At 42.4% G+C, this 70,609-nt stretch overlaps 4 protein-coding genes and 1 long non-coding RNA gene across 16 annotated transcripts in view; 3 read left to right on the top strand and 2 right to left on the bottom strand.

Moving 5' to 3' along the window:
* Nucleotides 1-27,768, top strand: part of LOC306834810 (uncharacterized protein) — a 106,418-nt gene extending 78,650 nt beyond the window's left edge. For 3 of the 11 annotated variants that reach the window (XM_079361021.1, XM_079361016.1, XM_079361023.1), the window contains 11 exons: nt 12,260-13,635; nt 14,757-15,017; nt 16,591-16,762; nt 16,955-17,017; nt 18,533-18,837; nt 19,813-19,869; nt 21,893-21,985; nt 23,293-23,374; nt 23,671-23,783; nt 26,949-27,135; nt 27,421-27,591. In XM_079361021.1, the coding sequence (XP_079217147.1) occupies nt 12,260-13,635; nt 14,757-15,017; nt 16,591-16,762; nt 16,955-17,017; nt 18,533-18,837; nt 19,813-19,869; nt 21,893-21,985; nt 23,293-23,374; nt 23,671-23,783; nt 26,949-27,135; nt 27,421-27,428 (2,717 nt within the window). In that variant the 3' untranslated portion in view covers nt 27,429-27,591. Of the gene's footprint in view, nt 1-1,211; nt 2,910-12,259; nt 13,636-14,756; nt 15,018-16,590; nt 16,763-16,954; nt 17,018-18,532; nt 18,838-19,812; nt 19,870-21,892; nt 21,986-23,292; nt 23,375-23,670; nt 23,784-26,948; nt 27,136-27,420; nt 27,593-27,612 lie in introns of those variants that run through there. The other 8 variants (XM_079361022.1, XM_079361017.1, XM_079361019.1 and 5 more) reach the window with 8 other exon arrangements.
* Nucleotides 27,769-32,425: 4,657 nt separating this feature from the next.
* ift74 (intraflagellar transport 74) lies at nt 32,426-47,388 on the top strand. Of its 2 annotated transcripts, none has more exons than XM_079361031.1 (20): nt 32,426-32,453; nt 34,082-34,218; nt 34,810-34,951; nt 35,056-35,104; nt 35,241-35,339; nt 35,623-35,683; nt 36,007-36,066; nt 36,214-36,275; nt 42,478-42,616; nt 43,023-43,085; nt 43,622-43,765; nt 44,588-44,628; nt 44,921-45,000; nt 45,216-45,269; nt 45,432-45,529; nt 45,616-45,742; nt 45,860-46,023; nt 46,606-46,731; nt 47,033-47,093; nt 47,185-47,388. In XM_079361031.1, exons 1-20 carry the CDS (start codon nt 32,441-32,443, stop codon nt 47,298-47,300), a joined length of 1,836 nt encoding a protein of 611 aa, XP_079217157.1. In that variant the 5' UTR covers nt 32,426-32,440; the 3' UTR covers nt 47,301-47,388. The 2 variants fall into 2 exon arrangements, with proteins under 2 accessions (XP_079217157.1, XP_079217158.1); XM_079361032.1 differs by lacking the exon at nt 32,426-32,453 and adding an exon at nt 32,852-32,879.
* Nucleotides 37,833-40,896, bottom strand: LOC306835133 (uncharacterized protein). Its single transcript, XM_079361562.1, is given in 7 exon segments — nt 37,833-38,509; nt 38,512-38,513; nt 38,517-38,839; nt 38,942-39,029; nt 39,713-39,824; nt 39,902-40,149; nt 40,305-40,896. Coding segments are annotated over 7 exon segments (1,140 nt in total). The 5' UTR covers nt 40,323-40,896; the 3' UTR covers nt 37,833-38,160.
* A 2,863-nt stretch (nt 47,389-50,251) lies between the features above and the next one.
* zcchc2 (zinc finger, CCHC domain containing 2) lies at nt 50,252-70,272 on the bottom strand. Its single transcript, XM_079361029.1, has 14 exons — nt 69,042-70,272; nt 66,447-66,567; nt 65,794-65,864; nt 62,893-62,964; nt 62,436-62,536; nt 60,653-60,756; nt 59,723-59,755; nt 57,504-57,564; nt 57,184-57,277; nt 55,133-55,200; nt 54,939-55,018; nt 54,553-54,669; nt 52,852-54,465; nt 50,252-51,908 (listed from the first exon to the last, which is right to left on the bottom strand). The coding sequence occupies exons 1-14, from the start codon at nt 69,822-69,824 to the stop codon at nt 51,847-51,849; spliced, it is 3,381 nt and encodes a 1,126-aa protein (XP_079217155.1). The 5' UTR covers nt 69,825-70,272; the 3' UTR covers nt 50,252-51,846.
* On the top strand, nt 57,596-58,919 carry LOC306834818. The gene is made up of 2 exons (XR_013780542.1): nt 57,596-58,020; nt 58,566-58,919. It is a non-coding gene; the product is annotated as an uncharacterized lncRNA (long non-coding RNA).
* Nucleotides 70,273-70,609: the final 337 nt, after the last annotated feature.

Raw genomic sequence — 70,609 nt, 5'->3', positions numbered from 1 at the left:
TTTAAACAAATCATTGGTGAAGTATGATTTCCTGTGTGACCCGATCGCCTGCCATGCTTCCTGTCGTCTGCTTCCTCCCTCTATCTGTTTCGCTATGTCAGCATAACAGACTTTTTGGCTAATATTACATATGTACAGTATATCACATGCAATAGGCAGTGACCTGTCCTTGGAAACATAAAACTGGTCCTTACCAGTCCCTGTATCATTGTTGTTGAACTCACCATCTGCTCTTTTTAACCCTCTGACATTGTCGTTTCCAAATCCCGCAGATGTTTTCATTGGCTATTTAATGTCCCTTCAGCTCCACATTTGTGCATTGGTCAATACAGCTCTGTTAAAACCTTGACTGCAGAATGCAGACGGACGACCTTGTATCCCTATCCCATGTCCATATATACAGTACTATATAGAAACATGTGGCAGTTAGTTTGGTAGCCGTGGGTCAGAGAGAAACGTTTTTTCGATTCTTCTGTATGTCCAGCACATGTTGAAAAACTGACAATAAAGATGACTTTGACTTTACAAACAGAATACAAAATGAGCACCTTGACATGTGTGTTCAAAATGGAATAGATTGAAAGATGTCTTTAAGCTGGTTATTTTTGTCCCTTTGTTGCACAGTTAATCAAGCACTCCTATAGACACGGCAGACTTGCCCCCAGGCTTTAGATTTGAGCCAAGCACATTTTGTGTTTCACAGTAAGCACAACATCAGTTCACACAAAAAGGAAGTACAGAGCTGTTGTCTAAAGCAAAGTGTAGTCACAGGTAGATGCATTCGTTGTGTCTCTCTGGTGGGCCATTTCAAAAGGTGTGAACAGATGTTTGAAGATTCAGATTGTCATGGTTTGCAAGGTCTTGAAATCAAATCCACTTTCCCCCCCGTAACGTCTGCCTCAGCTTTCACTCAGCCCCCTGGGGAAAGACAGAGCTGTGTGTGTGTGTGTGTGTGTGTACACGTTGTGTTTTTTAATCATTAAACAGAATGGAAAGGGAAATAAAAGGGATTGGGGGGAGAAAAACGTGGATTGACAGAGAAAGCATTAGGGGAGGGAGCTTACTCACTCCACCACTGTGGGTGGGATCTTGGAGCCGGCAGCAACCAATTGGCAGCCACAACTGGGTCATATGACGACTGTACTAAACAGTGAGAGAACCAGGGAGAGAGAGAGAGAGCGAGCGAGAGAGAGAGAGAGAGGGAGGGAGGGGAATAAGGGAGAGAGCTACACATTGAGTTCCACCTCAGTGTGTGATTGAGTTCACAGCAGAGACACAGCACAAGAGACTACACTCACGAGCCACGCCGGGTGCAGAGCACACCTGAGTGACTTCAGGAAAGGCACAACAGTGCAAAACAACAAAGGACAGAGACAGAGAAAAGAAGACAAGTGGTGGAGATTACCCCGAGACAAAGAGACTGTAAAACAAAGAAAGGGGGAGCAAGAGAAAAGACAGCATGTCTTCTCTCTCTGATCAGCAGACTGGCTCTCCTTTTTCTGAGTACAGTGAGCTGTGCAAGGTGCCGTCACTGTCACCCAGTGTGCCGGCTCAGAGCTGGGATTGGCAGCATCCCTCAGGCATGGACATGGGCACCCCAAGGAGCCTGGTTGTAGGTGCTGGCGCTCTGGCATCCTCTGGACTCACAGATGAAGACAAGCTGTGCTTCTTTGAGCAGCCGGGCAGGGGCAGCATGGATGCGGAGCTGAAGGTGCCAGGCAAGATTGGTGGTATATCTGGAAGCACTTCGCTTGGCAATGCTTCCCTGGGGAGCACAGGGGAAAGTCCAGACAGCCCTCTGTCTTCCTCCCCATCGCCCTCCCCAGTTTCCCCTGGCAGACTACCCTCTGGCCTGGGATGTGGGGGTACCAGCAGGGTCTCCCTTCCACCGGTTCCTGGATCCCCAGCCAGGCACATGGAGCTCCCTTCACCCACTCGTGCTGTGCATCCACACTCAATGGGAGCCTCACTGATGGATCATTCACCAGTTGATGGAGACTCTCCAACTCAACCATGGAAAAACTCTGCTTTTGCTGAATCCAGCCCAAAGGTTGCGATGCCCCAGGTTGCACCCAACTACTGCGTTATTGGAGATGCCAATGACAACCACTTTGAGAGGGTTGACAAGGTTATGACTGCAACTGGAGCAGCCGTTGTCTCCCACCAATTATCTGAGGACAACAGTGAAGAAGAAGAAGACTTGGAAGCAGAGGAAGACGAGGAGTTGGAGCCCTGTTTTATGGGTCGAGCTCAGCAGCAGAGGAAGGCTATGCGTCGTGCAATGTCTGAATGTTCCCACTTGTCGGTTCCAACCAGTTTAGATCTTCCAGATAAATACCCAGGGGATGGGGCGGGGTTTGACCAGCTGTTGTCACCCATGGGTGGTCAACGTCGCTCACCACATTCCATGAAGCGCTCACTTACAGTTGCAGAAGACCAGTCCCCGACCCCACCACCCACCCTCTCTGCAGCGGGCACCACACAGATTGACCTGCGTCAAGCCCAACCTGAACCACCAATGTATCTCTCCCCATTCCCACCACTGAAGGAGGGCAACACTGGTTTCTCTGTGTCACCACTAGAGGCCCCAGTGGAGGGCTTTAAGGAGGAGAAGGAGGCAGCTGGCATTGTGCTTCCGGTGCCACCCAGCCCCAAGGGGTTCAACAGCATGGACACCAGCTCTGCTTTGTTTATGGGCTACAACAATGAAAGGGAAACTGGCAGCAAATCTGACATGTCAAAAGATACTGGCTTTGGAGCGGATTTTAAACTCAACACCAGTGCTGGTGTAGACTTTGTCGCTGGCAGCAAATCAACAGTGGTAGAGGACTTTGATGGTGACCTTGCCACCGGTTACTATACCAACCAGGGATTGAACTCCAGCACAAATCCCTTCATCACAATGGATGGTAGGTTCAGTCTTTAACCCTTTAACTTTTTCTTCGACTGGTAAAGTTGACCCTTCAGACATGTTGAGCAGCTGAGTCTGAAGAATACACGGTTACTGCCCACAGCTTTGTTGCTGTTCAAGTGCTCAGACTGCTGGCACAGGAGGAGAATTGTTAGATATAAACAGGAATTTTATGAATGGATAGGGCAGATGCTTCTATTATCAAGCGTAGCACTACTACCAATGGAGTGTGCGTCTGCTATTTTACAAACATAGGATTCAAACCTGCTTAAAGGTGGCCGGCCAATAATTGAGTCTTGTAAAATGTAAACTCCCCAGAGAGGGTTGTTTTCGTGTTGAAGAGATAAAGTGGGTGGAGCATGCAGGCGGGATGAAAAATGGTAATGAGGAAGACGCTGTCTTATTTAAGTGATGTCCATTATCAGTTCTCCCTAGCTGTGTGAGTGTGTGTGTGTGTTGCACAGAAAGAAAGTATGTATTCTCCATGACATACCGTTGCTTCTCACATAATTGTTAGTCACTTAAAGATGAAGATCTTCTTTGTGCTCTCAGCATGCACCGCTATGTGTAGACTTAGGTGTTGTTCTGATGGTAAAAAAGGCGATGTTCCATTTATCTTATTTGTTTAACTGCTTCATTTATTCACCCGACTCAGTTTCAAACCTAATGTGGTTTTCTGGTTTAAGCTTGCGTATGGCTCGGGTTGGAAATATCTTCAGAGGCAGAGTGAAAGGAGGAGTGTCAGTGAGCGAGGGAGAATGAAAGAGCAAGAATGAAAAGCTGAGCGAAGTCGACAGCAATAGAGCAGCCCCCTGTGGGCTACTTGAAATTCTAGGATAGTAGTGTCTGTCTCATTGTGTTGGACAAAGACAGTGTGCCAATTTTAGACACTGATCTGCAAAGGGTGTGTGTGTATTGATTTCGAGTGTGTGGATACTGGGATAACAGGTACTAGTTCTTAGGTCTACTATTTGTGCAAACAAATGCAACAAGTACAAGAGTGTATGTTGGTGTGCATGCAAATGTGTGTTGCAGCACAACAAGCTTGCAGCTTGTCCACTAGCTGACTAGTCGGATGACATTTGGATGCAGGGTCAGGATAACAAAGCTCATTATTGCTGATGGCGATCTGTCTTTGTCCAGCATCCTGCTCCATGCTTTACGTTTTGGTTTTTTTCTATTCGTCTAAGATGCCCTCTGTGGTGAGCTCTTTCGCATGTCTCCTGTTGCTCTGAATGCTCATTAGATTCTTGGTATTTGGGCAGAGCCAAGATGGCTGAAAGCAGGTCACGGTCACATTGAATGATGACCACTTTTTAGCCAAAATGGGGTCACTGACTGGGAAGCTTCGTCCAGTACGATGGTGCTTTTCTCCGCTTTCTTTCTCTTACGCATTTTCCCCTCTTTCTTTTTTTTTTTTTTCTTTTCTTTTTTTTCTTTTGCCTGTTTCTTTATCTTTTTTTCTTCCCTCTTCGCTTGCATGCAGCAGTTGTTTTCACTGCTGGCCACAAAGCCGGGAGTGGAAGAGTCTGCCAGCCTGGCCACCAGAGTATTAAAGGGCCAGTAATCTTAATTTTCCTTCCCCTGAAGTTTAACCAGGCGCATGGAAGTGTCATCGAGCCACAGGCTGTGTTGTATTGACACATCTGGTTGCTTTCATACCGAGGTCAGAAAAAGATCTCTGTGGCTCCAGTTGTGTGGAAACCTTTCCTATTCACTGGATAAAGCTAAAAAATGTCTGCCTTAGTAAGACCCTGTGGAGATCAATTATTTGTGTGTAACGATGGTGTGGTGTAGTAAAGGCAGCTCTATTGTATAAGTTTCACATGTGCAGTATATTATACCCCGGTCTTTGCGTCTTCCTTCTCGAGGGGTTGTGGGGAATTAGGATAAGCAGATTTGAAAAAAGGAAAAAAAGACGGAAGAGGATTGAGATGGGTTAAAAAATTGGAACTATAGGAGAAGGGTTGGAGAGAAAGATGCAGACAAATATGATGATTGAAAACAGGAAGTATAGAATTTGGTTGAACCTAATATGGAGGGAACATTAGGAATGAAGAGAATGATGATGAAAAGTGAAATAAAGGACAAACATTAAACACGGTTGGTGGAAAAAAATCAGTGTTGATCCTCTTTCAGGTCACGTTGTTTTGTTTTATAATATGTCATGCTTTAAAGGGGGATTTCAGCTGTTTTTGAACATTGAATTGGATGTTGTCTCCAGAGTCTGCTGTAGTAAATGGCTCTGGGACATGAGCTTAATCTTTTGTTCTGATGGACGTCACAGCGCTGAAAGGCAGCACTGAATTTTAAATGGTTGGCATACTTGTTTTTCTGTCATGGAATATGGTTGTAATCTGTGTAATTGTATTTTTTATCAAGGCTGCATCAAATAGTCAACCATCTCAGGCGATGCGAAGACCCAGGTTTAACAACGTTTTTGTTGTTTGGTCAGCTGCAAATAATAAAAAAAACCAAAAACTAATTTTGTGATTTTTTTTTCCAGTACTCACAAATGTTTAGTTTTGAGTGTTCCAGGTCAGGGGTTCCCCGACTTTTCAGTCCGCGCCTCCCAATATAACGGTGCTAGTCTGGGGACCCCCATTGTCCGTGGAGGTGCTTAAAACATCTGATATTGCACACAGCCACGCACACCAATAGGCCTCTCCAAACACGGGCATTAGATCACAGACACCATAGTTTTGTATATTTTCAAAATAATGGTTGAAATGTGCAATTTTAAACCATTTTCCATTTTTTAAAATATTTTTGGAAGGAATCTTGTGATCCCCCAAAAGTGTCTCGAGACCCCCCGTAAGGGAACCCCACTTTGGGAACCAATGTTCAAGGTAACAAAGTAACATTTTGGATTAACAGTGCCCACCTCTGCGTGTGTTAAACACACACACAGTGTTATGGTTTACAAGGTTCATCACCTTCCCTGCACACACATACTCCAGATAACTCAGAGTCCTATCTCACGCTCCACTCTGTTACCACTTCACAATCACTTCAACATGTCCAGCCTGTTTGATGTGCTACCAAAGGGCAGTGATGGAGTGTATCCATCACTTCACACAGAATGGTGTTGTCAATGCTCACAAGCCTCAAGTGTTGTGGAGCAGAAAGTGACAGAGTTTTAATGAGACTGCATCGGTAAGAGCTGATTTACATAATCCACTTCACGAGCTAAATGAAGGCCTTAGAATTCAGCTGTAGTTTAATAAAGATGGAGAGTTTTTTTGTGCCTTTATTGTAGAGTTAGGACAACGGATAGTGTCATAAATCAGAGAGAGAGAGAAAGAGAGCGGGGAATGACAGGCGGGAAAGGAGCCACAGGTCGGAATCAAACCTTGACTGCCTTCCGAAGATGGAGAGTGTTGTGGAAAGATCTGCAGATGTGGTTTACATCCCATTTTGAAGATAAAGATAACGACTTCCATCCCTTCTTTCTGTCTTTGTCTCCTTCCTTCTTTAACTACAAATGTCTTAGAACTTGCATATGTTTGATTAGAAATAGCTATCTTCAATTTAACATGCTAGGTCAAAGCTATTCAACAGTTCTGCAGAGAACAGTGTACGTTTCCCCCCAAAGGAAGTAAAGGTTTTTGTGGCTGTATGTATGCTAATGTGTTTACATATTAATCCCAACTACTGCTGTTCAAATGTCAGACATGCTCATTTCAGCTAACATGCATAAAAAAATAGGAGACAGCTTAAAGAGCATTATAAATGTTAAAGACGAGTCAGCATATTTTAACATATTAATAGGACAAGTATATGAAAAAAAAAACAACACTCAGTTGAGGCGGTGCTCTTGAGGAGAGTCCAGGCTTAACGGCTCTAAATGAGCTGTAAGTGTTATCATTATGTTAATGAAACCGTCTGATGAACTGGCTCGCTGCACCCAGATGCTCATTGTTCTCTTCTGTCCTGAGCCATTTATTATACAAGAGTTAGAGACCCCGGGAGAGGGGGGGGGGGCGTCCGTCCTGGTGCCTCAGCAGCTCTGGTTGTTGAGATTTAGCTGACGCACCCTTTGCACGCCGTGTGTTGCGTTTGATGAGACGCAATGCAAGGCCAGTAGTCAAGGTTCAGAGACGTCAAAGTCAGAGACGTCAACCACATGCTCAGCGATGTCTCGTCAGTAACCGGCCAATGTTTGGTTACTTTAGAGGTGCACTCGAGCTCCCCCACGCTCTTTCATGTGCTGCACCTCACGCTGACATGTCTCCATGAATGAATGTCCACAGGATACTCGTTGTGCATGTGTGTGTGTAGCATGTTCAACGACAGATTCCCTCTGTGATTGATAAAGTATGTTCCTGTTCTTTTTCTTGAAAAGTTAAATAAATTTGGCACCAATGGTAACATGGTATGGTTCTAACCAATCTGTGAAACCCACCATCGATCATCATCTGATAGGCCATGTTTGCCTCTTGGGACAGATACCAACATTTCCGTAAATCCGGTGAAGCCAGCAGTTGGCGTTAAATGACCTTCAGCCAAGACTTCTTTTGCAACGTAACCACAGTATGGAGATGGATTTTCATGTTTGTTTATTTTAGTCCATATCATCACAGAGGTCATTTATTGAGTCTCAGTTGAACTGGTAGAATAAAAGATGCCCAGCGGCTTCACTTCAGCTTACTTCAGCAGTTGAGCCTGAAAAAGACACACTTTCTTCTGATTTACTTGGAACGAACAGAGTCATTCAAATCACTGTGACATTGCAATAAGAATAGACACTTCCAGGAAAGACACTTCCATATCCCATCGCTGCTTCAACTCAACTCAGGAACCCTGAAACAGGAGCAGCTGTATGAAAAGCTTTGCTGTACTTGCTGGGGAATGTCGCTCTCATATTGTCATGACCGCACTTCAGGAGTTATGACTGACATCATGTCTGACCTCCCCGCCACCCTTATGTTCTCATCAAATATTTCTCTCAGTATTGCCCTCCATTGCCAACCCACGGCCTCAAGGGAAACTGTGATTGATGATCCCAATCAAAAGCTCCATCAATAATTGATGCCTCTCTCTTGGGAGGTAAATCATAAAAAAAAAAAAATTCTCCACAGACGAGTCATACCTCGAGCTCATATTGTGTTTTCGTCTGGTCCCGTTCCTCTTGGCGTTTGAGTTTCGCAGCTAGAATGTGCTGGTCAAAAGGGTCATTTGTACCTGACGGGGCTTTGTCTAAAAACAGTCGGAGAGAGTTTTTGTGGAGAAAGAGGATATGGTCTGAAAAAAGGAAAAAGCATTGTGGGCGAATAGGGTCTCTCAGTAGAGAGTCGGTCGGTTAGGTGTCATGTCTTGTCTGCTTAAATGAAGCAATTCTCACCTCTCTGCTTCCCACAGCTGGGACACGTATCAGGTTTCTGCCCTAATTAGAGGATCAAGTTTATCTCCTGAGCCTCTCTTTGTTTACCGTTTTTTTTTCTTCTACTATTGCTTCTCTCCTGCTCCACTGTTGTGTCACTTTATTTAGGTCACCTTTGTTGGTTTCCCTGTATGTAGTCACTGATTCGTGTTCCTGCTGTTGGGTCTGATGTCTGTCACTGCTCCAGGTCGGAGGTTCCTGCATCCTTCGTAGACAAACAATGTCATGTCATTCCACTCAAAGCCTTCCACCCCAATGGACTCGTCTATTTCCCTCCTCACCTTTTTTGCATCCTGCTCCTCAATGTATTGTATTATTGTTGAGCTGGTAGTATTTAAAACTAAAATACATTATTTTAAACATTGCAAAAACACCAAATTTAAAAAGGAACGTGTAAACAACCCTAATGAGGTGATGTTTGTGTTTCCTTTTGTTCCTTCATTCTTTGTCTTTCATCTCGCTCGCCTTCTGTCCGCCCACTCAGCTCTTAATCTGCTAATCAATACATCTCACACCAGCACTCAATAGCAGAAGCCATACTCCACCCCACCCCTCCTGCTGTTTCATCCTTCCTTTAACAATCATTTGGCTCATTTTCCCTCCCTGATCATCATTTCTCTGACTTCAAACGAGTCAGAGACACGACAAGTAAGTGGATAAGTTTGAGTTGAAATCACTTTCTTTGTCAGAGGTTCTTCCTCGTCTTACAGGACTCTGCCTCTCTCAGAGCAGATTGTCAGATCAAAACAATTGTTCTCTTCAGACACGACTCACTCTTCCCTCAGCACTCCCCACCCACCACAACAACCTCAACAGTGCCACGTTCATTGTCTGATTGTATGATTACAATAAAATCTCCAGGAATTGAATAGCTCCGATTAGCTCATGTGTTTACTGGCACACACTGTGGTAACACACACTTTTTTTTGATAACTGATGACTTTTTTATTTTATGAAGAATAAGGCTTACTCACGACATGGTGTGTAGATGACCTGACTGATGGGCGTCTTGTGGCCCGCCTCAGCTCCAGTTGTATACCTGGTGTTGGGCGAAGTAAGGGTGAGACAGCATTGCCAGCATGGCGACCGCCATCGACGGTCAACCGCCTGTTTTTCCTGTCTGTCACCTGTTCTGTTGTTAGCTTTAAAACAAAAAAAACATCAGAGGATCCTGTTCTATACTGGGTCTGGCTTTTTGATGCTCAGTTGTTGAACTCGTTGTTGGGTCAGCATCACCTGGGGTCAGATGATGTTTCATGCAGTGAGTTAACAGATGAGACAGATCTTCTTTTAGGTTGTTTACATCGCGTGATATTCTGGTTTAGTAGGGCAGCAGCGTCATCCAGACTCATAGTATTTGGTCTTTATTCACATCAGTGCTGCTTCAAGTGTTCTTCTGTTACACTGAAGTCTTTCTTTATTCTCCGAGCGGATCAGTGCTGCTGGTTTCTGTTCCCCTTAGAGCAAAACTACAGAATTCAGTAAGTAGTCGGAAGTTGACTTTTTTCTTTTTTCTTCTGTATAAAACAGAGGAGCAAATACGCTCATTATTAGGCATTATAAAGACCGCCATAACATGTATGACTGTATGTTTTCACTGACCCATTAATAATTAATCATTCATAGTGAGGGGTTGGGGGGGGGGATTTTTTAAGGCACCAATTTACTCAGTTTGCATAACGGTGCTCCCAACAGAAAAGGCCCGGTCCAGTTACAGTAGTGATTTATGGTTTATAATGAGCAGTAATCATTGATTATTGAGGGGCAAACAGTATTTGACAGCCTTCAGGTTGTAGGGCAAGGCATTGAAAAGTAATTACTCATGGAGAGAAAGCATGCCTATTGAGAGCATTGTTAAAAAAAAGAAAAGAAAAAAAACCCCTCTTTTTAATGTGTACTTTTTTTAAACAACCCCCAGTTATGAAAAAAGTGCATCTTCTCCATCTTTCTATTTGCTCCACTTTTCATAAAATGTGTGCAGTGACCCCTCCCCCAGGTGGGTGATACGCCACCAGCTAGGTGTTTGTTCTGCCAAACATTTGTTTTCAAATAAATATAAATAATATAATATAAATAGAGATTCGTTGCCAAATATTTGAACAAGAATAAGCTTTTACCCATTATCAGCAACTATATATCTGATAAAACTCAATCTCATCTCATCTTTATATGAAGCCTCATCTATGTCAGTAACGATCCACCCTGAGAATGCAATGTAGACTGATGTACAGGAACCTTTCAGCCGCAGTATTGTTTACTAGAAAACAAAATGTGCTTTGCATTGATTTTTGCATTGAGGTTATCTCAGATATTTCAGAAGTAGACTTTGTGTTTATCCGACTCTCTTACATGACTGTACAGCCACATATGTAACGGTAATAGTAGGAAGCACTGGAAGGAGTGGGAGGAAGTGGAGAGGGAAGGGGAGGGATGATCTGTCATGGGGATACAGGAAGCGAGACTTGATGTGAGGGAAGGTGGGACTTGTAATATTTACTTACTCACATCATGCCTCTATCGCTCTGAATCTTTTGTCTCTGTTCAGTCTTCAAACAAATGAAACCGTCAGAACTGTCTTCACACAGCAGATCTGCACAGAGGGCACAATTTGTTTCAGTGACCCATGTAGGAGCACTGACATGAAAGGAACCTATGAAAATAAAATCAGCCTTCCCCACTGAACCTTAAGAATGACATTTTCTTCAGGTTTTCTGACATATATTGTTCTGAATTTGTTCCCTGTGATGTAGAAACAGAAGTTCAGTGTGGTGTCGGTTGCATTGTGTCATTTTTCTCGATAGTTACATTATGTCATTGCCATCGATTTACCAGAGTTCCTTTTTTAATTTCAAACTAAATTTATGTTTGTGTTCGAACAGGAAGTATTAATATTACCCTGAGTGTGAAGTCAAAATGAACATTTAAAAAATGCAAAATAAAAGGATTTCAAACATTAGATACAAAATGTGATTAATCGTGATTACCTTTTGAAATTCAGCCGTTATGTACTATTAAAAATGTTAATTGTTTAACGCCCTAGTATAAAAGTAATTTAGATATAAACTTTCATGGTCTATTACCCCATAAAAAAGGCCACAATGAAGCGACCTTACATTTAATAAGACATTTATAACTGCCTTTCTTGTGTTGGATTGTACCCTTCAGTATTGTCATTATTATTATTTTTAAAAAAGAGACCTGTTTGACACACTAAACACCTGCTGGATCACTGTTTTACAGTCATATTTAACAAAGAATAAACCGTCGGTAACTTTTCAGTTGTAAACATGTAGGATTTATAAAACAGGTATTTTCTATCAACTTTTTTCACATTTTTAAAGGATTTCAGCTGAGGTTTATTTTTAGTCTAGATCTTGAACGTGTTACTTCTGTGGTAGCTCATGGTAACAAAAAGCTTTTAAAGTCACTCTTCCTATTTTACCCTGACCAATGATTGGATATCTGTGAGGATGACTGTCATTAGTTGCCTCTTTTCCTCTCACATGAACACAGCACTCTCGCTCAGGGGCAACAGCAGCATTTGGCAGTGTTTTTTTTTAACCTGAACTAAATGATGCTGTTATAAAAGATGCAGATTGACTCAGAGCGATTTGGAGGAGGGAGACATTTGATGTGTATGTGCACAGGGAGCCATTCTCATGCAGTTACTTCTAACAGGAGGACGTAAGAGAAGCCAAATAGATGTGCCTAAACACGCAAAAGACACTAAAAAGCAGATAAAACCAGAAAAGGCTGAATATGGGACCTTTGAGGGGTTTTGTAGGTAAGACTGTGCAGGAGTTTGTCTGGATTTTTTTTAAGCACGGTACTTAAAATTGTGGAAGATTAAGGCTGAGCAAGGTGGAATATTTAAAGTGGTTTTTAAGGCGCCAATTATGTAAAAAAGTGTTTTGTCAATGAGATATTGGCATTATTCTTAATTAAAATGTTCTTCTTTTTTTCAGTCAAATCTGGCATGATGGAGAAAACTGAGAAGAAAGAAGACAATGACAAGAAAACAGAATTCTTTGAACCTCTGGAAAAAGCTGATCAGAAGAGCGTGAAGGTGGAATTTGTGAGCAGTCAGACTTCAGGCAAGGTCGAGACGGAGACAGAGAAGGCACAAAAAGAGAATGAGACACAGAAAGAGAAGGAGAAAGAGGCAGAACAATTAAAAGAAAAGGAGAAAGAGGCCGAAAAATTAAAAGAAAAGGAGAAAGAGGCAGAACAATTAAAAGAAAAGGAGAAAGAAGCAGAAAAATTAAAAGAAAAGGAGAAAGAGGCAGAAAAATTAAAAGAAAAGGAGAAAGAGGCAGAAAAATTAAAAGAAAAGGAGAAAGAGGCAGAAAAATTAAAAGAAAAGGAGAAAGAGGCAGAAAAATTAAAAGAAAAGGAGAAAGAGGCTGAAATGTTGAAAGAGAAGGAGAAAGAAGCAGAAAAATTAAAGAAGGAGAAAGAGGCCGAAATGTTGAAAGAGAAGGAGAAAGAAGCAGAAAAATTAAAGAAGGAGAAAGAGGCCGAAATGTTGAAAGAGAAGGAGAAAGAAGCAGAAAAATTAAAGAAGGAGAAAGAGGCCGAAATGTTGAAAGAGAAGGAGAAAGAGGCCGAAAAGTTAAAGGAGAAGGAGAAAGAGGCCGAAATGTTGAAAGAGAAGGAAAAGGAGGCAGAAAAATTAAAAGAGAAGGAGGCAGAACAAACCAAAGAGCTTGAGAAACAGGCAAAGAAGGAAGAAGAAAATAAGCAGGCTGAAAAGGACAAAGAAAAAATGGAGTCGATGCAACAGAAGGCAGAGAAGGAGGACAAAGTGAAGGTTGAAGATTCCCCCAATACATTTTTCAAGACTGATAAAGATGAGAAGACAGAGAAAGTCCCAAAAGTTCAGGTGACAGAAGCAGAGAACAAAGTGGAAAAAGTGGAAGTAAAAACTGAGAAGGTGGAGAAAACCGAAGCGAAGGATGTCAAAGAGCAGCACATGGACAAAGCTGAAAAGACCCCAGAGCAACAGCCAACAGCCGCCAAACTCGATATGGGTTCTGACAAGGTGGAGACGAAGGCCGACACCGAGATGAAGGCGACAGCAGAGGTTAAAGAAAGCAAGAAAGAAGAAGAGGACAAAGCAAAGAAGACGGAGACGGAGGACAAACCGACCGAGAGATCGGAAGAAAAACAGAAGACTGATAAGGAGGAGAAGCAGGCCGACAAAAAGACAGCGGAGAAGAAGGATGAGAAGAAGATCAAAGCTGCAAAGGCAGACGCAGGAGAGAAGGTCAAGAAGGCAAAACCTGCAAGTAACGGAAGCAGCGCCGCCGCGAGCAAAGACCTGGCAGACAAGAAGACCAAGGTCAGTTCTAAACCAGCTCTTCCTGTTCACTGACAGAATTTATGCAAAAACACACGAGCCAGGCTGTTTTACTAGTATTACATAACAAACCCTGTGATGAAATGTGAGATACATGATGGCAGGCTGATGAATGAACAACAGTAAACCAAGGTAAGGTCAGAAAAGTGATGGCACAACGACTCTTAAAGGATGAGTGTGGTAGCTTTTGGCCGTCCTCCAGCGACACACCACCAACCCTCCTCCCCTCACGGTCAATGACAACGTTGTCCTTCGCTCAAGCTGCATTTACCTGTGGCCTGGATCGTTGTTAGCCGGCTAATGTTAGCACACTTTAGATGGTTCGTAGCATCAGTAACACGTTATGTTCAGGTGCTTTTCACAAAAAAAGACTTAATACAAGCATAATTAACACATTTATAATTTCTTATAGGACACTTAGAGGCGCTTATTATGAAGTTATTAACAGTTTATAAACAGTCGTAAAGCTTAATAAGCTATTTATTAACATTAATAAGACTTCTTAGTTATATTAAAATACATGTATGATGGTCTTGTAAGACATTAAGGAAATTCCTATAAACATTAATAAGATGTTTATTAACATGAATAAGACTATATAAGTTTTAATTATGATCATAACTAACATATGTGTTATTGCTTATTAGCTCCCATGTTGTTCATATTGTATCTTCAGATTCATATGACTGATTGATGGACTTGGTAAAAGAAAACAATTCAGCTCCAGCTTTAATGGAGAGAACACTTTAGGATGAAAGCACGATGTACTGGAGAAGAGTTTAAAGAAAGCCGTCGATCACGCATCCTGCTGAAGCTTCTGCTGCTGCTTTCTTTAAGGCAACTTTATTTGCAGCTCAAAAAAAAAAAAAAAAACTTTGTCAGGGTGATTTAAAGTCTTAACTGGTAGAAGCTGTTAAAAACAGGCATTATTAGTCACAATATTATTTTAACTTGATTTATGTTTTATGATTTTTGGTTAAATGCTGCTTGAGCTGCTTGACCTCCCTGCCTTTATCATTTATTTTCCTCATTTTATTCTTTCCCTTGCTCTCCCTCCTTATTTTGCCCTCCCCTGCTCCTCCATAATTGCTCCTACATCACAGCCAGTTGCTGGGGCGACCAAACCGAGCACTGCAGCCAAAACACGGCCGAGTAGCACGGCCACTGGCGGTTCAGCCACCGCCACCTCAAAACGCCCCACACCCTCCACAACCACCACCTCCATCTCAGACAAAAAAACAAGCACAACCAGGCCAATATCCGCAGCAGCTGCTGGTCCAAAGCGACCCTCAACCGCCTCCGCCAGCACTACCAGCCGCCCTGCGTCCTCGACCACCTCCGCTGCACGTGATGTTAGACCCAAGGTAAGTTTTCCCTGACAGAGCGACCGACGAGGGGATTCTACTTGTTTGTAACGACGTCATTAGACGTCTTTTGATTGCTTGTTGCCCTGAACAGAATAGGTAAGGTCACATGTTTACACATGAGCGTTTAAAAATATAAAGCTGATTATACAATCAGTGTTGATTTTTTGGGGGGCTCACAAAAACTGTTCCGCCCTTGGAACAGGAATTTGACCATCCATTTTTTGCATGTATTGACTTATTTTGTATTTTTTATAACACTGTTGAATCATGGTCGGAGGGAACAGCTGAAACTTAAAACACATTTTCTTCATTAAGAGAACATCCTACAGATGTTGTTTCCCATTTTAAAAGATTAATCTGAAAGAACTGAACTATGGAGACAATGCAGTACTATTATATGGACTACACTTAAAAATACAAGAGAATATAGAAACAAAGAATAAATAGTTATTTAAAAGAATGTGATACTTAATAAGTTTGTACAGGAAGACCCGCCCTAAGGCAAGTGATTGACAGCTTGACTATTGGGTATCAACCTCAGTTTTTAAATTAATGGCAAATATGAAGTGGTTGAACTTACTTGACAATGTAATTAGTAGTGGACTAATCGACCAATCAAACATGTCACATGTGATGTTGACTTCCACGACTGTGTCAGCATTAAATATCAAACACCACTGGTGTGTTAACTTTTCCCATTTCGGGCTCTTTTCCTGAAGAAATCCTGGTGAACACGTGGTGAATCACAACTGTACAATCAAGCACAATCTTGATTTTTGATTCCTGCAAAGGAGCGCTTGTTGTACTGTGCCCCTCCCCCCTTTCACTCTGCTTCAGTTTTCTGTTTTCCCTCCAATAAAGGTGAAAACATCAAAGCAAGCAATTCCTGCAAATACTAAGAATCTCACCTGATAATGCAATATAAGAAAAAGAGTCTTTACGAGCAACACTGAGCCTGGATCAAAGGATCGGTCTCATGTCACTGTGCCTGCAGGCGGCGCCACGTTGGACAAATCTCTAAAACTGGAAGTTTTCATTTTTTTAACAATAAGCAATTAATTAATCTTCTCTGAAAAGACCAATCAGCTATCTACAGTAACTCGCTCCGTCGGTGACCTCCTTTGCTGCAACTTGTGTGACGCCACAACAGATGAATTAAACCAGCCTTTTCTGTTCAGCGTCTTAGCGCCCAGGGCTGCAGGCCGACTAAGTTCAGCTTGTTGCACGAACGGCTCAGCTTTATGTGCAGCATAGCATCATCCGGGGGTTTATGTACGGGGAAATATGCTGCTGAACGAAATGTGCAATCATCAAACAGCGCCTTGAACTAGATGTTACACACATGCATGAAAAAAAAATGACCTTAATTTGTCAGTGGAGCCACTGAACATAATCATGAACCGATGACAGTGCAAGACATACACAAGTTACATCATGACCTACTTTAGTTCCAGCAGATTTACTGCCGCTGCCTTTGTAGCCTCTCATTCATCTTTGTCCTTTCTCTCCTCACCTGACATCTCCCCTGTTGTTCTCCCCCCCCCCCCTCCCCAAATCTCCCTCTCCTCAGACCACAGCAGAGAAGCGCCCCCCTGTGCCAAAGGCCAGCACTGCAACAACAGCCTCCACCGCCGCCACCAAAAATGGAACCGCTACCACAGCAGCAAGCAAAGCATCTGCACCAGTGCGCACGACTGCTGCTCCACGCACCGCCACTGCCACCGCAGCCAAGAAGCCTCTGGGTATGGGCAGACGAGTTCACACACGCACAATGTATACTCCTGACACACACACACACACACATCTTTAATGTACCAGTATTAATCCTCAATAAACTAATGCATTCACTTTAATGGTGCAAATGATTGAACGCTCTTTTTCTAGAGAAGATTTTTTTTGCAGTTGAAATAACAATATCGGCGTTTGTGTTTCAGCTTCCAAGACTGACAGCAAACCAAGAGAGGAGAAGAAGCCCAGCACTCTGAAGACTTCCACAGGTGTGACATGTAGACACAGGATCAGCCTCTGCGTGTACAAGTCAAACAGTTAACATGGGCAAGAGATATGTAATGATAAAACAACTCTTAGACATGAATGTATTTCCACACGACAGTGCCACTGTTCTTGAACCCCAGTGTGCTTGTTCAGTGTTTTGACTCTGTTCAGGAGATCAAGCTGTGCAGTATTAATCTGCTCAGCCCTCTCACAGGTGACTCATCTGGCAAATTGGATGTGAAATGCCTCTGTCCTATTTTTAGTCAAATGTGCATGCTCCTTTATTTTAGTGTTGGGGCCAGTTTCCACCTGTTCAGTCCCTCTCCGCTTCATTACGGCACGGGAGCTGATAGGGTTTCACTGTATGCAATCTGTGTGCTTCCATCGACTCTGCTGCACTGCGTCTCCGGAGCAGATCCGCGAGGCTTCTATTTGATCCTAACTTTGAAATAATATGACACTAATGTTGACCAATTTAGATTTATTTTGTTATTTTGTTGTTTTACATGTCGATGAGTCATCCTTTAACTGTTCCCTAAATGAACACTTTTAAATTGTGTTGATTGCTGCAGTGAGGTTTATTATGAAAATGTTTATTTTGTCTATACTAAAACCTAATCATCACTTTTGACAAACTGGTCCCATTGTTTCAGGCTTCAGTCTGAACATGGCAGCAGGGCCGTATAGTCCTCTCCTCTTTCTTCTTCACTCCTCCTTTTTTTTAATCCTCTCCTCAGTCCCGCCGTCCCTCCCTCTCTTCCTACACAGCTACGGCTTTACACCTCCTGTCGACAGATTAGTTTACAGTATGGCAACAGGAGAGCTGTCAGCAGGAGTGTGACACTGCAACACACACACACAGTCCGACCATGACAATGCGGGCAGGCTCGCGGGAAGAGCCAGGCTTTATTGCTGAAAGGCTCCGGGGAGTTAAAAACCTTTCACTTCAGCACTGTGTGGATTACAGTCCTCTTGCTGTTGACAGGAGTTTGCAGCTCGTGCTGATGCAGCCTCTGGTGGTCTGATCTGCTCAGAGTTCACACTGCAAGTCAAATTACTCTTAAGAAACATGGAGGCCAGGCGGGAGGATTTCCTCAATTAAACACGTCTTAGCATGAGCCGGAGATATATCAAAGGCTCTCAGGGAGGATTGACTGCAGGACAGATAAAACAGCATGCCTCAGCATGGAAATAAGCTGACATGTAGCAAATACATATGAATGAACAGATTTAAATGGGCTCTAATGCTGCTTGCCGAAGTGCATTCAACCAAATGAGAAAGAGAGAAAGACATCATTTCAAAATGACAAAACTGCACTAATAAGATGAGTGTAGAGGGAAAATCTAAAGACAGGTTCATCAGCTGTTTCCCTTTCATCTGTCGGTTTGCATGGACGCTAACGGTCTGCCTAACTCCAAAAAAAAAAATTCTCAGTGATTTGTAGTCTTTGTAAACTAAAGGATATCTAGCTGTGGAAAGAGACCAATTAACTCTGTAATGACTCTACCTCCTGCAGACTCTACCAAGCCTAAGACCTCCACCACCACCTCCACCACCACCAGCCGCAGCGCTACTTCAACCACTGCTGCCTCTCGCACTCGAACTACAGCCGCCAAACCGGCCACTTCAACCTCCACCACTGGCACAGCGGAGAAGAAGCCCCTGGTGCCTCGCACCACCCGGGCCGCCTCCCTGACAACCACCAGCACCACCTCCAGGACCACGGCTCGACCCAGCACAGCACCTGCTCCTGACATCCGTAACGTTCGCTCCAAGATCGGCTCTACAGACAACATGAAGCACCAGCCCGGAGGAGGGAAGGTAGGTTTTTAATCTTACTGGTAGCAGGTGTTTTCTGACACTGTGGGCCCCTCACCTGTTCTTCACACTTATTTCTTCTTCTGCAGTTAGTATACCTCATATCTCGTCTACGACCTAAATCAGCATATTGCACACTTAACACACTCACCTCACTAGACAGTAATCACACCAAAACAACATTTTGACTTTGGAGCTTACGTCTTATTATTAAATCATCTTTTCTTTAAATCTTTACATCTTCATTTCAAACCATTTTACCCTCTTTACAACCTTAATAAGCTTTGTAGAGCATGGCTGAGGAAAAACTGAAGAGGAATGATGAACATAGAACGGGGCTCTTTAAAGGACAGTTTTGGGTCTTAATTTGTTTCATTGTTTTAAAGGAGCAGTATGTAACCCTGACACCTAGTGATTAAAATGGGTACTGCAGTCCAACTTCAGGACATTTGAGACAGTTGTCTTCCTTTCTGTTCCCAATCAGGGGACTGCCCCACTACTTACCCATGGACACATTAAGGACCTTCAATCTCCTCCCATCATGTACTGTCCTGTATGTACTGTACCCTTTGACCTTACAGAATAAGGAGCTACTTCTAACAGCATCGTAATATTTTTGCCTCGAGACCAACCTTGTCCAAAGGTTTTCTTTTTTTCTGTTAGTTTGTGTTCATTGGGAGCATCGTTTATATTGTCCTATAGTGATGCACACATTCTGTCATTCGCATTTTGTGGCCTGTTGTGTTGATCCTGTAATTAAACTCAGTGGGTTTTTTTGTATTGCATTGCTGCAAAGCGGCTACATTAACGAGACCCGAGTTGCAGCAAACAAAAGGCATCCTTCTTTCTCCTCTAATTATCCCGCTCATGTGTTTGTGTGCCCAACCTTTTTCTTTTTTTCCTCTTTTGCACTTCCTGCTTCGCCTCCTAGTTATTTTGTGTTGTTATTGTTGACCTGGGGTGGGCTTGTCTCCCCAGATGTCATCTGCCCCTCAGAGCAGGTCCCTCGCCTCCAAAGAAACGAGCCAGGGCAAAGTGAGTTCCCTCCCTCTCCATCCTCCTCTGCATCACCACACACTCTACCCTCCACCACTCTTCTCTGTTCATGCGTATTTTTCCGTTTTATTTATTCCCACCTCCTCTCATTATTTGGTTTATTTTTAATAATCTGAATTACTGCGAGCTCAAGGCTAGATTTAAGAGCTAGCTACAGGCTTGTCAGTAATAAAAGCACCGACAGTGTTCTGTCACATTTGCACAACAACACAATTTTCCCTTCCAGTCTTAACACATTGATTTATTTTTACTGTTAAGTACATGAATGTTTATGTTTTGTATTTTCTCATCTTGTAAGGCAGGTTAGCGTGTTGTCATGGTCTGTTAGTTTCCTGTTTAAGAACCAACACGGTTATTAACCCTGGTCGAGGATGTGGTTTCTCTTCACCGCTGACTTGGATAGACTCCTGAGTGCATTGCTTTAACCTTTAAAGAAATAACAAAAAACATCAGAAGAAGCTCCTATTACTAAGTCAACACGTGATTGGACCACATCCTCCTCGTTTTCTTTTGTTTTGTTTTTTTTATCATTTATGAGAGTTAAATTGTTTTAAGGAAAGCCATGGTTACATTTGCAACAACAAGCAGCTCAGCCTTTAAACGCATTAGAACGCTATCATGATGAAAACATTCAAAGTCCCCATGATGTGAAGAATACATCTTCCAGATTTGAATTCGGCGTTCATGTTTTCAATATTAATTTCTCTGTCAAATATATTTCAAAAAAGCCTCATCGGAGTATTTTTACATCAAAATAACACAATTTTCTCTTCCTGTAAAATGTTTCAAATGTATGATGACTCATCCTGCACATGGGTCTTTAATAATTCAAAACTCTTTGTCCAATCAAATTCATCCTCACATTATGTCCGGCCTTCTACCTTGTGATTGTTTTTTTTTCCTGTTTCTGTCGGAAATATGTCAATGTACTCTGGAAGTTCTGTTTCACAGGGACTTTAAATCACAAAGGAATTATTACCTAAAGACAGAAGAAGTCCTTGTAATTACATTCATTTGCCACAGATCTATGCTACATCATCAATTTACTCATGACAGTAAATCTATAATAGCATCTGATATTTTATGTTCGTGTGAAAGATTTTCCTCTAAAGCAAGTTGACTAAGTTATCAGAAAAGAAAGAGGAACAAAATATATATATATATATATTTTTTTTAAGTTTGCCTCATTTGTATTTCGAGGTTAAAACGTACAGAAAAATGCTAACATGGTCCCCAGACATGTTTTCACGTGATTTTAATTTCACATAATTAAAAGGGTACAAGTCGCCTGTCTGTGATGCAACCAAACCAAATCCAATTCATCCTCTTTGGTGTAATAGTCAAAACAAATACACCCTGATCCGATCATAGAGTTGTTTATTATCACAGTGGTGAAGTAGCTAACAGCTTGGACTCTCACTTCAATGTAAATGCGATTTTGCGGTTGTGTGTGTGCGGGTGTCGTAAACTGTTTTAAATTTCACTTTAACATCTAACTTTGCCCGGCAAATGTGTGTGGTTGTTTGTATACGTTAGGTTTATCTAACCGTTCATCTCCAGTGTCAGCCTTCTGTTTGTCTTAATAACATGAATCTGTGCATCACATGGATTCTTCAGCATATGTTGTGTTGCATGTGTGTGCTCTTTAACACAGTTACATGTGGGGTGTAACTGTGTTTACCCCAGCCTTACTTTGAAAGTCCTCACTTTCGATGTTTAAATGGAAAAGTCAACTGAATTGACCATGTCAGATTAGCTTAAATAACCCACCAGTGACAGTGTCTGTGGCCATGTTCAGTGTTTGCCAGGAGAACCTCCTACCAGCCTTTCGTCCTCTCCTTTCTCACCCTACCTGAGATGGTGACTTCTCCTCTACTTATATCTTTACAGCCTCTTCTCCTTTTGTATTCTCTTCTCTCCTGCTCTTGTTCTTTTCTCTTCCCTTACTCTCCTCTGATACCCCCCCCCCCCTCCCTCTTGCTGCTATGCTGTGTCCATATAGGTTCACATAGTCTCCAAAAAGGTGGACTTCAGCCACATCACCTCACGCTTGGGCTCCAAGGATAATTTGAAGCATATTCCTGGTGGAGGGAAAGTAAGTACTGCCCAGCCCCTAGTCAAAGCTAGTTTGCACCAACCGGCTAGTCAAGCATACTTGACTTGAAGAAGATTGGGAAATAGTCAGATAAAAGAGGGTCCATGGTCTGTATCAGTGCAAAAATGTGCAAGTTTGAAAGAGTCTGCCTTTAAAGACTATACAGGAAGTTATTCAGCTACAGTAAATGCTATAGGCTGAAAGTATAAGGGAAGTATTGGACAGCATGCAAGCAAGCCTAATGTACCAGCCCTTCCCAAAATCCTGCTTCACAGCCCTTTGCTTCCTTCAATCCTACCTGTGTTGTCTTTCCCTTCTGTCACTAACTCACTAAAAAAATAACAAAGTAGTTGAGATTGTCCGTTTTTTTAAGGACAGTCAAAGCTCCAGAAAGGTTAAACATCCAATATTGTTCTTTTTTCTGGTTTATATGCTGTTTAGTGTGTTTTCCAGGTGTCTTTTCCATGTTTAGTGTGCTAGGATTGGTTGTTGCCTAAGAGTGATGAAATGTTTGTGTCGTTTACAAACTGTCTTTTTACAATGAAAGCCAATCACAGCACAGTAGTATTGGCCAATCACAGCAAAGAAGGTTGGGACTGGGTTGAACTCTCCTGGAGAGAAAAAGAAACAACATACATCACTCTGCATATTTAAAATCCATAGACTGCATATCAACCTGACCGTTCGCTTGTCGTTAGCAACATACTAAAACACATGCTAAAGCTCCATTAGAAGAGCTAGCGCCCCCATCGGTCTGCAAATATAATTCAACAACAACAAAGAAACGATACAACTACATAGTCATTTTGATAGTTTTGGCCTCATGTTAAAGGGAACTTTTTTGGAAGCCGCTAGTTGGCTGGTGAGCTCCGTGATTGGACCGTCTGAGAGCCGCAGTGCATTGTGGGTCAGTTTAGTCCAACAGGAGCATACTGGTCAGTATGACCTGTTTTAGATTTAAAAATTCTGCTGTAAGAATACATCGAGGTGTTTCTCGCATACATAAGATTTTTGGATCATACTACAGTATATACAGTACTCAGTATGCAGTTTTGGACACTGATTATATCTTGTTTGTTTCTGTTTCACTAAATTGCCAAAATCGGATGATGTGCCAACATTGTTGTTTCAAGTCCTTTTGAGGAGCTCAGTTCATCGTCACTGTGGTAATTTAAGGGGTACATTGGGATTAATGCAGCTGAAGAAGAAGTGACCGTTTAAATAAACAAAACAAAAAAAAAAAACCCTCATCTCATGTCCAGTGTTGAACTCACTCCTGTTAAAAAGGCCTCTGTGACATTTGACAGGTGCAGATACTCAACAAGAAGGTGGATCTGAGTAAGGTGACGTCAAAGTGCGGCTCCAAGGACAACATCAAGCACAAGCCTGGTGAGCTGGGACCTTTGTTTTAGTGAATGTGTGTCTCTGAAGTTATGTGTTACATGGTTTATATTAGAAATACCTTTGAGTGATATCCAGAGGGTTGGATTAGACTACATCAGAATACCAACAGGTGGCAAAAGCCAAAATAGCAAATTTTACAAAAGAATAAAAGTTCATCTTGATTGTAGAGCTGAGTTTGAAATGCTTTGAGGTCAGGAAGATCATGTAGAATCTGTGTCTGTTCTGTGCTTGCTCCTGAATATGTCCATGGTTATCAGACTGGCTGATTGTGTTTGCTGCAGGTGGTGGCGTCGTGAAGATCGAGTCTCACAAAATGAGCTTCAGGGAAAAGGCTCAGTCCAAAGTGGGCTCCATGGACAATTTGAGCCACTCACCTGGCGGAGGAAACGTCAAGGTGAGACTTTCAAACAGGCAAACCCTTTTTTTTTTAAGTTTGTGAGAGCTGCTCAGGAGATAAAAATCACTTTCACTTCTTTGGAGCCTTTTATCAGCCAGCCAATCACAGTGAAGATGAAGTGTTGCATAGTTAAATGGTAAATGGATTGGAGCTTCTATGGAGCTTTTCTTGTCTTCTGACTACTCCATGCACTTTTACACTGCTGATCACACGGACATATTCACACACTGATAACAGAGGCTGCTCTGGAACGTGACCATCAGTATTGGCCATCCCATTCATGTGCCACCAACAAAGCAGCAGGAGCGACTTTGGGGTTAGATGTCTTGCCCATGGACACATCGGCCATGTGGCTGCAGGAGCTGGGGATCGAACTCCCAACCTTCAGTTTTCGAGACAAACTCTACCACTGAACCACAGCCACTGCAGTCGGTCTGGCCATGCTGATCGCAGGTTATTGAAACTTGCATCATTGTCATGACAGAGAAAGTTTGCATCAGTAATGCATTGTTTAGGTTATTTTAATGGTGGATTAATTTTTAATTGTGATTCATTTGAAGTCAAAGCAAGCTCTGCACAACAGATCTATTCATAGTTCCTTTTAACTGATGCTGATACCTACTAATACAACAGTGATAGAACAATATCAGCTAAAACATGCTGTGTCCTAAGTGTGCGTTACGTGCAACGAGAAACACGAGCACGCTTGAGACTTTAGATTTATTATAACGTCCATAAAACGCATTTGAGCCAATGTGTCGAGATGAAAGTGTCCATTTACTCCCTCATTCACAACTCAGTCGGCTGCTAAGTGAACATGTTTATTTTTCTGCACCATACATTTAGTACAATACAAGGATGATTGACTTTCCTTTATTTATATATATGTATATATATATATATATATATAGATATAGATATATATAGATATAGATATATAGGAATAGAAGTGTGCTCATGTTGGCATCACTTTTCCCCTCCAGTCAGTCTGGCAGTAAAGAGAAGGTTGTCTGAAGGACACTGCGACTGACTCGCTTCCTTTGTTTCCTGGGTGTCTGTTTGTTGATGAACACAAACGTCACAGAGGTCTTTACGAGTAAACATTTTAAAAGACATTTGGTTTCAAGCTGCAATCACTCAAAATACTTTTCATTGAAATCATCTGAAGCTTCTTAAAGCCTTCACGCCTGCACTCGGCTCCCTCTCTCCTGACACTTTATCTCTCTGAAGAGAAGAACTTCTCCTCTGTGCAACACATTATGTCACCGAAGACCAGAGATTGCAGATTGTTTTAAACATCATGATTAAACATGCATTATGCAGGATTTAGGAGGCACAACAGTAGTTTGGCTTATAGTGAGGGACGAGGTCGCTGTCCCGATATGTTGAACCAGACGATGTCCCCTGTCCCCTCAGCCTATGGCGGCCCATCTGTGTTTGTGTGAGCGCTGCATGATCCCATCCTCCACTGACATTCTCATCTCCATACACTTGTTTGTTTTGCACGCATGGTTGTCAGCAACACCCTCCAGCAGATTGAAGACACATAATCATAAGGACAGCTAAAAATAGCAGTGATAAAAATAATAAGTCATCTGAGACAGACCTTTTCCTTTTTGATAACTGAAGTGTATTTTTGATTTCCTGCAGAGCTTTGAAACATTCTTTTTATACCCAGAACGGAAAGTTATTTTTTTCTCTCCTCACTTTTCACTGTTTTCGTAGAAATCATGGTTTCCCATGTATACATCTTTCTTTTATTCTGATATTGTGGAGGCTAAGTTCCCAGAATACTCTCATGCTCTATCACCGCTGACAGAGTCCAAACAGATGGGGGTCGTTTTATCTTAGTAAAGAAAGTTTTCCCCCTGAAACAACAGGAAAGGTTTAAAATAGTGAAAACCAAAGTAGCCAGATAGAAGTCATTCCTCTCTGCCGTAGAGATCTGTTGTGGCCAAAATGAATGTAAACATTGTGTTGCACTGGGTGACATGTGCCTTTATTCAGACAAACAACAATAATGTAGTTTGAACAAAATATGACATCAAGCCTGAGATGTGGATTCATCTGCAGCTGAACAAACCACAGAATATAAAAAGGTGACCAGCTGTTTTTAATCAATGGGCATTTTGCTTCTCAAGGAAGAAGCCACGTATACTGTAAAAAAAAAATCTTCTTCCTTGAGAAGGCCCGTGAATGTTTCCATGAACTGTTTGTTTGTTTTTGCTTTTGCTTCATATTTATGTCAGAACTTGGCCCAACGAAGACGGGACACATTTTTGTATTTGTATTTTTATTTTTTTTTTACAGTTGGCCTTTTCTGGGAAACATAACAAAAAAGTTGAAAATGTATGTTAACTCGAGAGCATTATCGTCTTTTTATCTAATGATGCAGTTTTTGAAATATGACTACCGATTAATCAGCCAGCCGATATTAGCATATTAAGTGATTATAGGCTAATTTTTTTACATATGCTATAAGTACAGATGTTACTACATTTAAAATTTTGAGTTCCATTTTATTACACCAGGAGTTCTCTTTCTGGCTGTCACCAGCAGAGAGCGCCATATGAATCACAACAAGCATTATCACTGTCCAGAGTGTCGAGCAGTGACACGTGTACATGCACAGTGACTCTCCAGTTGCGTGAACAGCTTGTCTTGTGACTCCGGTCGTCCTGAAGTGATCACGATATTTTCAGGAGCGTAAATGTAAAGCAGCTCTCATTTGTTTGTGTACGTGGTCTCTCGTTCAGTTTCTTCAGGTAGAACCCCACAGTAACATGCACACGTTTTTACAGATGTTTATTCCAAATCATACAGCTGTTTTTCTTTTCTTTTTTTTCGCACAAAAAAAAAAATCATTTGTTCCCACTTTTCATCTGCTTTGATAGGCTTGAATTTAAATTGTCTTTCTATCACTGTATTCTTCAGAACTGTGCAGCTGTTCAGTTTGGATGCTGTCTGTGTCAGTCATTTCTTTTGCAATCCCATCTCCTCTCACTTTAGTCTGGCTCCAGATCTTTTCAATGTTTTAAACAAAAAGAAATCTGCATCACCAAAGGAAAAAAAACAAAAAAACAATTGACCGAACAAATATGATAGATTTGGAGCCAGGTTGTTCCATCCCACCGATTGACACGCCCTGCTATGTGCTTCTAGGCTGAGGGGTCCCAGGAGACAACAGAGGGGAATGAGACTCCCCTGAGCGGCACCTCGGCCCCCGTCTGCGAGCCGGGGCAGGCAGGGGGCGCTACTGCCCATGAGAATGGGCTGAAGGAGGGGGCTCCCTGTGACAGTGAGGGCCTCCGGGAGCCCCAGTCTCTGGAGTCAAGCATCCCAGAGACAAGTGAGTATTGTGTGTGTGTCTGTGCGTGTGTCAGCCTCGACTGCTGTTAGCTCAGCGATTCGTTTGAACGTAACCATGAAGAGACGCATGAGAGAAATCCAAACAGCCAGGTGTATTTTTGTATTCTTCTGAATGTGGATGAACTGTTTGTGTTTTTGTCGTTAACTGAGCTTGTGTCGTTCATCGTCTTTGTGACTGAGTCCTTTTGTCTCTTTGTATTTATCATGTTGTTTGCGGTCCAAAGCTCCTGATCACACCATCATCTTTTGACTTCTTATCTTGCAGGCATCTAATTCTGCTATCCCTCTGCCCTCCTCATTTCACCCCCCCCACAACAACACCTCCTCCCTCCTTCCCCATTTATCCTTTTTTTCTATGTATATTATTTTTTTCCCTCCTTCTCCTTTCCCCTCCTCTCCCCTCTCCCCTGCCCCCCCCCCCCCTTTTTTTATTTTCTTTCTGACCTTTCTGCTGCAGATTGAGTGTTTCAAGCTCAACTTCCGCGAGAATGCTCGCTCTCGCACGGACCACGGCGCCGACATCGTCACCTGGCCGGCCCCCCAGGACAGTCCCCACCCACACGGTTCCTTCTATTCTCTCCACTACCACCACCAACAACCGACTCCTCACAGTGTCTCCCTCGTTGGATGGTTGGCGTCTGCAGGCTGCATCGGCTCCCCCTCCTCCTCTTCCTTTGCAGCAGCTTCAGGAGGAGGTCCAGGGTGACATCAGCCACACCTTACAAAGATCTTGATCTCTCGTTTGCCCCCCCGTCAAGCTCTGAAAACCCCCATTTATCCCAAATCTGTCTTTGCAAATTATGGAATCATCCAATCGTTCTGCCTCTCTCTAGTATCATATTATGAGCTCTTCATTGTGCACCAGCGTCATCCTCCTTGCTAACCCGCCCTCCTTCATATGGCTGAAGTGACTGTATAGACTAAGCTTGGGCCTTGGTGGGGTTTTTGTGGAGGGTAATTAGGGGGACGGTAAAGTTTTTGTAACATTTCCGGTTGCATCTTCTCCAAGCTGACAGAACCTGAAATCATTTCGCAGTGTGGTGGTGGACTTCCGCATCATCTCACCTCCACACATCCAAAAGCAGCACTTCATTCGTCAACTGAGCGTTGTGGAAACCCCCCCCCCCCCCTCAACTCATAGCTTCCCTTTTCCTTGTGACTTCATGGGCTGTTTGTTTCCAATAACCACTTAACACTCTGCTTCAATAACGTCATAGTAATTCAGTCTCATCTGCTTCATCACGTCCTCTCTCTTCACTTATCACTTATCATAAACAAGCTGAGGACTAAAAAAAAACGAAAAAAAAAAAAAAAGCTAGACAACAAGTAGGCTGTTAAACTCGTTACTCTCTGTGTTTGTGATGACGTGTTTGAGTGACAAAAATAACGTTGAAATGAGCTTTCGGTGTTTTGATCTTATTTCTGTTTTCTTCTTCTTTCCTCTAAGTTTCTTGATTTAAAAACCAGGTTTTCTTTATTTAATTGTATGTACTTTTCTTTCTGTATGAGCAATACAGTGGCAGTTTTATTTTTTGTTTGTTTCCATAAACACTCAGAGAATCTTGGAAACACGCACAGGTTTTTGTAAACCAGTACACACAGCTCAGAAGGAGAACAGAGGGAAGTGAGGAAGGAAGTGTTGCTGGAAAAAGACGCATTTGAGTCATGTTTTTAAATGTACGGCAGAAGAACAGAAAAAAAGAAGAAAAAAAAAAAGAAGTGTTGGAAACTGAATGTTTTTAAAAAAAAATGCAATATAGAGGAGATGTGCTGAAGTCAGAAAAGCGGAGCGTGCAGTCTGGGGAGGAGATGAGGAAGCGGTGTAAATGTCTCTATAGTCAAAGGCGCTGTGTGTTTCATTTGTGCCTCCTAATCCTTGTTACCTGAAAACTACAGCAAACAAAGACGCCGCAGGCTCACGCCTAAAACTGCTCAGAGGAACAACAAATATCATAACGCAACAACAAAGAAAACGCACATTAAACCGCTAGGCACGACCTGGTTTGGCTATTTAAGAGAACCCTGCACATCCTGGTAGTTTAGTGTTGTCATGGCTGTTGTCCCCTTTCAGGTGTTTCTATGAAGGTTATGCTGCAGTGTTGATTGGCGGGTGATGATAACAGCTTCAGCTGAATACTGAACGTCTCCTCCGTGTTGTTGGGAGTAAAGGCAGTGGAACATGATGTGGTTGTATCATATTCTCATGTAGCAGTGTATTCAACTATTGCCTTCATAATGCATGGCCAGACTATTATTAGAATATAAAGCCCTTGGGTGAACGCCACATGTTGCATTTTTACTCAGTGTTGTTGTTACCGCATGTATCTCTCCGGACAGTGCTACACAGGTGATGTGTTTGTCACTCAGAAGAGCATTTTTTACGTCTTCGATCAATCATGTTATTCCACTGACAAAACTAGTAAACCGAGATTATTGGAAACGATAGGAACAAACAGTTCTACACCAGAGAGTTCCCTGAGAACTGCACAGCATGGGGACTTTTTTTCTGCCTGAATTGGCACTGCCATGAGACCTCCTCTGAAGCAGGAGCTGAAAAAGGTTTCTCTAAACGAGGTTCTAGGAACTATAATAGTAATTCCTGCGGTGCGGTGGAGGGAGGGTTTCAACAGTTCCTAGAACTATAGAAAAGTTCCTGCAGTCCAGAAACCCATTGAGATCTTTTTCTCATGCGAGGGTATTACTTTACACAAGATCACATTATTTATTTCAATCAAGTATTATATCAGCTCCAAACATCCTGCTTGCTCACTAAACTTCTCTTATTGTCATTCTGTGTTCATCATTTAGCAGCTCGTTTTTTTTTCCTTCTTCAAACCATGAATCTCTCCGAGCTGTTTATGCCGACTTCCTCAAAGTTGAACACCAGTTCCATCACGTGAAACAGAGAGAAACCGCTCGTAGTTTTTTGGGGGGGTTTGGATACAGTTTCATCTGCAAGTTTTTTTCTCCTAGCACAGATTCAAACAATGGAAATTAAGGGAGATGATTAAAATTGCCTTTATCAGATACGAAAACAATTTAATCTCTCCTTTTTTTTTTTTTTTTTTTTTTAAACCAGAGCTTCATCTGCAACGCCTTTTAGACAAGTCAGGCAAACAAAGAAAGAAGTTTTCTCTATTCAAAATTGTCACTTTAACATTGACAGAAGGAGAAGCCTTGAAGGAAACAAATGGAACTAAATTGCACCTTAATGCTTCAAATCAAAGAGGGCTCACTGTGAGGAGTGGTGGGATATAATTAGCAAACTAAAAATGCCCTTTTTTTATTTAAACAACTGACATTTAACACGACTTAATCATGAATGAGCTTATGCGTGATGACAAGAACAGATCTCTCATTTCTCCTCCGACGATTCAATCATGAAATGTAGTTTGATTGATTATTCATCATTGTTCTTTTTTATATTGAAATCTTTCAGTCAAACTAGGAAAAAAAAAATCTTTTTACGACAAACAAACAAAAAAAAACAACAAACAGGCAATAACTCCTATTAATGTGGTCAGAAAGTGGACGTGTTTCACATGCAGGAGACGGAGCACTTTCCTGCCAGGTGAGGCTCGACTGTTTGAAGAGCAGCTGTGATCGCTGGATTTGCTTTGTTTGGGCCACAGCTGTCGCCTCGCGAAAATAGTCCTTGTGCCTGCCCCAAAAACACGTTTTATCTTTTTTGCTTTCGCCCCAGAGTTTGTACTTTGATTTACTTATGAGATTGCACATGGATGTATATAGATATGTTATTGATGATGTATTCGTTATTGCCCTCAAATGAAAGAACAAAGCATCAACATTATAAGAATCAGGTGGGGATTGGTGGGCCGGGGGTTTGAGCTTTGTCTAAACAGCATACATGTCCAAGTACCTTTTTATGGTTCTCTGGAGAGCAGCGTTTTAACCATGACTATTATCCTTATTATTCATATGACAAGTTGAAAAAGTCTGCCTTTTTCATTGGAAAGGGGCCACTGAATTGAAAGAATGTCTTTTGAGATATATTGTACTAAAGACGCAACACTTTTGTATATGTATTTATCGTTGTGTTCCTGTAGCCTTGTGGTGGTTGTGCTCTCATGGTTGAAGGGATGATACTTTTAGATTTGTGGCAGCCGGTCTCACAAAGGATGACCCAGAGTTTGTTTGTTTTTTTTTCTAAAGGATGCACACGACAAGATTTCTTTAAGTCTTTAAAAATCTCATCAATTAGGCTCAACTTAACAGCCGCTTGATTTAGAAACTGACAACATACATTTAATTTAAGATATATTGACTAAATTGAAGTTGTGTACAGTTATGCACGTAAAGACCATGTAATCATGCCCTCAAACCCAGTCTTAAGAGATGAGAATGATTTGACAAGCCAGCTAACTTCTCATTTAGGACACAAGGACCTCTGCAGGTTTATAAGAGGAGAGAACAATGCTGGCTGGGACTGAAGTTTATGCAGCTGAAAGACATGTCTCTGTATAGCACAGCTGGCACTAAGTGTAATAGTCCATATATAGGCCTGTAATTTGGTAGTAGTGCTAATAAGAACATATGGGCTTGCGACGTTAGCCTCAAAATGCAGCAGTCACACACAGCGAGAGCCTAACACATCCTCGTCTGTTACGAAGAACAACCGTCGCTGTCAGGTTTGGCTTTGTGTTATAAAGAAAAGCTCCTCAGTAATCTCTCCAAGGAGCGTCATAGAGCTTCATTTTCTGCACTCGCAACAGACATGCAAGTGTAACACTAGCTAACAAACACCTACTGTACCTGCAGAGCATGCTCGGACAACAACAATGGGATGTGTTTGGTAGACTTACTTTGTCATTTACAGAACCTCCTTATTGTTTTTGTGGTTTATCTTATTTTTTTTCATTAATTTCAATTTTATTTTATGGTTTGGAAAAAAAGTGTTTATTGTGATTACTTGTTAATTAGTGATGTGATTGTTGAACATGAAATAAAATGAACTAAAACTCTCATTGGTGTCAATGTTGTTCTTTTGCAGACACTTCAGGGGTCTTACAGGATGACTCAATGTCTTCATTGGTCTGAACTAATTTCTTAAGCTTTATTTAAACTTCTTTTTTTTCAAGAATAAAGGATTGTTGAGAGCCTGTGTGATGTCAGAAAGCACAGTTTCCCCTCGAGACGGTCTAATCAGCAATTGAATTGAAACACCTGTGTGAGCAAACTTGGGCTTTTGTTTACAGACGAGCCACGTGTTAGAAATACTTTTCTCTCCTAAACTATGGTAATACTGCAGCTGAACTAAAGGGGTCATGTTTCATAGCAGTAAGTAAATGCATTACAAGCAGGACAATGCACTTTATAATACCATAGTGCATTGAACTGTGACATATTGGTATATATGTCAAAGTGTATTGTAGATTTTTTATGGCTTACTTTAAACCAATTTCTTTTAATGTTCTATATGTTCTGCTAAGGAGATGATTCAGAGGTCAGAAAAGCATGCTTGCTTGCTTCTTACAGAATTGTCTCTTTGTTTCTTCTTACAGAATACATGTTTATACTTAAAAGGTCACTTCCTTGCTCCTAAATTTAACATTTCTTACTTATGACTATATTTCAATAGTTTTCTTTTCATCTAAACATTGCACATTTATAAACCACGGTTAGATTTTAATCTCGACGAATACTCTGCTCAGACAGGACTAAAGTCAAATGCTGACCTCTAGTGGAGGCTTCAGGAATAGAAAGGTAAAAGAGAATGCATCGTGTCAGATTTAAATATATACCAGTGTCCACATCTTCACAGCTCCTTCTGTAACCTTTGTGGAAAGGATAGATACATTACTTTTGTAAAATCAACTTGTAAAAAGTGAAAGAGATAAATACCCAACACAGTTGAACTCGCCTGTTAATAAATGGGACGTGATTTACATGTAGTTCCGCAGTTGGCCGGTGGGGGCAGCAACTCGCCTTTAAATGTATATTCTGCCTAAAATCAGGAGAGGAAGACGGTTACTGGGGAAACGCAAACACCCTCTCCAGCTGCTGACTTTTTTTTCCCTGAGTTTTTTTTCTATTTTTTAAATTGCTGAAAAGTGTCTCTTTGGAAAACTAATAAATCGAACAGAAGAGACAGAACAGAGGAAACGACACAAAACGCGTTGAGTTTAAAGGTAGGAGGCGTTTACGAGCGTATCCATAGCAACGAGCTAACTGTTAGCATACTCATCTGAACATCGAACAGGGGCAATGATAGAGATAATAATAATAGATAATAATAATAATAGAGATGTCTAACATTTAAAACGAGAACAGAAATACTTAACAAGTGTTTAGCTGTGTCTCATATTTTTGTTTGTAAGCTGGAAGTACAAAAACGTGATGTTTTACTGAGTCAAAGAGCAGATGGATGGAGTGAAAAGAATGAGTCCTCTCCGAGTGATCCAACTTCAGAAGAAGTCTGAGGCTGCTTAAAAAGACCTTCATCAGGGCAAACATGTTGGCATGTTTTTAATGAATCTGTAGCCCTCGTGTATTAAAGGCTTTTTATGCATCATCGTTTGAGGGCCTCAGACCCATTCAAATCATGACGTAGAACTACCAGGCTCTCAACCAATGGAAATACTGCATTAATTAGTTACTTGAGAAGATTTATGTTCACGTGCATGATCTGAAATTGCTCTCCCTTTAGAGTTCTGGGGGCCTTACATTTTGTTTTTGGTGAACTTGGAGTCACTGCGCTGTATATATATATTTGTTGTGCCCTTGTATTCTTACACTGTGCTGAGTCAAATTGTGTTTAACCAGCTAATATGGAGGGACAGAAAATAATGTCTTGTTGGAGTTTTAGGCCAGGGTCTAAATCATAAAATGTCCAGTTAAGCGGTACATTCATTAAACTACCAAGCACTGAGCTACTATGATATTGTTACTTTAAATTTGTCCTCTAGTTTTAGGAATCATGGCAAGCCAGCGGCCTCCCTCGGGCATGGGCCGCCCAGCAAGCCGTGGATCTGTGGTCCCTGGTGCTGGAAGACCCCCAACTGCCATCCGACCTCCTCCTACAGCTATACGTGTTGCAACTGGGGTAAGCTCCAGCTTGGATTCATTTATTCTGCTGCATACATGTATACCATCCCAACATGTGAACTTGAAGAATAAAGTAAAGCGCACAAGCTGTGCTGTGACGATCATATCTATACTTCAGGTGCAACAACAGATATGAGAACAGATCTGTGCTTCTCTTGGGATGAAGTGTCTCAGAAAGTTAGATCTAAATTTAAAAATGTCATATTTGTTTAATTAAAACTGATAATGGTTTTCAATGTTTGCTCTAAGGCTGCAGGGCGGTGCAGTGGTTAAAAGCTGTTGCCTCACAGCGAGGAGGTTCCTGGTTTCCTGTCTTCCTCCCACAGTCCAAAGACATTCTCATTAGGTCAACTAGGGACTCTAAATTGCCTGTAGGTGTGAATGTGTGTCTGGCTCCAGCCCCTCCGTGACCCAAAAGGGAATATCAGTAAAAGATAATGGATGGATGAAATTGCGTTGACTTAATTTAACTCAATTTTAAGCTTCATTTGTCAAGGAGCATTCTCCTCTGATGTTTGCTGCGATAATATTAATTCTATTAAATCGACTTGTGCTGATGTGACATTTTATTCTCAAATGTTCTACTTAGATGGTTCCAGGTACGAGTGGGCATCCTGGTATGAGGGGTGGCGTCCCCATCGCCACTCCTGGGATCCTGTCAGCACAAATCAAAGTAACCGACCGGCCTGTGACCCAACAGGGGCTCAGTGGGATGAAAACTGGCATGAAAGGTATGTTTATGAAGACAGCCTTCACTTTAAGAGAGGTTTCTATTTCATGCTTTAATGCACCCTTCTTTCTTTCCTCTCTTCCACCTCCTCATGTTCCTCCATAGGTCCACAGAGACAGATTCTGGATAAGTCCTACTACCTGGGTCTTCTCAGGTAACACATACTACTATTCTGCCATCACATAAATGCTTTATAAAACATGTTGATGTTGATTAGCACAATGCTGAAAATGTTCCCAGCAGGCCAAACATGTGAATGTAAGCATTAAAAGTTGTTCATTTACAATCAGGAGTAAGATCAACGAGTTAACTACAGAGACCAGCAAGTTACACAAAGAGATCGACAACTACAACCAAGAGAACTCTGTTTATCTCTCCTATGAGAAGAGGTAAGTAGACCTTTCAATAGTTAATGTAGACACTGTATGATTATATGATAGAAATACAGGTTCACCAAATGCACATCTGCATCATGATCATTCATTTATCAGATCAAGCTAAAACCAGTTTCTGTCCTCGAGTCAGGAAATGTGACAAAGACGTAGAAAACCAGCCTGTAGGCAGAAAAGCATCACCAGTAAACAACAGAACACAAAGATTTAGACGAGTCATGAATGTTTAAGGATCTTCACAGAGTCGATATAAGAACTGTGCTTTTTTTCCCCTCCTTAGAGCAGAAAGCCTGGCTAATGAGATTAAGGACTTACAAGGCCATCTTGCGGACTACAACATGGTAAACAGCTTTGAACTACAAGTTTGAGCCCTTTTCTCTGTGATGATTTTCACTGAGTGGCCACGGAAAGATAACTGTCAGACTTTTACACTTCTGTAAACCTGAGATAAATAAGCACAAACATATTACAGACAGTTTTGCAGATGTTTGCCTGAAGTTAAGATAGTTTACTTAACAGTTAAAAAAACAATTTACATTAAACATGATGTTAGTATCAGAGTGCATGAACGCCTGTGTTTTAAAGTCTGGTTTACATTAAGCTGTCGCAGATGAGCAGTCCTCCTGATGAGTTTGTTTATGTTCTCTGCTTTTTTTCTTTTCAGCTGGTGGACAAGCTCAACACCAACACAGAGATGGAGGAAATGATCAATGACTATAACATAGTAAGTACATCATGTAAAGTGACCTCCTACCTGATTTCTTCTTTACGGTTTGAGTCATTACGCTGGTTTTAAGTGAACAGACTCGTCTGCTTCTTAAAGCAAATAAAAAGAGAATGATCAAACTTTCCTTCCTTCTCCTCTTCTCAGTTAAAAGCCCAGAATGACCACGAGGATGAAAGCATTGATAGCATCTTCACTGAGAGGAGAGAGTGAGTACCATGATTTGTTTTCTCTCAAACTCTTATCTTTGACTTGAGATTAATGACGCATGATTACATGCAGATAAATCCTGTCACTTGAATGAGTTATCCATTGAACTATTTTATATGTATATCAATCAATGTATCAGTCAAAATAACCCTTCATGAAAAAGGAAGAAAAAACATTCGTGCCAAATGGGGATAAGGTCAGAGTTTCTCTGCAGCATTATTGGTCGATCGTAACGAGGTTTGAAGCATCACACGTCAAACGAAATGTAGCGTTTGAAAAAGGAAGGCTCGCCTGGAAAACATTACCAGACTCTTTCATGAACTTTTACATGAGACACTTTAAGGGAACTTATTCCTGGTACGATGCCGTCTCATCATCCAGATTTCCAGTTATTGACTTAGGTATCATTACTGCAGTCTTTTTTGTGATCAGTTGTTGATTTTGTACTTAACACACAAATGCAAAGACATTTTTTACAAGAAAAAAAAGGGGCAATAACAATAAAAAAGGTAAGTTAAAAATAAAATAAAAAAAAACGCAGCTCATGGTAACCCCCCCCCCCCCCCCCTCCTCTACAACCACTGCAGAGTGTTGTCCCAGAGTGCTGTCCAACCCTGCTGGGGACATTCTTTTTTAATCACACAAGGTGACATGAGTCCTGCGTGCAGCGGTGCTTATGTATCCATGGAAACCCGACTCATAAAGCTGTTGGAGTGCTGATATTTGTTCCAGTCAGTTAGTGAGTTTGTGTGATTGTGTGTTCAAACGCTTTATGTCAAGTCAGATCAACTTATTTTTTCAGCACGTTTAAAACAACCAAAGTGGACCACAGTGCTTTTTAGAGTAAAACGATGAAACGGGAAACAAGAATGCATCACACGTCTTTGAATAATATGAACAATTAAGGTCGAATCTGTTGCTATAAAACATTCTCATCTCAAAAGAGAAGAAGTGATTGGTGTTCTAACTGGAGCATGAAAATAGAGCCGTTTACTTCAGTGAGGTCAAATCATAAACTGCTTTAAAAGCCAACAACACAATTCAAACTTCAGACCTGTTGGGCGGGTTTTTTTGGAGGTGAGCAGCCGCATTTTAAACCAGCTGCAGGCGATGGATGGATGGAAAACCCACATACAAGTGAGACGTCATGAATGTGTTTATCAGCCTCTGTAAATCACTAGGAGGGAGATGAGCTGTGTCACCACGCGTCTCAGCTGACAGAAGATTGACTGAACAGAAGAAATCTTAAAAACATAAACAGCTGAGCCCAACGGTGAGCAGGACAGCATGCCATACATCGTTTGAAGTCACTTCTTCACAAGCTATTCCATACTCTTGATCTTTGTCCACAGACGTTCTACATGCAGGATTTCTACACTATTGAACACTAAGTGCAGCTGAACTATCTAAACTCAATGATGTGTACAGCTGTGTAGCGGCTTGTTTAGGCCACGTGCACCTCAGTAAAATGGTATCTTTGCAGGAAGTACAGACTTGTATGCAGTTGATGTTTTAGTCATCAGCTGGAGACGCTCCTGTTCAGTCTAGAAACATCTCAAAAGTTCCAGTCTGTACTGAACATGTTGAGCACAGCATGGTGAGTAATGTCAAACATGAACACAGCACAGCTTCATGATATCTTACAGTCAGAAAAAAACAGAGCAAGTCACCCCAAGGATGATAAAACTCAACCAGTACTTTGAAAATAAATAGTAAGCCACATTTATGAAGGGGAATTAATCTTTTAGCACCACACAACAGCCCCCATTGAGGACAAATCACAGGTGCTCTTTTGCTGGGGAGATTTTCCTCCTTATCTTGTCTCGCGTTCACCACCAGCTATTTGTTTCTTAATTTCTCTGCTCGAGTATCATCTCCTAAAAGTCACTCTCCCCCTTTGATGTACGGATCCTCAATATACCCATCCTCTTCCTCCTCCTCCTCCGTCTGCCTGTTCTCTCGCTGGAAGGTGAACGTCTGCTGGCTGAGGAACCTCCCCGTCTTTGAGGAAACTGTCGACACGTTGTCTCCCTCCTCCTCCTCTGTGCTGTGCAGCCGCTGATGACGGTAGTTATGGAAGAGCTTGTACCAGGAAGGCCCCTTTATAGCACACAGGATGATCACGCATGTGCACAGTGCCAGAGTTGCAACACACGCTGTGAACTTCCACGTGTTGCCAGACGCAGGCGTCGGTCCTGGTCGAGGTCGTGTGCAAAGAGAGGGAGGAGAGAAGAGGTTCATGTTCTGTTTACTCTCCTACAACAGGAGATGAGGGGAAGACAAATACAGGCCTTACCTTTGTTGGTGCTCTTCTGGTCTGATGTGGTTTTCAGCATCGTGGATGAGCCCCAGGTTTTAATCACAGTGGCGGGTGTCGGTGGTTTTTGTGGGTCAGAGGGGAAGGTGGTTGTCGGTGATGGATAACACTCAGCTATGGCCTCGAATAAATCCCTTCCAGCCTTCTTTTCTGGAAAAGCACAGAGGACACGTGCTCCCCCATCGTACCCTGACATCACATCAAGAAATCTGTCTGAGCATTCACAGTGAAGTTCAGCTGTATGTTTTCACGTCTGTATGAGCACCCTGCTAACTTGGACGCATCAGTCACAGTGCCCATCTTCGTACATTTATTTGATGCGATTAAAAAGAAAAATCCAGTGATCACCTATAGAGACTCCCGCTGTTTGGACCTCTTGAATGGAGCTCAGTAGCGGGCAGGAGCAGTTCCAGGGGTTTCCCTGTAAGTTCAGCACCTGACAGGACCACAGCGGCTCAGGTTAAGAAGTTGATGATAGCTCACAACAGTTAGCTTTATTAAGGAAACTGACAGGTTTATTATAACATAAGATGATTAAAACAAACCTGGTGCAATGATAAAGACAGAAACCACAAGTCTTTTTATAAATGTCTTAACTTGTTCTGTATGTTCTGTGTAATACGCTGTAGAGCTGTTGGATGTCATTTGGGATTTGAATTTAATTAGAAAGATAAAATACCTGTTAATATTTGAAAGGTGAAATCCGAATCAGTGTTTGTAAAAGTGTATGACCTTTCTCCCCTCGGCTGAATTTACCTCTCAACACCTCACGGGTGATTTAGGATTTCATATGCAAACTCGATTTATGAGCTGAGTTGTGAAACTCTTCGACAACAACAAGGAAAGTATTTGTGGAGAAAACGACGCCATGTTGGAATTCTCTCTAGTGAATAAAATGTGTAGCTACATGCTGATTAAGTCATTTAAACTAAGTGCACTGTATGTACAGACTATATATGACGAATAATAACGAGAAAAGTTACAAATAATAAGGCATGAGCGTCGAGTGGGATTTCATAGCAACATTTACAGTCCTATCACACGGTTACAAAAGTTCTCTCATGAATTAGTGAAGAAAAAAAAACTGTAGGAATTGAACAAAGTAGAATGGATGTTTACCTGCAGATTATTGAGCTCCCTGAATAGCTGTGAATGGAGACTTGTCAGCAGGTTGTTGGACAGGTCGAGCTCTGTCAGGACATCTAGACCAGAAAAACAGTGTGCGTCCAGGCTGCAGGAAGACACAGCGGCAGAATTGGAATAAGCTGTTCAGGTAAAGCAGTGCTGGTGTGATGCTGCTCGTGGTACCTGCTGATCTTGTTCCCGGTCAGTGACAGCACTTTGAGGTGTGGTACCACAGAGAAGTACTGTGCTGGTATACTGGTCACTCTGTTACCAACCAGCTGGAGCTCTTCCAGTGTGGGATAACTGGCCAGGGCCAGTCTGTCAGTGTCATTCAGGGTGATGAGACCCCCCTCAATCAACAGTTTAGTAACAGTGGAACTGTTGCTGCTGTCTGGGATGACTTGAAGAAGGTTGTTGGTCAATTTCTTCACCTGCTGGTGAGTAATGTTTGTAAAGATAGACTGCTATTACAAGAGGAACATTTTTTAAAAATCCCAGAGGACCTGGCTTTAGATCTGAGTGTATTTCAAAAATCTCTATTTTCACTTTTTGATCGCTCAATTAAAAGGTAATAAAAAACATTTACCATGGTGTCTTCATTCATAACTGCAGCGAGACTTCCATTGTTCCATCCACTGCAAGTTGCTACTGCAGTCAGCAACAGTAGAAGAAGAGGTTGCCAGCACCTTTCCATTATCCTCACCTAAAAGACAAACAGAAAAGAACTCTGGGTAATCTATTCTTTGCTGGGAAAAATAATAAGTCATCCACTTTATTTCAGAGGCTTAAGATATCCGTGTTCCTGTGCAAACAGTGGGATAGACTTCTCCTTATTGTGGCGGCTTGAGAGTGCTAAATGCCACAGTGGCTAAGTGAGTTGGTATCCGTGACTCGTTCCTATAAAACTTCCAAAAGTCCAGATTGTAGATTTATTATACAAAAAAGGGAAAAACAAAAGGTCCAAAGACAATGATGATTATAGTGAGACTGTCAATGACGACGGTCAACAGAAAATATTTCCAACCACACTCAACCACAGATCACTTTTCTTTCTGATGAGGACGCACCGTTCTAAAGTCAAAGGAAAGACTCCTCCTGTTTCTGCTTTCTAGCTCCAGTGTGCATGTCGTGGTTTAAAGTAACCCTCATCACTGGATACAGTACTTCTTTGTGTTGTTAATATAGCTGCTGTAGCTCCAGTGTAAGATAATAATGATCGGTACTTCAGGAGGTGTCAGTCAAGACACAAAACTGAACAAACATTTAAAGATCATAAAAACAAGACAACAAAAGTACTCCTTTCATTTTCAATGTTAAAATGTAAATAACATTGAGTGTGCAAAATGAGTTTGAGCGTCTTCATCAATAAATATGAGGACATACAACTGTGGTGCATTCAGGTGTAATGGTTGTGCTTTATTCTCCATTAAACAACAATCCAAGAGAAAGGACTTCCTGTGACGCTCAGTTCTGCACCTCAGGGTGACCAAACTGAGCGTGCTCTGTTGTGCCTGGTGGGTCTGCAGGATTTGATTATTTCAATATAAAGTCACTCATGAATATATTATAGTGCAAATACTGACATGCAGTCTGCTGACCAAGAGAGACGTCATTCACACTAACTCTATCCTCTAACTATGAATACAAGCTGCTGGCATTTGTTAGCTTCACTTAGTCGCTTGATTAATTCCTGCTATGTATAATATGTCTGTGAACAGGAAGGTGCAGTATGAACACAGTGTACACTTCCCGAGTGTTTCTGTTCATCTGATGGTTGAAGCTTTCCTTCAGAGGACAGTAGAGTCTATCATCATCCCTCAATATTACTGTGACATGATATGTAGTATAATATACATGACTTCAAAGTCTGTTGTTTGTGTCTGTTGCTTTGTAACATTTCACAGAACAGATCTGAAGTCATGCCTCAACCTCCAGCAACACACACAGCTGCACAGGAGAGTGTCCTAATTCTCTTAAATCAACAAATCCAGAGAAAAAAAACCTTTGACTAAAGCTTGATGAACTTATCCAAACTATCATCCAGAAGAAGCTGTTCCTTTGTATGAATCCATGTCGGTCTGACTAATAAGGAAACACTGTTAGGATCAGACACCTTCATCTTATTCTGTCAATATATCTTAAGAATATCCAAAGACACTTACCTGTACTTGTACCGGCGCTCAGCTGAACTTAAAGTCACCTGACAGCGTGATGCAGTCTGCTCACACTGACCTTTGTTCCACGTCATAAAACCTGACGCATACTGTCACCGTCAGCTCAACATTTATGGCACATGAGGAGAGACTTTATTACCACCTTGATTTGGTTCCAACTCTCCTGAGAGCGTTTGCTGAAAACACCTTATTAGAGGAATTTAAGTTTTGCAACAAATGAATGAATGGGATTAAGGACCAGTTGTTTTCCTGTGTTACATAATCTGGTTTTAGAGAGTGAGTAATCCCAGTCTGAAGAATCGGAGCATATAAGGCCAAGAAGTTGGGGAGGAAAGACTGAAGGATGTAAAGAGGGGGTCGAGATGGAAGGATATAAAGCTAAGTGAGAAAAGGTGGGAAGTAAAGAGGATGAAGAAGGACTCATGGAAAGGAAGAAAGGCAGACAGACACACCTCACCTCTCCTTCTCTGCGTCCTTGCATCCTCTGTCTGACATGTGTCAGGTTCTTGATGGCCTCCTTGAATGCCGCCTCGTTCTTCTGCTTTTTAAAGTGAAACAAAAATCTTTTTTTTTTTCTCTCTGCAGGAGAGAGGAAGCTATCAGGGCGATTGAAGAGGAGATCAGGAGGGAGCGGAAGGTCGCTGACGAGGTCGTCCAGGCAATGCCGGCCGCAAAACAAGAAAAGTACATCTCCATGACAACAGCCAATGAGGAGCTGCTACAGGTGGGCGCCATAGGGGCTGCACGAGGATTTACGTTTGCTGATGTGGTCAACAGTTGATTTGACCATATGTACTTGAATCATGACTAACACTTATTAGACAGTTGGTACAAAGACCTGTGGGCTTATTCTCTTTGGATTTTATCAACGTACACCTGTGGGGGGGGGATTAATTCCATGGGTATAGTTTGATTCATGCTACCTGCTCAGAGGAGGAAATACAGACATATAATGGATAAGCATGTAGTGAGATCACAGATTCAGCCTGTTATAAATGTTAAATGTTTCCATGGCACCACAATAACAATAATAATAATAATACTGATAATGTTCATTCTGCAGTGAACTACTAATCCTGACTGTGCTCCATAAATGTTTATCTGCCTCTTTGTTTGCTTTTGTTTTGCAGGAGCTCGCTGTTCATCAGGAGGAGCTGGACATTCTGATAACCAGGAAGGAGGACTACGAAGCAGTGAGTCGGGGTTTAGAGAGGAGGAAATGGAACCTTACATTTAGTAAATCATTGGCACTTCCTGAAGCTGAGGCGGCCGTAGCTCAGTCTGTAGAGACTCGGGTTGGGAACCGGAGGGTCACCAGTCCCAGTGCGGACCAAAATACGGAAGTTATTGTGGTAGCTGGAGAGGTGCCAGGGCGTCCCCTCGCACTGCTGAGGTGCCCTTGAGCAAAGCACTGAATCCTTAAGCTGCTCTGGTGCGCTCCCTGTGTAGCAGTGTGTAGAAGCCCCACTCTGACTTCTCTCTTGTGCATGTGTGTGAGAAACATGTCCCTAAAATAACATTCAAATAAACTTTCCCCCTGGGGTTTACAAAGTACGGTACTTAAAAAAAAAGATAAATGGATGAAAAAATGGATTAACTGATTAAGAAAAATAGTTATTTAAGACAATTCAAATGAGTAGTATTGGAAGTAGTAGTGTGAATTTTCTGACTTTGTACACATTTGAAAACCAGTTTAACTCTGCTCTCTGTGTCTGTACTCTGTGTGCAGGAGCTGTCCCACTCACACATAAAGCAGGAAGTGGTTCGACTGCACGACACTCTGTCAGCGCTGGAGGCGAAGCGTGACGCCATGGAGGCTGAGCACAAGAGCCAGGGCTCCCCGCAGGAGGAGCGGGAGAGATTATTAAAACAGGTGAGCCCCACAACCAGCCTCAAGTTCAAACCTGACAGAGACAACATGCCAGGAGCAGCAGAAGCTCCGTTATACAACGTTTAGTTCTCCCCATGGAAATCTTGATTGAATCTTAAATTTCAGTTTTACAGAAGTTTGAGGTGCACGCTGCAGAAACTGATCAACTTAAATATAATAATTAAAGTAACTTCTCTTAACTTCTATATTAGAGTGCTTATTTAAAGAGCGAGGGAGCGTAGAGGTCTTCAGATTAGTGTTCTTGAATAATCAGTGTGAGAAGTGGATAATACAGGCAGGCCCACCTTCACAGGTGTCATCAAATACTATCAATCCACGTGTGTTGGATCAGTAGTATCAGCGTCGCTCCTCTGCCCTGCTCTGATCAGCTTTTAAAGATTTCTTTAAAGTCCAGTGCCTCCTTTCTTTTCTGGCCTCCAGAGACAACTTTTTAGCGTACCACATATTTCTTTATCTCTCTGTAAGCACACTTAGGGCATTGGGTTTGATGTTTTTCTGTGTCCAGTCAAGCTGCTAAACATTAGACGACGATGAGCTCTGACTTTGTGCAGGTCCTCACAAAGCTGCAGCCCAACCTTACTGACCAAACAGTCGAGTTCAGTTTCAACCTTAATGTCTCTATAAAAAGGTTAATACCATATCAAGACGAGGGGATTTACACTTTCAAACTGGCAACAATCAGCAAAATGTTTCTTTGTTGGGTAAATAAGTCATGGTGAGTTTTTTTTTTTTTTTTTTTTTAAATATCATTTTTTTCCAACTCGAAAACAAACGCATGATTAAGGCTGCTGTTTTATCTCCCAGGTGAAGGAGGACAATCAGGAAATTGCCAGCATGGACAGACAGTATGTATTCCTGTTTTGTTGTCGAGCTGCTCGGTCACATGATCCTGTAATTTCACTTCGTTCACCGTCCTTGAAGATAATGAGATACCGTCTTTGACCTGCTCTTTTGTGAAGTGTCTTAGACATTACGTTTGTTATGAATTGGTGCTGTACAAGTAAAACTTGTTGTTTAATTAATCTTATATCCATGGCATCTGAGTTTGAAAGTGCAGTGTCCCTGTAACGATGTGTGTGTGTGTGTGTGTGTGTGTGTGTGTGTGTGTGTGTGTGTGTGTGTGTTTTTTTTTTTCAGGCTGACAGAGATCAGAGAAAGGACCACACAGATCTCAGAGGAGATCCGTCAGCTGGAGCAGGACTCAGAGGAAGCACAGGGTAATAACTGATGGCCGCTTTGAACTTTTCAAAAGCCCAGTCACAAGTTGTTCTCCCTGACATCTGCCGTTCGAACCAAAACACAAAGATATTAGCTGTCATAAAAAACCCGAGATCACCAGAGATTCCACTGGAGTCATTTTTTTTTGGATTTGAGACGTCCTACCAAACACATGCACCCAAACGTATAATCTATTCATCTCTCTGTTTACAAGGGGAATGTCAGCAGAAATACAAGGAGATGAAGAAAAAGGAGGAGGAAATTGATGGTGAGTTGAACTTTAGGGCCTTGCAGTACCATGTGCTTTGCATGGTTTTCCCTTCCATTACCAGCAGGGGTCACCAAAGTCTCTAAATTGCATGAACGTCAGAGTTTTTATCAAATTGAAATCAAATATCAGCAGCTGACTTAAATTGCGTCTCTGTTTCAGGGTACCTGGGGACGTTTGAGGAAACTTGGGCCATGGAGCAGGAGAAGATAAAACAATGTCAGGAGGACATCGTCTCCCTGCTGGAACACTGCAGCCGGGTAAGAAGAAGGAAAGAAAAGAGGGACATTAGAGATAGTGCGCTAGAGAGGACTAAGTGCATTTGTGTGTGTTCATGTGTGTGTAGAACATGGTGCGGCTAAAGCAGGTGGATCGAGTCACAGCTAATGAGCTGAAGGACATGCAGGAAGTGCTGGTGAGCAAGGAGACAGAGGTGGTTCAGTCAGAGAGCACTGCCAGAGGATTAACATCTGGTAAGCATCAGATCAAAACATACAAACATATGCGAGCACAAACACACACACACACACAAGTAACCTAACACAAGCAAAAATTACTACTCCTCTGTTTGGTGACGAACCTCCATGCAGAGTCGCTGCATCTGCAGCAGGACCTGGAGAAGATGCAGCAGTTAGAGGGGAAGATCTCAGGTGAGCTCAGCACCCTAAAGGAGCGAATCAGCACCATGGAGACTGAGCTGCACACCTACAGGGACCTGGACACTCTGAGGCGCGAGGCAGAGGAGAAAAAAAAGGTAACTGAGGTTTCACTGCAGAGACATGCTGCAGTATTAGGGCGCACTCACTCTAGCAAAGTTGTCTCCCCCCCCCATTCCCCCTCTGGCCTCCACCCAGGACCCAGGACTAACCAGGCCTGAGTCTTTAACATGCTAACATGTTTTTACGTAATTGTAAAGTGTTTTTGGTTTACAAGACAGGAAGACATGAAAAAATAAAAACGGGCTCGCGGTTGAGTCCATGTCTGCTTATCGAAGAACGGCACATCGAACATGACTTGTTGGTTCATTTTAGTCAAAATAGAGCCAGAATACCATAGAGCCAGTTGTGTGTCCGTGCTTTTGCTTGTGCATGAACTGTACCGTTCTGAAACTCACCTTCCAAGCGTGCCAGTGCCCAGGACGTGTAGCGTGCTTGGGCCCGCTACAGGTTGTCTCGTGTGAGTGAGCCCTTAGAAATAGACCTGTTATACACAGCTGTGTACTTTTTACACTGTGGATCTTTCATAACTTTGACTTTGTAAAACACAAATATTCAAACTGTGTCATGTCAGCTAAAAGAGCTCAGCAGTGACCTGAGCGTACCGTGTTCTGTTTCAGAGACTGCAGGAGGAGCGAGTGTCACTGTCTCAGCGACAGGAGTCTTTCAAACAGCTGCTGGATGACATCAACCAGAAATATGAAGAACTGAAGACCAAACTACAAGAAAACGAGACTCACACTCAGGTTTGTGGATTTTACTGTAATGAATTACAGTATGTATGGAAAAATCGATAGATGCTGTTCTGCACTGATAAGAACCGAAAAAGATTTATTGATTTTTTCACTCCAGATTATAGATTCTGCTTTGTATCTAATGCACACAATTCTTCCAATTAAAGATAAATATCTTAGTTTTGGTGGCACTGCAGTCACCCTTTTTTGTCCAATAATAAAAAAAAAAACTGCTTTTGTTGAATTGGTTGAGGCTTTTGATAACATGAGACATTTTTGCTCATAGTGAATGTTTATTTGTTTTTGTGTTCAGCTGGCTAACCTTGAGAGGAAATGGCAACACCTGGAGCAGAACAACTTTGTCATGAAAGAGTGTATCCTTCTTTATCTTTTTATTAGTCACTCATTTGATTGGTTAAAAACTGAAGTCCACAGCCGTGATCTTTCCTGAACTGCAGCAATCAGTCATCATCTCTAAATCTCAGGAAAGCGACTACGACTCTGTCTCCAAGAACGTCTTCCAACAGGTCGATGAGTACAACAAGAGTCTTATCGAGTCTCTGCAGAACAATAGGAGTTAATCATTTCAAAAACAAACACAGCACATTCCAGATTCTGCGGCCAGGTGAAACACTAAAAACATAGATACTGAAAACAGACATGGTGACTTTGTAAGAAGATGAGTGTGACTGTTTGTTTTTAGATTTCTGGTTGTGAACAAAGTAGCTTTGTGTTATCAGTTAAAGGTAAGCTGCTTCTAGAAAAATGCAATTGTTTTCTATTAAATCAAAGTATTTATCATCTTATATATTTTCTATACATGTATTTTGTGTATATGTTAATGCAACTTATAATACCTTAATAAAATGTTTTTAAAAAAAAAAAACCATCAGTTTATGAGGCGAGCTGATTACAGGTGAATTAGACACTGAAGCCGATAATCTGCTCTCATCAGGCTCATGGTTTGATGTGAAGTGGAACATGATCATATTGAAACAAGTTTCAATAATGTATCTGAAATATCTCACTCGTCAATAACAATCACATCATTCTGTGTTTATATTGGAGTTGTTTTGCTCTTTTCGTTCCCCATAGACTGCAGATTCCTGCGCGTGTGCATAAAAACAAATAAAGGCATGACTCAAGGTATGTCTGTCAGTACACACAGTGTCTGCTTTCACCAATGTCCCATAGATGCACACTGGCCTGTCCATGCAGTGGTTCTCAACTAGTGGGTCGGGACCCACAATTGGGTCACAGAGTTTATTTCAGTGGGTGGCTAAAATGTGCCCAGAAATGAATATTGTCCCAAAGTCTGTGAAGCATTTTAAAAACATTTGTTCTGTTACTGTTTGAGGTTCTAACTGCACTATTCAGGAAATGCATCTCATAGGTTCAAAAATATCCTCAATTTGGGTCGCAGTTTCTCATTAAGGAGTTGGTGCTGGGCCCTGAGGCTAGACCAGTTGAGAACAATTGACTGTCACTCTGTCACTTTCAAATTCATGTCAGACCTTACAGCATAAGTTTTATAGATATGAAAAACGTCAAATCAAGTAAACCGTCTCCTAAATGATTTCCTTTTGTGTTATCTCAAGCAAAGTAAGCACCTGATCATCACTTTAACTCACGTCAAGTCCAGAAGCGTATTATGTGGCACAAGCTGAAAAATCTTTTCTAAAAAGTAGTAATCAAGGCAGGAAAAAAAATCACTTAATTTTTAAAATATTTATTGCTTTTAATTACAGGAAAAAAACGATCAACATTTTGCATAAAATCCAAATTCCTCTCTAGAAATATATTTGACCTTTCCAATAGATAAATATCAAAGACTACAGTAAACATTATAACTGAGGGTTGCAGCAGAGTGATCCATTGTACAGTACAGCATTTTCCTAAACCATCAAGGTCAGCTTTGCACCTTTTGTTGTTCGATGCATCCTCAGTATGTACACTGGACTCGCCCCTCGATTATCTGACTGGTCCATGTCTGCTTGTGATCACTGGATCCACAACTTCAAGTGTCCGTGAAAGGAAGAACTTTACTGGAGAGCAGTTAACGACGTAATCATTGAAGTGAATGGGAGACAGTCTGTCCTCACAGCAGTGTGTTCGAGGCTGTACACATTAACATAACATACAATATCTCAAGGCCTGCAACATTACAGTCATTTTAAGTTTTGATATTTTTTTATGCATAGATTTTAAATTAACCAAAGCACTGACAGTGGGTTTAGCAGTTATGGCAGACAAAACCACAAATACAAGCAGAGCGTCCACAAAGTAGCCTGAGAGTCAAACACACACACACACACACACACACACACACACCTCCCTGACCAGGAACAACACAGCTGGACAAAGTAATACTGAGAACCATATCATGCCACATTTATACACACGCACAAACACACGGACACACAAAGTTGTTTGTTTGTCACAGAGAGAGAGAGAGCGGACAGGCAACACACAGTACTCACTTCTTTATCAAAACTTAATGTTCAATGTTATGGAGCCAAAAAAGTTATTCAGCATTGTGAAAACAACTTGGACACACTTTGTCATTCAGAACCGTAAACTGTTCAGTATTAAATAATTACTGTTAGTTAAACGTAATAAACGTTCTCATTAAAAAGGAAATTGTACTCATGTTTGGACATACTCATCTTCTTCACAAAAAGAATCTTGAAAAGATTTGTTAACTCTCGTGAGAGAGTTCACAAATTCTCCAAGTTTTAGAGCTTACGTTAGCTAGAGCAACACTGTGACGGTAGTCCTGCATTTACTCGCTGCTGCTGTACATAAACAGCATTCACACAGTTCAGTTTAAAGTCAACTCATCATTAAATTGAAGAGCTTGTGACAGCAGCTTGCCCTTTATTTACTTGAGAAACCAGAGAAATAGTGTTGTAAAAAGCTAGTTTAGTTACCATGTACACATCTGTTTAGCCAACAATAAAAGTGTACTCTAGTTTCTGTGAGCTGTTTATTTACAGCAGCAGGTCGACATTGATCCACAATAACATGCTAATGTGTTAGCTGAACAGGGAGCTGATGAATATGACAGTGAAAGTGAATTGTTGAATACAAACTCACTTTAAAAAAAAAGTGAAATAATGAGTGGTGTTTCAAGCGGGGCTTCTGAAGTTAAGTTTTGTGTTTACTTTGAATCTCCTCATTATCTGGGACTGCTTCGATTAATTCAGGTTTAATAAATATGTCGAACCCTCACGATGAGCTCATCAGGAAGGACACAGTTTACCAGTTACTGTGTTACTAAGTGTCTCAGTTCAGAAAAAAACTACATTTTCAGACACTTAAAGTTGCCAGGGAAAACCTTAGTTTTATTAATCTATTAATGTATTGAAGACTATATATCATTGTCTGTTTCGATGCGTCGAGTCTGCCTTATTGTAGTGTTTCATAAGCCTTGTCTTTGTGTAGAATTTCTGTCGCTACTGAGATCTCTGTACTTTGTTGTGAGACAATCAAGATTCAAGTATTTAGATGTAAAATTACCAACAAGCATCCATTAATACCCAAATGTTTTATTCTATAAATCTCAGTATGCTGCAGACAGGGAGCTTGTTGAAATATGGACAATGATCTCTGCCTGACAGTTTCCAATAGTTTCTAAAAATGCTCTTTAGCTGCTGCAGCCTCACTTGGTGTGCGTCAACACACGAGCTGCTAACATCCATTCAGAATACTGACAGAAACACTGCATCAAGTGTGAGTGAAATCAAAATAGCTTTACTGTTGTTGAAAGTTTACTTGTATATAAATACACACTTAAATATTATTTCTGACTTCTTATTATTCATAGTTCTTCAGTTGACATAAACAGTGTTAGCTTCCGTGCTCCTAAACAATCATCACTGCAGATTCCATTCAGACATTTCAAGAGCCACACACGAGGAAGCACTGAACAGTTAGAGCTACACAAAGTGACCCCCAATCCACACACACAGACACAAAAGTCAAAGTATGAACAGACTGAGTGACGTGAAGAAAACTTTTCAGTTAAAATTTCAGGCGAACGAAATGACGAGTTCTTGGAGCAGGGAAAACATTTGACTTGTAAGCTATTTGAAGCAAATCATTCCAAAGTGGTTTGAGGTTTTTGATCCCGTGTTGAGGGGCAAACACATCTGAAAAAGTTCAAAGGATCTTCAAGAGATCATAAATCTAAACAATATAATGAGGTTTTTGTTTTTTGCTAATAATACTGAAGGTCAGGGGTCACAGATATTATTTTAAGAGCACACGCATTAAACATCTGTGTATCCACTCTGACTAGTGTGAGTTCGGGTCGGTTTAATTTCCTTGTGTTTTACTCCTGTAGTTTCATTTAACGTCATCTCTCTAAATAGTTCCACACCTTAACAGAACCGATAAATAAAATAGTGGATTGAAAGATTAAGCCGAGATGAAATTCCAACGTTAGTATTCAGGGACTGTTTGAGTTCACGGGTTCCTGCCTCACTATAGTGCAAGTCAAAGAACTTAAAAACTAAAGGGAAGGGAAAAAATACCAAGCAGCAATAACCTTCCATCTAAACATCAAGTGGCAAAAATGCATGAAGGTGTACATTCAAAACCGTACAGAAAAAATTCAAATAAAAACAACAAACCTCGGATTCACTTTCCTTACATTACTTTCTCGATTCTCGTTTTAACCGTTCAAACTGCTGTACAATTCTGACAGACTTTCAAGTCCTCGATGAACAGTAATAATTAGGAAGGAGAAGAAGGCATAAATATGCTGTTTTAGAAACATCTAAAAGAAGCCTCCACTTTTGCATGTAAAAACACATTTCCCAGAATCTCTGAACTCCCGAGTAATTAAGTAATAAGTTAGTCGTTTCCCACCCTCAGTGCAAAAATATCAAAAACAAGCTGAAAGTGAAGGGAGCAGGAGTCATGAGGCCACTGCATCGTCTTCATGGGAAAAAGACTCTCTCAGGCACAAGTGCTTAGGATTTGTCCACTGAGCCCTTGACAGGTCACTCTTTGCACCCCCTGAAGTGCACACGTACACTACAGGAGGGGGGGAGGGGGACACAGAGGACTGTCTGTGGAAATGACACCAGAGGAACTCCTCGTCATCATTCTTCTTCGTCTTCTTCATTCAGCGTTTTCAAGTGCTTCTGAAATGTGGGAGGCGGCGTACTTCAACCGGAAGCCACCTGCAATGCAAACACCGACACACAAACAGACCACATGCACACATACAGAGATGCATCCAAACACACACAGATATGTACAATCAGTGGGCAGTTAGATAAACAACCGGGACATTACTGAAGGTAACTGAGGGGATCAAGTGTTGTAAGGCAGGGTTTTACTCGAAACTTATCGGGTTTCTTCTTAGAAATTTAAAATGTAGTGAAGGACACGTTTTCAACTCACTCAAAGTACGTCAACAAAAATCTGACGGTTTGAGTCCTGGCAGTCACTGGTTTTCTGCCTCTTCATTTTTTTTTTTTAAATGAAAATTAAGTTCACAACATTTTAGTGCAATAAAATATCACTTTTTTTATCACATTTTTGTTATTTATCACCTATACATCAGTATCTGGCCAAAAAATGACAAAAAAAAGTTTTGTTTTTGTTTTTTTTGTTTTTTTTTAAATACAATTACCGGTACGCAAAAGACTTCTCTCTTCGCTGATTTGTGACATCTTAAAGATATTTTGTTGGTGCATGGACACCATGTTCACACAGGAGATTTCCAAACCATTGAGCAGCAGCACAAGTTTAAAACTGGAAATGGTGCTAGCTAACAGGCTAGGTTCAAAACCTGAAAAGACTGTAACACGCTTCCCCCCCCCCCCAAAAAAAAAGTTCAATCTTGTCAAAGAATGTTAAACAAGCTGCTGTTAGCTGTCAATGGTTGAAAAAAAGGACATAGTTTGTTTGGTTCTTTGGCAGTAATGAGCCTCTGAAAACACGTTTAGTAAACCAAAATGAGGCAAAGAAGACATTGCACTCATAACAAAACTTGGAAAATCTATAAAAAGGTTAAACTTAGGCTTTAAAACAAGGGAAAGGACTCAAACGATGATGACCAACTGAGTTGGGAAAACTAAGGGGTCCTCTGTTTGTCCCTGTTCCGTGTAGCGGCACTACCTTGCTGCGTGGAGTCTATGGAGGGCTGGTTGCACTCCTGAGCATAGTGGCCACTCACACCACAGTTATAACAGGACACATGGCCGTTCTTCTTATTGACTCCGCCTCCTCCGAGTGCAGCCGCAGCAGCAGGCAGCATGCTCAGGGGGTTTGGGTACACGTGCTGGTACACGCGCTGGCAGAACGACGCGGACGCCATCTGCTGCTGCAGGTTGTAGTTTGCGGCCACCGCTGCAGCCTGGGTGCCCAGCATGTGTGACGGCACCTCTGCGTGGCTGTGGGAGTGGCTGTGGAGGGGGCCGTAGGGCGAAGGATGTGTCGGAGGCGGTGCGGTGGGAAAGAAGGCGGGCATGGTGGCCGCACCGTTGGCCTGATGAGGAGGCTGGGCCTGGGGGAGGTAACTGTTGCTGCACAGGCTCGTGAGCTGGAAGAGGTGTGGCGGGACGCTGAACACTTGCCGCTGAACTCCTGCCATCTGGTGTGCGGGGAAAAACAGGGGTGCCTGGCACCCAGAGGCACCACTGACAGTGTTGCTGTTGCCGTTGCCTCGGCTGCCGCAGTTGTTGTGGCAACCGCAGGTCCCGCAGCTTATTGCTTGCTGCTGCTGCTGCTGCTGCTGTGGCTGTTGCTGTGTTGGCTGCTGGGAGGGCAATTGTTGCTGCTGCTGGGATTGCTGAAGGGTAATAGGGTTGCCAGGGACAACAGGGGCACTTCCACAGGAAGAGCTGCTGTTGCTATATGATGTACAGTCACTGTGGGCTGTGCTGTGAGTAAGAGCTGGACTGAGGCTGGGTGCAGGTCCAGGGGTGTGGGTGGGCACAGCTGGAGGAACAGCTGTCTGTACATGTCCAGGAGATGGAGCTCCTCCGGTGGCTGCAGGAGCTCCTGCAGCAGGCATGGCGGAGGTAGGGACAGAGGGCAGGGTGTAGGGAGAAGGCATGCCTGAGGGTAAGGTTAAACCAGGATGTTTGGCGTGAGACGCCTCCACATGTGGCAGACTGGCACTGGCCGAGTCTTGGCATGGCAGAGGCTGCTGAGGAAGGGCCAAGAAAGAGGTGGGGCCAGGAGACAAGACACTGATGGCCCTAACAGGGGCCGGGTGTTGAGCCTGCGGAGCAGACGGAGAAGATCCGCCCCCTGAAGCTCCATCACTCATACCTTGGCTGTGAGGCAAAGCAGTTTTGAACCTCTGAACCAGAGGCTGCACAGCAGGACTTCCTGCGGGATGGAGGCCCAAAGGCGGGATCCCAAATGTTCGGAGCATGTCCCTCTTCTCCGGGTCGCCAACAGGTCCAGGAACAGTTGGAGGCACTAGGGGCAGCTGCATCATCAGGGCCCCGGATGCGGTCTTCACATCGGGGATAATGCTTTGAGCGGGAGGCGGGACCAGTGGAGAGTCCACAGCTCCATTAGGGAGCGCGTAGGGCAGAGGATGCATGAAGGAGAGAGGAGGGAACTCAGCGCTGGTCTCAGGGCAGAGAGGCTCCTGCTGGGTGTTGGAAGACAGAGGTTGGACAGAGGAGACTTGTCCCACCGCAGCTGGATCAGCCTGGTGACCGAAGAACAGGTCAGGACCCGGACCTTTGCTGGAGTCATCAGAGTGGCTGTCTGTATCTACATGAAACAAGACAGAGGGCAGTAAGAAGAAGTTCAGGCTTTGATTCGTACTCTGACTTTAAAGACGGATTCAGTGGTTTTTACCTTTGTTGTTGTCGTCCTCACTCTCCATACTCTCCGGTCCTCGATGTTGAGGGCTGGATGGAGAGCTGTAGCTTTCTGACGACGTTTCACCAAACGTGTCCGGACATGAACCTCCATCTGCAGCAACATGTGGTGAACGACAGACAAGCCACCAAAGATCAGACCTCACTGAAGATTCAACATGTGAACAAGATGGTCAAACATCTGTGGATATTGTGCACGGTCTACTTTTTGTCGAGCGACATTTTGATATGCACTCGTGAGAATACAGTTACTGGGTAGTTTAGGGTTGGTCTTTTGGTTAGAACACGTGTGTGTCTACTCTGTTGGGGCTTTTTTCAGTGAAAACAATTCACATTGACCAAACCAGGAGGAGCAACACTCACCTTTCCTCTGAGGTGACAGAGCTGCTCCCAGGCTACCATTCGCTACGAAGGCAGCAGCACCCTTCCCCTTCCCCTTGTCCCTGAAGAAAGAAAAAAAAAAGACATAGAGAGGCTGTCAGTGTAAGCATGTGACCTTTAATATCTTACTCTGTATTTCCCACTTCATTCTTGACAGCTCTGATCAGTGAACCCACCTGTCTGTCAGCAGGCCTCTGCTCTTTGATTTAGCGGCTGGGTGTCCCCTCTTCTCAGCGTCCTGCTGCTGTAAGAACAACAAGGAAGTCAGATCTGATAAACATTCAAACAGAAGTGAAACGGAGCGCTTCCAGTTTGATCAAAAATCCTTCCAGGGTTCAAGTCATTGGGGGGCATTTCAAAGAGGAAAGTCTTGTGGAGGATGAGGGCATGTCAGCGCTTGTTGCCGTCAGTGGATTATTTCCATAAAGTCCCAACAGAAACACGAACGTGCTTAGTTTCTCTCAAATGTAAAGTCAATGGGAGAAAAAGCTCAGATGGTTTTAGCATTTCTGAAATTTTTGCATGGACTCAGAAATGACAACTCTGTTTGATGTGACTTTTAAATGAAGTCTTCTTCTTTCTTTTTTTCCATTAAAATCAAGACTGGATGTGAGAGGTGAGCATACTGTAGGCACTGGCTTCACTTTTAACCAACATGGTTTAAAGCTGCTCTTTTTCAGACGGCCAGCAGAGGGCAACTCCCTTGGTGGCAATAAATGTAAACTAATCTGAATGTCTTTCTTACCTCTGTTCAGATTCAAATACGTATATCATCTCTGTCTCTTTTTCAGCAGGCAATGATGTTCTTGTGTTTATTATGATCATATTCAGAAGTCAAACAGACGTTAAAAGCAGGGTGTGCTTCACATGTGATTGTTTGTTGTCCCTACACAGGCTCGTCTAGCTCCAAAAAAGCAAAAATGATGCAGACAAAATGCCAAACTTAAAGACTCGAGGCACAAACCAAAGGTCGATGTCACAGATATCATGTCCAATTCCCTTCCACAGTCTATCACAATGATTAATGCATTTTGGAAACTCCCAAGTCACGATCAACTGTCTATTTTTTACTTTTTCTGGTTAACAAATGAACATTAATTATGATTTAAGTGGGGAAGTTTGGTGGACAACCCCACTCTGCATCGTATTCCCAAAGCGCTCATAATACAATCAAATGAGTGCCTTTTAAATTTGCCGTGAAAACAACGAACTATATTTGGGCATAAACAAAGCTTAGCATCGTCTAGCTGCACAGAAAGACGTTTGACATTTGATAAGTGTTCAGCCTGTGCTGTGACAAGAGAGAGAGAGGGAGAGAGAGGGAGAGCGAGCGAGCTCCATGCTGTGTCAGCAGAGCGCCGTCTCCCCTCTCACTCCCCCATACACACAGTCTTGACCTAAATAAGTGAGATTAGCGGTGAGTACTCCCGTCCACGTGGCAGTGTGTGACCCACACACATGCCGCTGTCTCATTCGAGAAACGGAAAAGCTATTTTAACTCAATACTACGGGCCTCCATGTAAAATGATTAACTAGCGTTCGTGGAATTGTCCTCAGCCGGGCTTCTGAGCTTTACAGTGGAGCTAATCATTAGCCCAGCATTCTTAACACTGCTAACTATCTGAGCTGCTGTTACATGACAGGAACTACTTGACCCCCTTCAACAACAACAGCAGGCCTCCAGTCCTGTCATGACTGTGATTTTTCTAATTCAAAGGTATAAATGCATCAATGTTTGCCTGTTCTCCTCCACCAGACTTTAGAAAGCAGCTCGTCTGGAGACATCTTGACTTTGTCTTTGACACTCACCTTGCTTGAAGCAGATTTGTTTACTCCTCTCTAAACAAATGAACGTGTTTAACAAATGGCGATGGCGTGCTCGACGCAGGAAGCGCCCTGTGCAACGATTGTTTCTCAGCTTAGAAGCCTTGTTATTTTTGTTTTATTACTGTTTTATGCTTCGTGTTGCTTTTGCTGATATCGTTTTTTTATCCTGTAAAGCACTTTGTAAACCCTGTTTTGGAAAGGTGCTATATAAAGAAAGTTTGTTATTATTATTATGTTTATGGAAATGATACAGTACACCTGAAGGACAGGAAATGGCCGGACATTTAAATGAGGATCATTGGAGGATAATCTATGTGGGGTATGGAAATGAGTGTTCAGGACGCAGTATAGAGATTTTTATTTTTTTTTTTTAAACCACTCTGCTGTGTTTAAGCCTCACCTGTTCAGCCTTCCTCCTCTCTGCTGGACCGTTGAGCTCTGCAGTGTGGCCCCCCCGCCGACCATCTCCCTGGGGGCCCTTGGCACTGGACAGACTGGTGGAGATAGAGTTGCATAAGAACTGTCATTTAAAGGGTTTCTGTCAATCACAAAAAACCCATTACAAATGTATTCTCAACATATTTCACTGCCTTTACACGAGCAGATTTAAGCCGAAGGCTGCACTAACAATCGTACATTTTCTATCTTCTTTATGTTGTATTTTTTTACTTGATTTGCAAGTGTTCTACTTTCAGATGAGACCACAGACTTTCGCCTTACCTTTGACATGGACTCTTGGTCCCGTGCTTTTTCTTGTGTCCCTGGACGTATGGCTCTAAGTCTGCAAGGTGATCAGAGAAAACAAGGTTCAAATTTAAGCACCGTCATACATGAAACACATCAACCTGAGCCAAACTGCCCCCCTATCTTGCTGTTCTCCTGATAACAAGAAACAAATAAGTCCTGTTCTTAAAGCAGACCATTTCCACACATTAATTTTCATAGCGTCTGACGTCCTTTTATTCTGACATTAGTTGACTCATAGGCTATTTGCAATGCAGTTACCAGTTTTCCCCAGTAGAGGGCGCGTGCCGCTATGTCCCAGTAGAAAGTGTGAAATAAGCATCTTCACGTGCTGTCTAATCGTCACGTGCAGACATGAGGTAAACAACCACGGACAGATAAAGCTTTTAATGGTATAAAACGCCATCAAATATTTGTAAAACCTTGGTTAATCCGGTTGATTAGGTTTGTCTTTTAGCAGAACCAGCACTGTGTACCTAAGGAAAACATTCAGGTGAGTTCAAGCTCATGTTGCATGTTAGCCTAAGAGCAATGCATTGTAGAATTCCTAAAAAAAATAGCCTGAGTAACATTAATTTCTTGTATTCCCAGAGCACATATGTGCAACTTTCTGTCATTTCCATGTTTTAAGAATGCCAATTGCTAACACTTATTGTGGTAGGTAATAGGATGTGCACCTGTGTGCTACAAGCTAGCTAATGCTAAGCTAACTGATCATTCAGGTCACAGACTGAGGTGAGACCTTACAGGTACACCACCTGTTCTGTAGACATTGAAGCACTTTGTACGAGTGTTTGGAGTACAATAAAAAATGTTATTAAAAAAGCATTAGTTAAGTGTAATAGTAGTAATTTAATTACCGGTAACTTCCATGGTTTTTTTAAAATCTGTGTTTAAGAATTAAAAAGAGAAAACATGAAGCTTAAAAGTCTTTGAAAGAGACGTGTCATTGTTTTAATTTGTCAAAATACCTTGAAGTATTGTAATTCATGATAACTAAGGGGTTTTTTTTGTTTTGTTTTGAACATAATGAACTAGTGATGGCGAGCCCGGCCCAGCGAGTCTGAGGATGGTCTTTAATGCAGTGTGGTCCGCTGCAGGACTTACCCAGAGGACGTCAGATCGCTTGATTCATTCGTTCTACAGATAAGACGCATACACACTTTTAACCTACCAGGTAACAGACACTGAACACACACATCTGGATTTTTCCCCTCCTGGAAACAAACTCTTTTTGAGCTTTGAACTGCTCTCTGTAGAGGAACATCGGAGTTGGAAGTCCAATGTCAGAGTTGGAAGTCGTCTCTTGTTTTTTAAAATGTTTAATACTCAAAGCGCTGCTGTAAACGTTTATTGATGCTTAAAAAAGGCATTAAAAAAGTGTTAAGTGTTCCAACTCCCTTTGTGAGTCATTCAAGGTGTAAACTCCTTTAGGAGCTCGGTCGATGTTATCTCATCTAGCCAACCAGGTTAGGGGTGAGTCGGGATCATCTGCACTGTGTGTCTATGTGGTGGCCCCGCTGTCGAGTTCACAGACTGAGACAAGAATACTATTCTAGTGCAGAATCAATAAGATTGCACAAAGACATGATGATGGCCGAGCTTAGTTTCTGCACTTTATTCAATGGAAGTGTTTGTCATTAAGCAATCCCACTTACTTACTTATTGTGACTCAGGCCTCTGATTCCTCTCTCACTCTGAGAACTTTTCATTACAGTTTATCTTCCTTCACACTGAAAGAGAAATCTTTTGAATATTTCTACTGTTTTAACCCTTTCATTTAAGAAAATAAAGTTTAAACGGTACAATACTAGTGGAGTACAACTTCAGTCCAACACTCTCAAGATCTTCTGGCAATAGAAATTCTTGGACAAGTATGCAGCAGGCCGGGGCTGAGGTTACTGCTGCTCCAGCTGAACTCAGGTCAGCACGTGATCAGGCAAATATAGCCGTGAAATATGAGGAATTGAAACAGACTCTGCCTTTCCACGTCCAAAAATAAATACTAGTTAACTTTTCATGTTTACTACAAAGTTCCAGCTCCGACTGCAGGCCTCGTTAGATCCTTCTGTCTTTGAAAAAAAACAGGCTTTGTTTACCCACAACACTCTCTCTCTCTCTCTCTCTCTCTTCTCTGTCTCTCTCTCTCTCTGTCTCTCTCTGGGAATGTGTGTAATCATGTCAGTGGTTCTCACCTTCCTCCTGACTGGAGGGATCAGAACAGTTACCTAGGAAGAAGAAGAAGAAAGGTGTGTTAGTGACAGCAGAACACATGTTGGTGAGTGAAATGCTCAGCTAAAGATGAAGAGGCTCCCTGAGCAAGGTTGGAATAAGTGTGTGTGTGTGTTTGGACAGTCGTCGGCCCTCTCTGTAAACTTCAAAAGCATTGCTCAGTATTTCCCACATACAGGCGATACCTGAGCGGGCTGCCCAAGTACATTTCTGACCTTTTTGTACTTAATTTCTTAATTCATAGAATGACTGTGTGCACGAGAGTGAGAGAACACAGTCGTGAGTCAGCACCATCGCGATTCTGAGCAACAAGTCCTGCAAAGAGACAAGACGCAGCAAAACACACGAGCAGAGAGCGAGAGAGATGAGGTCCACTGTCCAAACAACCCTTCACTAAATCCTTCCAAACTGAAGCTTCTCATGGCTTCCTTTTAAACATGTTCATGTAGAGCTGCTGATTCTTTTACTTTTCAGTGCGTCTGTGTGTGTGGATAAATTGAGCAGAAATAAATACAAACCTAATATTCAAATAAGATGAGAGTGAACAAAAAAGAAAAGATATCGATCCCCTGCATTGGTTTAGAAGTTACACTTGACATAAAAGACAGTCAACAGTTTAAAACACGTCATGTTGTATCCTTTTATACAGCACTGTAAACGAGCCACGTTTCTATAAAGGTTTGACAGCCTGAACATTTTGATACTGAAAAAAAGGGGAATCATTTAAAAAATAAAAAATAGACTTTGATCCATTTCACCATGAAGACAGAAGAAGAAAAAAAATCAGATGTGACTTTAAAGGAACTGTGCCAAAAAGTCTTCATCTAAGTGTTCAACATATCTTAGCGTGTAGCGCAGCTTTCAAGCAGGAAGCGTGACATGAATGTACTCACATGTGGAGCAGGTGGGCTTGGAGGAATAAGTGGAGTCACAGTTGAAGAAGCTGCACACCTTCCTGGTCTGTCTGAAGAGCGGGGGAGCCGACAGGAAGCGTTCCCTGCACGAGCACGGAGAGGAGAGCCTGATGATGGGTCTACTTATTCCGGCCCCAACTACAACTGAGACGTGGGTAGAAAGTTCTAGTGTGTGACGGGGCGGCTGCACTCGAGGTAACGACGGCACGTGGAGCTGTATTGATCGCACTGTGGTATAAGATGCAGCGGACTTTTTAATCGATATTAAAACTTAAACAATAATTCATGCAAAACAACTTCTAGTTCATCAGCAGTAACTGTGAGGGCAGACTCTTAGTGAGCTACCAGCTTAAATATAGTCTCACACGAATAAGCACCTAAATATGTCTCCGAGGAATGCTTCTCATTAGTAAGCTAATAGGTAACTGTGTTTGTTTGTTTTAAACGATAAGGCCCAATGAATTCAACGTTTCATATTTGACTAACATTCACAGGAAGTGAAAGGACCTCCATGTTCTGTCCTCGGCATGCAAATCAAGCTTTATGAATACAATAACTGCAAACATCTTTAATGATTTTACAGAGCCAATAAGTGCACATCCTGTGATGTAGTAAAGACACCGAACCAGGAGGCAGCAGAGAGCTGCACACTGCCTGCTTTCAGACACTTAGCTTTCACTTTCCCAACTTTCACTTTTGACAAAACGAAACTCAAGGTGTGTGTGTGTGTGTGTGTGTGTGTGTGTGTGTGTGTGTGTGTGTGTGTGTTCTTCAGTCTAGCCCGGATGACTACGTATTAAGACATGAAGAAAAAGGCCTGTTAAAGAGACAGGAGGAGATGATCATCTCGTGTGAGTGAAACTGGACGTGACGGAGCAAAGGTTTTCAGTTTGGGTGACACGAGGTCAACGAGCTATATTGTTGTTTTGAAAATAACAGGAAGTGACTTTGATCAGCTGATTTGGATTGTTTGCCAGAACAGTCTCTCTCAGCTGAAGCGGCAGCAAACAGACAGTTTCAAGAAAAGGAGAGCGATGCTGAGTCTTCTGTCCTTTAAGGACTCTAGTGACATTAGTATCCACCATGACATCTTTAACAGGAGGACTGAGATATGAGTACAGGAGGTCGTGGCTCCTTATAAGTCAACTGGCCCTCCTTACTTGTTTAATTTAGTCATTGTGGATGAAATATCTTGTGGAGTAACCAAAGTGCTTTAAAAAAACAAAAATCTGTTTTATTTATTTCTTCTTGGAGAGCGTTCTCAGCAGCAGGCGGCCGTCTGGAAAAAGCACCTATCTTTTTTTTCTTTTTCATTTCTACGTAGAGAGCGTTCACAGCGTCTTTTTCCGTGCGCTAAGCGACGATATTTTCTCGCGGTGCTCCTGAGTTCATCATCTTTTAAGTTCTCATCCGGCGCTGTGGATGTTCCTCTCATTTGAACCTCCTACAGCTCGTGTCCTGTACCTGCCTAAAAAAAACAACCCTCACTAATATAAAACATGCAGTGAATAACAGAGCAGTGTCGGGTCATACAGCGACTGTTGTCATAGCAACAGAACAGGCATGCAGCACTTTTCTTCTCAGCGCAAAAACCTGTGTACTTATTTTTGTTAACTACGTGTGTGTGTGTGTGTGTGTGTGTGTGTGTGTGTGTGTGTGTGTGTGTGTGTGTGTGTGTGTGTGTGTGTGTGTGTGTGTGTGTGTGTGTGTGTGTGTGTGTGTGTGTGTGTGTGTGTGTGTGTGTGTGTGTGTGTGTGTGTACCTGAGGTTCTTCTCCACCTCTCTGCACTCTTTCTGCTCCCCCTGGTTCAGAAGCCTCAGGATGCTCTTCTCAAAAGACTCGGCACACTGATCCTTCGGGAGCTGCAAAAGTAAAGACATTTACCGGTGAGTACGTCCGCCGTCAACACTCATTCAGAGTGTTTTTGACGCTTTCGCCAGGAATCTGTCAGGATGAATCGTCTCACTCCAAGAAACCAATCACTTCATATTCTCAGTTTGTATCTCCTGGATACGAGCGGTGAACTGATTTGAAGGAGCTCCATTCATCAGATAAAGCTGTTCACTTCAAACCGAGTGCCAGGAGGGAGAGTCACAGCAGCTAAAGCTTTCCTTTGGAGCTCGGAGCCAACAGTCCTTCATGTCTGTGGCGTTCGCCTTGTAATGTTGGCATTCTGGAGTCAGACGCATGCATTCTTTCAACGAACAGAGGCACGTACCTTAAGGAGGAAATTCTCCAGCTCCAGGTGGGTTTTGGTCACGTTACTCGACGATGAGTCAGACCACTTCACCTAAAATCACAACAGAGGACGTTCTCCATCATCACACAGAATACACGATCAGAGATATGGCTGCAGCTTTGTTCTGAAGGAAATGTGACCCTGCTTCTGGTTGTTGGTCAAATGTCAGGGTAGAAAAACAAATCCGACTAGATGACGGGGTAAAGGTTAAACGTAGATGAAGGTTAGACTGAAGCAAACACACACACACAGCTACAACCAATAACGAGGGTTCCCAGCTGGTCTCGGCTCAGGTCATGACTTAAACTTTGGATATTTTTTACCCAACACCTCGATTAAACAAACGCAGTGCTTCATTGACTTTTTCACACCGTTTCTTTCCAGGCACACGTTGACAAACGGCGGGGTAGTGCAGCGAACACGCAGATATACCTCCTCATGTTTCAGTCTCCATCGAGTACACGCTCTTCTAAACCTCCTCCGAGTCACACCATTGATTTGTTGACAATATTCACTCGTCTGCTGCACCTTTTCTTTTCCTATGATGATGCTGGGATGACCGTCCTTGACTCCGTCTCTAACTATGCGAGAGCAGCCACTTCTTCAGGCACCACTACAACCCACTTCTGGATCCCGAGCCACCAGTTGAGAAGCACACTTTGACTTGAATGAATTATTGTTTATTTAGGGAGGAAAGAAACGGGGACAGGAAGATGAGGCGACTCCGAACCTACAACCAACAACACCTAAAGAATCCGACACAACACAAGAACACATCAGTGACATGTGGTCGTCTTCTATTAACAAGGACGCCGCTGTGATTCAAGTTTAAACACTTGAATGTTCCAAAGAAAAGAGTTTAAAGAGCAGAAAGGGAAAGCACACGTGTGGACACTAAAGGTTGTAAAGCAGTAGGACACGTTTGCCGGCCTCCCCTTTGTGTTAAGACACAGCGATGTGATATCTTTTCTGAGCTGTGTGAGCTCATCAGCTTCTCGTGACTGTGACTAACGCTGTTAGTCTTTGGAAAACATGAACAGAGGGGAGAAGAACACCACAGTGTTATTCTTTACACTAAATATGTGAACACTTTGGCTCAGATGGAAAGTAATCCAAAGTGGCCGAACATTGATGTTCTGTGTTTTTAAAGACTTCATCAGGCTTTTTATGGAGGCAGGTCCACATGATTATGTGACAGATTTTTTTTTTTTTTAGGAACGATTTAATGGGTATCATTTTCTGAGCTTCTTTTTTTTTTACAACTATTTAATAGACAATCATTTCTAAGTTTGTGTTTGTTTTTGAACTATTTAATGGATAAAATGGTTTCTGGGGCATCATCACTGATGTGTGGATGTTTTCACCTCGTACTGACAACACTGAATCATTTTCAATAATTGATTGTTACATCACTCGTACAGGACTTGCACACCTGCAGACAACTAGAAAAAAAAAACAACTTGATATTTCCTGGAGCAGCTGCATGTGTGAATGCAAACAGCCGACTCTTTCACTCTGACTTCACCCCAGTATTTCTTTGGCATGATGAGCTGATGTGAGAACGCAGCAGGATATAATCAGGAGACTTCACTTCGAGCCGATGGGGGGGGGGGGGAATCATCAGTTTGTTGATCTCTGTTCTTGTTGATATTGTGATTAGTTGAACTACAAATAGCATTGATAGAAAGGAAAATATCGTCATTATAGCGCTGTATAGACTGGTATAGTTTTGAGTCCTAAAACCAGGAAGTGAGTTAGCATTTTAGCTTCATGGGTTCCTAACTCTAAAAGTCAATGTGGATTTTGAATGGGTTTGTGGTTAGACGCCTGAAATAAGGTCTGTGGTTAACACAAGCTGAAGAGATGTTGAGATAAACTATGTTAGCGAAGACCTCAGCCTATAGTGGACGCTGTTGCTTTGTCCACTACTTCCACGTTGTTCTTTCTGCGTCGCTCCTCAGGAGACTTCCTGTCTGACAGGGAGAGTCTCCCGCTTTGAGGTGAACGTGTGAACAGCCAGGTCAGGAGAATATCTCGAGCAGTCCTGAAATGACCTCGATATTCAGGAACGCGTACCAGAGTCATTGACCTCTTCCTCCGTCATCCTAACGTAGCATGAAGAATCTCCACGTAGAAAAAGCTCCCATATAATAATGTCTCAACTGTGCTACATGTTGAGAATGGAACTTGTTGGTGCAGCATGTTTGTGTGTGTTTGCATGTGTGCATCAGTGGGTTGCTTCAGTAGAAACAGATGGAGAGTGAGAACAGGCTTCTGGCCTGAACGTGGACGCACGCTGAAGCCAACGGGGCCGTCAGCGTCTCCTCTCCATCTGTCTCAGTCTGATTCCCGTGAACCAGCGTTAAATCCTCCCATTGGATACTGTGAATTCCTGCTTTTGAAAACATTCATTTCTAAAAAAGAGAAACTCGTCTGCGTTGATGCGCCGCCACCAGCCGAGCAGCACACTGACAGAGGAGGGAACAGTGAGTGTGAACGCCACACGAATGTAAAACCAATCTGAGCCCAGGGTTACATCAGTTATCTTTGCTCACATACATCGTCTCCTTTAGGTTTATCGACAGCTAATTCATGTTATGATCTGATATGGAGCTGCTAGGTTTTAACAGCAGGCCTTTGAGCACACAGGGAGTTGTTAAGATACAGACCAGGAAGTGTGTGTGTGTGTTTATGTGGTGTCCAGGATGTGTGTTTCAGGAAACACAGGAGCAAACCACGATGTTTATAGAGTGACGGGAGTTATTTTTCCATCAACAAACAGATTTATGCTTCAGTGAGGCATGCTAACCTATGTGTGTGTATGTGTGTGTGTGTGTGTGTGTGTGTGTGTGTGTGTGTGTGTGTAGGGTTATCACCTACCTCAAACTTGTACTCCTTGTCTATTCTCGTCCGAGTAATGCCCCTGAGCACGATCCCCTCTATGTGCACGGCTGCAACGACAGAGACAAACTGTTAGGAGTCTGATTGGTAGTGCAGCTAGCTGGAAGGTTTAGCGTGTGTAACGACACAGAAAAAAAAAATAAAAACCCAAGTTTGGGTCAGAATTTCCTGTAAAGAAGAAGAAACCATGAATCGACCTCGAATTATTATCTGTTGTTTTCGACGAGGAGAGAGAGAGCGTTTGAAGCAACAGGCCGTCCATGGCTGAAAATCATTTTAACTTTTCAGAAAGACACAGTTGATGTCTCTTGCGCTCTTTTCAACATATACGATATTACCCACCCCCATCCCCTTCAGTCCACGACTGATCATGATGACAGGATCATAGAGACAGGGTGAGCGCACAGCGAGCGCCTTTCTGCCCAGGAAAAAAAAAGCCCTCTAAGTGGACACAGGCCGTAGTCTGGAAGTTATCTGACCCTCCCCCAGAGATAAATATAAGACGACTTCAGCTGGGTAAAACAAGCAGAATATCAATACGCTGCCCTGCTTCCCATTTTCTGTGATTCCGACAACAGATTTATTATTTGAATTTAAAAAAAAACAAAAAAAGTGGGATCTTTCGGGTTCACCTTCTCGTTGTGTTGCCCATCGGCTGGAGCGTCGGCTTTGGCAGGGAGGATGGGAGGCCGTGCAATCCCCCATTCCCAGCACCGGAGGAGGCAGGTAATCAGCCTTCTGACCCAGCAGCTCCTGCCAAGGGAAAAAACACGCCATGTAAGTAACTGTTTCTTCATCGTCTGTTACACATTAGACCTTCAGCAACATCCTGAAACACACTGTCATCACGGCTTGATATGAGCCATCAGGCCACAGCTGAAATATGCGACTTGTAGAAATGATCAGTCCTCGTGCCCTTCACTGTTTCCTCTAATAACATTTAGCTTGTTATGCTAACATTTAGCATTAACACGGAAATCTACAAAACGCTGGCATGTGTGTGACTTGGCGGGGTCGTAACGCTCTCATCCTACGTTGACTTCAGTGATTGTTTGTCACAGCTCTAATACGGCTGTAATGGTAGTCTAGTTTTACTTCCTGTCTGATAATGGCGCTCAGGTGTCGTACTCCAGTGAACGCCCCACCTTATGGAGCTCAGCTATTGCTCTCAAGGTTTAATTTGGAGAGGTGGACGTGGCAGGTGAGCTGGTGTCAACAGATGAGAACTGTGACAGATGAATATTTCATGTGTGGGGAAATGACAATGGGCTGATGCTTCTCCTGAATCAAATAGCCCACCTTTAAATGTTGCATGGCCCAAACCAGACATGTTTCTCAAACACCAAAGGATAATACGACAACAGCTGAGCTAAAGCAGCCATGTAAACAGAACCTGTGCTGTTTAAAGAAAAGGGACGTAAGCATATCATCGGGGCCAACGCCGACGCGATGCTAACACAAAGAAACGCCCTCGGACTGCTGCGAGTTTGCAACCATCATCTCACTCACTGTTCCTCGCGACATGCTGGATTTTATTAAGAGCCTCGAGTCCCATTGATGGCCACTGGTGGATTCATGTGGAGCAGGAGGAGCCTGCAGGGAGTTTGAACTGGATGACTATTTAAAGCTTCGCTCAACATAAAAAGTCAGCATTATACAAAAAGAAGCCGAATGCTTATACTCTTAACGCGTTTTAATTGGGGCTTTACTGATGAAGTGGCATTTCATTTTCACAATGTGTTCACTGTGATAGACAAACACACACACATGCAGGCTGAATGAAGCCCAGTGCTGAGGGTCTATGTGCTGCTGGGACGCTCTGACACCTGAGAGTTGACTTTGCATTCCTCACATAACAGAGTTTAACTTTAGGTTGAGATTTGGGAAGAGGATTTTTTTCACAAGTTTCACAAGTGTTGAAACAATCAGTCACAGGGACAGAAATCTCTTCCATGTGTTGTTCAGGGACCTTGTGGGGGAAACCCTGGGCTGTCTTTGCTGCTCAGGGGCTCCAGTTCATAAGACGTGATTGGGGGTTAACCTTTGTCAACATAATGGTTCTTAACTGAGCACTGATTACAAATTGAGAGGAGAGCGCTCAAAAACATTCAATCAGAAGTGAGAATAAGTTCAGAAGTTAGAAACAACATTAAAAAAAAAGAAGCAAACTCGAGCTTGTGGGAAATATTCCAAACAGAAGAACAAACTGATCTAATAAACACGAGGAGAAAATCAGTGCCTCAAGATGTTGAGTGAACTTTCCTCAACGGTAACAATCCATTTAAAGTGGACATCCTTTATCTAGTTCCCTAAAATTGAAGTTTGAATTGCTTCAGTTGGCCATCTGTGTGTCTTAATATCCTTTGGATTTGATTGGTTCAGCACCAGAGGTCGCAGCTTCCTCCATCATCTCCAAAGTAGAAACACAATCTCTGTGTGAAGTCCTTGTGTTTTTACTGTGTGTTCTGATGGCAGATCTTTAAACAGAACGGCGTGACCAGGAGGTGACGGCTTACTCCAATAGTTTGAGTCATCAGTCATGTTGATGACAACCCGGGTGTCTCATCACTCCTGTTTCTACGAAAAGAAACTGAAAGTTTCTCTGCAAATTAACCAATCACAATAAAATATGAAATTTTTAAAAAACTGTCCAAAAAAAAAAAAACAAGCATGTCTCTAGAATAATAAAACTGTAAACACGGGTAGTAATGAAGAACATGATCAAAAAAACTCTAATAGTGTAAGCGCTTATTATGTGTAAGATCAGCTCTGTGATGACTGTTTTCACTTTCTGGACAAAGATTACTCTATATGAACGTAAAGCCTGAACTTCTTGAAAGTTAGAGACTGGACAATAACTAATGATTTACATGAGTGCAGGCTACATGTTGCTTGTGTAAGTGAACCTGTTAGCTTATGTCTATGACCACTGTTAATACAAGGCGACCCTGACACAGAAAAAGGACATTTGTTGTGAATGCACTTCATTCAGAAACTCAACCCATATGTAATTACACCAGAGAGTTAGATATACACCAGGATGGGAGGTCTCATTTGACCTCATAACTTCAGACTGATTTGGTAAAAATGCTGCACTCCTGTAAAGCACGAGACAGAAGAAAACTAACATGTTGGAAACATAACTTCCAGGCACAGATTTGGGACTCTGTGAAAATGGCTCCTCCACCCTGCAGCTGAGAGGTCGAGTGAGGAGTGGGTTTAGTTACCGTGCTCTGGGTGTTTACTCCCAGAAGATTTTGCCGTCTCTCCTCATCCATAGCCAGCTCTATTTTGTCCAGCTGCCCTCGGATGGTCTCCCTTTGGTGGAAGTGGAAAGCCGGGTGCAGAGAGGCCATGGTGAAGAGCAGCGCCAGTTGCTCCAGAGGTCCCGCCGGGGTGTCGTGAGAAGAGAAGCCGCAGGTCGGCTCCGATCGCCCGGGTACATCCCCGCCCTGGCACGCTGGATGAAAGGAGCGGTGGAGACCGGGCTCCCTGAATGGAGGACGGGTGTAGTCGTAGTTTTTGAAGAACAAGCTCGGGTCGACGTGGTTCAGTATCCGAAAGAGTATCCCAGCACACTCCCTGCTGTCAGACCCGAGGAGGGAGAGGTAGACCAGGAGCTTGGACCTCACTACCGGGTCAACCACGTTCGCCAACACACCCAGATCGTTGGGACTATTAGCCCTGAACTCAAAGTCCCTTAAAACGTGATAATCTTTCCGAGCGAGATCCTCCAAGTAAGATCCCAGAAAGCGGAGCTCCAGGGGTTGGCACATATGAAGCAGCCCGCACATGAACTCGATCCTCTTGGCAGGGTTCAGATGAAGGCCGAACCACTCAAACACGGTCTCCTTGTCCAGCTGGGACGGGTGCTCGTGAAGTCCGGCCGATTCCTCCGAGCCTTCGGAGCCCGATGAGGGCGGCTCAGCCCCGAGAACACGTCGCTGCTCCGGCCGATCCCATGAATCGTCCTCGGCCGTTTTTAACGGTAGCTTCATTTTCAGCATCATCAGCGCCGCTCATAAAGGCCTCAGAGTGTGAAGAAGCAGCCGCGGGACATTATCGACGACTCACGCCGCTAAGAAACGTTCAAACAGAGGCGACCAGTCTGACGTTTTCCACTCTTTTACTCTTAGATAATCGTCCGATGAAGGAAGACAGCTCCAGCCTTTTCTTTTCCTTTTTTTTTTTTTCCTAAGCTACTTTCTTCTTCTACTCCTCATTTCCGGTAGAGTAACGAAGCCCTGCTGGTAACACTGCTGCCACCGTGTGGCGGTCAGTGCAGTTGCTTTCTACATCAGTAATAAATGGTTAATAAAGCAGTTTGTACACAGGTTATTATTACCTGTGTACAAACATTTGATTCATAGTGACCAAAATGTTGCAGCCCGACTCTCAGTCCGCCTATTATGGGATTTCCTTGAATGCCAAAAGAATTTCCCCTCGGGACAATAAAATCTAAACTCACCATCTAGATTTGTAGGTAATACTTTATTAAAACCATCATCGATAAAGGGTACATCGATAGTGTATTAAACGTTTGTAAATATATATTTAACTGTTAATAAACAATGAAATGATATTTAATATTTGACAATTTTTTGTAATAATTGTATAAAGTGTTAACGATTTGTAAACCTTTTGAAAAGAAAAATCTATACACATTTTAGAGAAACACGGACCAGACATTTGTTAATGTCAATAATGGGTTTGTAAACCTATCTATTAACATTTTTCAGATGGCTATTATGAAGTTGGAGCTGAAGATTATATCATTTATTAATGGTATACAGCA

This window comes from Symphodus melops (assembly GCF_947650265.1).
Source record: "Symphodus melops genome assembly, chromosome: 14".
Classification (NCBI taxonomy): domain Eukaryota; kingdom Metazoa; phylum Chordata; class Actinopteri; order Labriformes; family Labridae; genus Symphodus; species Symphodus melops.
The sequence above is the reverse complement of the archived record's forward strand: the minus strand, read 5'-3'. Positions and strand labels throughout refer to the sequence as shown.

Excerpts from the sequence above, each read along its gene's own strand:
- ift74 (XM_079361031.1), top strand. Across the intron at positions 34,952-35,055 it reads GATGAAAACTGGCATGAAAG|GTCCACAGAGACAGATTCTG; the intron begins GTATGTTTATGA and ends GTTCCTCCATAG. Across the intron at positions 45,001-45,215 it reads GGACTCAGAGGAAGCACAGG|GGGAATGTCAGCAGAAATAC; the intron begins GTAATAACTGAT and ends TCTGTTTACAAG.
- zcchc2 (XM_079361029.1), bottom strand. The coding sequence starts at position 69,824 with ATGATGCTGAAAATGAAGCTACCGTTAAAAACGGCCGAGGACGATTCA. Across the intron at positions 62,965-65,793 it reads ACAAGGAGTACAAGTTTGAG|GTGAAGTGGTCTGACTCATC; the intron begins GTAGGTGATAAC and ends TTGTGATTTTAG. Across the intron at positions 60,757-62,435 it reads GAGGTGGAGAAGAACCTCAG|GGAACGCTTCCTGTCGGCTC; the intron begins GTACACACACAC and ends GTGCTCGTGCAG.